The following is a 72,089-nucleotide window of genomic DNA, read 5'->3' as shown; positions in this document are numbered from 1 at the left end:
TAACGAAATTTTTACAGTGTATGTAACAAGTTAGCAGAGCATTGCACCCACTTGCAAATGGATGATTAACCCCTTAATACAAAAAACGGATTAACAAATTGAAAAAAAAGTTTTTTAAACAGTCACAACAACTGCCACAGCTCCACTGTGGCTTTACCTTCCTCAATATATGACTTTTGAAGCCTTTTGAGCCCTTCAGAGATGTTCTAAAGCATGCAGGGGACTGCTGAGGGAAGCTGAATGTCTCTGTCTGTAATTTTAACTGTGCAAAAAAGCACTCATATTACAACAGTGGAAAGCCTCAGGAAACTGTTTCTAGGCAAAAATCAAGCCAGCCATGTGGAAAAAACTAGGCCCCAATAAGTTTTATCACCAAAGCATATATAAAAACGATTAAACATGCCAGCAAACGTTTTATATTGCACATTAATCAGAGTATATACCTCTGATAGGAAGCCTGATACTATTCGCTATTAAATCACTGTATTTAGGCTTAACTTACATTAATCCGGTATCAGCAGCTTTTTTCTAGCAAATTCCATCCCTAGAAAAACTTAAACTGCACATACCTTATTGCAGGATAACCTGCACGCCATTCTCCCTCTGAAGTTACCTCACCCCTCAGACATATGTGAGAACAGCAGTGGATCTTAGTTACTTCTGCTAAGATCATAGAAAAACGCAGGCAGATTCTTCTTCTAAATGCTGCCTGAGATAAAATAGTACAACTCCGGTACCATTTAAAAACAATAAACTTTTGATTGAAGAAAAAACTAACTATATTACACCACTTTCCTCTTACTACCTCCAGCTATGTTGAGAGTTTGCAAGAGAATGACTGGGTATGGCAGTTAGGGGAGGAGCTATATTGCAGCTCTGCTGTGGGTGATCCTCTTGCAACTTCCTGTTGGGAAGGAGAATATCCCACAAGTAATGGATGATCCGTGGACTGGATACACCTTACAAGAGAAATATAGGTATAGATATATATTTTACATTAACATGATCACATACAGGGAGTGCAGAATTATTAGGCAAGTTGTATAAAGGATTAATTTTATTATTGAACAACAACCATGTTCTCAATGAACCCAAAAAATGAATAGTTTTGGAAGCAGTTTTTAGTTATAGCTATTTTAGGGGGATACCTGTGTGTGTAGGTGACTATTATTGTGCATAATTATTAGGCAACTTAACAAAAAACAAATATATACCCATTTTAATTATTTATTTTTACCAGTGAAACCAATATAACATCTCAACATTCACAAATATACATTTCTGACATTCAAAAACAAAACAAAAACAAATCAGTGACCAATATAGCCACCTTTCTTTGCAAGGACACTCAAAAGCCTGCCATCCATGGATTCTGTCAGTGTTTTGATCTGTTCACCATCAACATTGCGTGCAGCAGCAACCACAGCCTCCCAGACATTGTTCAGAGAGGTGTACTGTTTTCCCTCCTTGTAAATCTCACATTTGATGATGGACCACAGGTTCTCAATGGGGTTCAGATCAGGTGAACAAGGAGGCCATGTCATTAGATTTTCTTCTTTTATACCCTTTCTTGCCAGCCATGCTGTGGAGTACTTGGACGCGTGTGATGGAGCATTGTCCTGCATGAAAATCATGTTTTTCTTGAAGGATGCAGACTTCTTCCTGTACCACTGCTTGAAGAAGGTGTCTTCCAGAAACTGGCAGTAGGACTGGGAGTTGAGCTTGACTCCATCCTCAACCCGAAAAGGCCCCACAAGCTCATCTTTGATGATACCAGCCCAAACCAGTACTCCACCTCCACCTTGCTGGCGTCTGAGTCGGACTGGAGCTCTCTGCCCTTTACCAATCCAGCCACGGGCCCATCCATCTGGCCCATCAAGACTCACTCTCATTTCATCAGTCCATAAAACCTTAGAAAAATCAGTCTTGAGATATTTCTTGGCCCGGTCTTGATGTTTCAGCTTGTGTGTCTTGTTCAGTGGTGGTCGTCTTTCAGCCTTTCTTACATTGGCCATGTCTCTGAGTATTGCACACCTTGTGCTTTTGGGCACTCCAGTGATGTTGCAGCTCTGAAATATGGCCAAACTGGTGGCAAGTGGCATCTTGGCAGCTGCACGCTTGACTTTTCTCAGTTCATGGGCAGTTATTTTGCGCCTTGGTGACCCTGTTGACTATTTTGAATGAAACGCTTGATTGTTCGATGATCACGCTTCAGAAGCTTTGCTGCATCCCTCTGCAAGATATCTCACTATTTTTGACTTTTCTGAGCCTGTCAAGTCCTTCTTTTGACCCATTTTGCCAAAGGAAAGGAAGTTGCCTAATAATTATGCCCACCTGATATAGGGTGTTGATGTCATTAGACCACACCCCTTCTCATTACAGAGATGCACATCACCTAATATGCTTAATTGGTAGTAGGCTTTCGAGCCTATACAGCTTGGAGTAAGACAACATGCATAAAGAGGATGATGTGGTCAAAATACTCATTTGCCTAATAATTCTGCACTTCCTGTATATAGTAATATATATTTAATAATAAAAATTTAAGTCAGTCAAATTGTCGGCCTGTTGAAGGCAAAAATCAAGTTGCAGTACCAAATTGCTAAAATTGTAGGCGTATTACGTAGTTCTGTAAAGAATATAAAGACAAAATGGATTGTGGGGATGATTTGAACCCAAAACAGAAGGGCACTTGCGGTCGACATCCTGTTAATATACCAAGAACTGACAGAAGAATTAGAGATATCTGCACTCAAAATAGGAAACTGCCTTTCAGAGTCTTAACTAAACACATTCAGGATGCAGGTATCCGAGAGAACTGTTTAGCAACGATTTGCTGAAGAGGGCCTGTTAGCCAGAAACATATATTGCCTTGTACAAAAAATCCCTTACATTAATATTTAAGTTACATACAACTTTATGTAATGACCATGAGATGGGTGTAAGCTAGATTACCTCACAGTGTATGTCATCCCTTTAAAGGGACAGTCTACTCCAGATTTTTTATTAATATACTTTTTTCCTCTGTGATTACATTGTATCTAAGCCTTTGCAGACTGCCCTCTTATTTCAGTTCTTTTGAAAGACTTGCATTTTAGCCAATCAGTGCTGATTCCTAGGTAACTTCACGGGAGTGAGAACAATGTTATCTATATGGCACACATAAACTAGTGATGTCTAAATGTGAAAAACTGTCAAAATGCACTTAGATAAGCCCTTCAAGGAAGTTTAATTTTGGCTAGACTGTCCCTTTAAGGATAGAGCATTACACTTAGGAACTCACACCAGAAGCTAAAATATGGTGAATAGAGGGAGTACGGATTGGGGTACCGAAATGATCGGATGTTGGGCATAGAATAAAATACTAATACAGTTGGCCCTCAGTTTACAACAGTTCAATTTACACCGTTTCAGAATAACAACTTTTTTTTCCAGTCATGTGACTGCTATTGAAAAGCATTGAGAAGCAGTGCATTGATTAAAATAGCCAGTAGGTGGAGCTGTCCGCTTGTGTTGCAGCAAAGCCAAGCAAGCTGAAATTAATCAGTTTAACCAGACCTGAGCTATCTAGCAGATTTCAAAGGAACAAGATCTTCCTGTCTATAAATCAGTCCAGATTGAAATGCATAGAAAGAACTGTTTGCATAAAAATGCAAGTGAAGTCTGTGTTGTGTGATTATTTTATTAGGTTTATAATGTTGTTTAGCAAATGTTTTTGTTCATTTAACTTAGTTTAATTATATATTCTGTGTTGTGTGATTATTTTATTAGGTTTATAATGCTGTTTAGCATGTACAATCTTCATTTCAAAGCTTTAAAAATAATGTATTAGGTGTTACTTATGACAATTTTGAGAGGGGCCTGGAACCTAACTCCCTCACTTCCCATTGACTTACATTATAAACTGGGTTTCAATTTACAACCCCGACATAAACTGAGGGCTACCTGTACATATCTGAGCAATACCTGTACTTACAGACCTGGACAAGACAGTGATGTATTGCTGATCTCTGTCTCTGCAAGCCGTAATCTTGTTTCATCACTCAAATAGAAATATAAAGATCCTCTGTGCTACTCTACTTAAGCATAACAGTGCAGAGGACACATGAGGATATCTTGTGTACAGCCAAATTCTGTTATTAACAAAGAAGACTCTCGCAAGAAATTAGCAAGTACCAGATGTCAGCCTACAAAAAAAAACAGTTTGTAACTTGTTCTTAGACTGTTAAGAACGTTTAGTCGAAATTAAGCAACTCCAATGATCTCTGACTCACAAGGAATGTGCTTTAGACAAATTCCGTATGTGATGAAGCTGATTTTAATCTTTCTGTAAGTAAAATCAATTATTTTTGCTTGTTTCTCAAGTGCAATATGACAAGGTGAAATATGTTTGATGAATAGAGTTTAATAGCAGATAAAAATAGCTGGACACGTCTGGTCTGATCATTTTTCAACACAATTTAAGAGCCCTGCTTGTGTTTGCTTTACTTTTAATCCAATTTTTTGCTTAAATTAGTGCAATAGCCCTTCTGACAGAACCCCCAACACACACTTAAAGGGACATGTTACTGAAAAAGAGATCTATTTAGAAGACTTTTTAATGGAAGTAGTAGCTGCTCATTGCACATTGTCTCTGTTCATAGGTCTCCCTCACCTCCCAGTCCTGGAAAACCTCTAGCAAATGTAGAGAGAAATGTAAACTTGGGGTGTATGTTTTTAGAACAAAAAGTCTAAAACAGGTGCACTGAAAGTCTATGTAAACAGGTTCTATAAAAAATCCCAACCTCTCAAAAAAGGGACAACAAATTCAAAATATCTTACCAAATCAGTATATAAAACCTGCGCCAAAAAGTAAATACTCTTTGTCAATCATAGAAAGACTGAATAACTGGTAAACTCTATCTGTTGCACTAAATAATGTTTACTGAATAAAAAGTTTCTGCAAATCCCACAAATTAATATACATAAACACATACAATTATATCAATAAAACACTGTAGGATCTTACACAAAGTTAAAATGAATTATGAGCACTATTTATATAAACAATATAATCAATTGGCTGTTGAGGTAGCTCAGTTGGTAAATGCTGATTACAAAAAAGAGATATATTTGAGTGCAAGATTCAGCACTATCAACTCACATGAACTTTATGGTTTGTTTTTAGACCAATACCACGTATTAACTTTTTTCAGCGCACCCCGCACACGGTTCCCCTTGGGGTTCCCTTCTCATGACTGTTTAGTTTTTCTTTTGGTACTTTTTCGGGGTTTAGCAGCTGTTCACTACTATAACAATTGAACTATAGATTATATGAGTTGTAGTAAGTTTATCCTTTAGACCACAGATTGTCAATTTTTACAAAATTTTTTTACAAATATTTTATAAATTGTTCGCACGTACGTTTGTTTATAAGTTCACATTAATAATTGTTTTATTCAACTGTCACAGGACACCTTTTCCACTTTGTGACACACCAGTTTAGTTTAGTTCTCTTCTCACATAAAAAATAGGGCTACACACCAATCAGAGAACAAACAGGTTGGCACATTTTTTGCTCAATAATATTACGTCGTGCTCATGTTTATATGTTAGTACGAATTTTGCACTACAGTTTTTTGCTAGACAAATTTTGTTTTTGAGTCACATATAATTCAGTTTATCATTTGTTCAATTAGAGATTATTAACATAATTAACACACTATATTTCTTATATGGCACCAATACACTGGGAGCTAGCAGCACAAGAGTAATAGGGTTACACACCAATCAGAGGTCAAATAGGTTTGCACATTTCTTGTTCAATAATATTACATTCTGCTCTTTTTCATATGTTAGTACAAATTTTGCATCACAGTATTTTGCTAGACAAATTTTGGTTTTAAGTCACATATTTTTTCAGTAGATTATTTGTTCAATCAGAGATTATTAACAATATTAACACACAACACTTCTTTTATTGCACCAATACACTGGGAGCTAGCAGCACAATATCACACATTTATCATATACAGACTTATATCTACCATTCACACATTCCTAATTTTATATTAACAAGACCCCCACATTTAGAACGTCAACTATAATACTGGCAAATTCATATCAAGCCCTCCAATATCTTCACAATTATTTTAAAATACATTTCATATTTACTCAACACTTAAATCTCTTATCACACTCACAAATCATATATCTGAGTTCTATATTCACTATTGCACATACTCATCAAACATTCGGTTTTCACATTGCACATTCACGCATTACCCATTAGGTCACATTCAAAACTTTCACATACACTTATTTGTATTATAACACTTTCACCTTAATAATCTTAGGATACCATTTCATCAATCCTACATAGTTCCACTATATATATATATATTATGCAATCCAAGGAGGAACGTAGTTCTAAAAGACTTAGTTTTAATCTTTCAAAAGAAAATAACATCTCAGACATCATATTGGAAAGCAATGAAATCAAACCCATGAGAGACCTCTTCTATTTATTAGAGGAAGAAATAAACAAAGAACACCGACATTGGTGGGACCTCACAGCTTTGGAGAAATACACAGAGGTTAAATACATCCCTAGAGGTCTTAGGATTTTAAAACATTGTTCATTCAAAGATGATCCGTTACTTTTAAAAAAATGGTATGAAGCACTCAATGAGTGCTCCTTTAGTCTAATAAAAATCCTAATAGAGCACAGACGCCAACTCTATAGCCAGAGCAGTACCAATATAGAAAAAATACAAACAGACCTTAGAGTCTACCAGCAGAATCCAGATTACAATAAGATCTTGAAAGAAATTAATGAACGTACAGACAGGTTTCAGGAAAACATTGTTCTAACTAAAAATAAAAAATTACAAAGGGACCATGAAGACTACATTAATGATAGTGTATACACTTTTAACCGCAAAGAGAAATTTTCTTCAACATATGACCATCAGGAACCCAGATCAATACAACACAATAGGAGTAATAACAATCATTATAGACCTTCTCATTCCTTCCAAAACCGATCAAATTCACATCATCACACACATTACATTCGACCACACCACAAAACAACTCAATCTGACATGGAGCAAACAACACATAATGAAGACCAACACAGATCCAACTGGGTTCCATTCAACAACAGAACACAACACAACCAATATCCTACCCCCAAGGGCCCATACCAATCACACTCATACAATTCACAACATTATCACCAATCTTTGAATAGAGAGCATGTGCCTCATAATAACAGAGAGTTCAAATTTAGGCACAACTCTAACAAGGATTCATACAACATGTCCTACCAGACAGCTCAAACATATCATCACAAAGGTTCTTATCAAGGAAATAATAGAAATCAAAATGGTAATTATAGATTCCAATCTGAAAATTCCAGTAGACATGACTACAATAGTCAGAATGACACAACACATCAGTCTAGACGACCACCAATTAACCCATCATCTAACCAGTTTTGGGTCAACAATGAGAACCCACATACCCCAACCACACCATATGAACAATACGAACAACATAATAGATTTAGTCCGCTCTTAACTATAAGAGATGACGAAAGTCCTAGTACCAGCAGCAATCCACCACCACCTTTTTTAGGAATAGGTCACAACAGAAAAATGGAAAATTTTCCAACCAGACCAACAAAAAGACCCCACATAACAGAAAACGAGGCAGGAGGGGCAGAGGCCTTACCGCCAAGAAAGCGGAATTATCCAGATTAGACCAGGGCCTCTTTAACTTATCATCACATACATTAACTGTAGAGGAAAAAAGAGTACTCAAGAAAGGCCTTTCCTTTTGTCCACCCAATACTCCAAATATTTTCAACTTATTTGTCGATATTAACAATTTCACACGAAAGTTATCCTTACAGAAGTATTTCGCAAATAAAAAATTAGTTAAAGACCAACTTCATAACCACAATTCACAAATAATATTAACTGACAACATGCCGTCTGATAAATCAACACCATGTGTTATAACAAATATTGAAGACATAACTGATCACCTATTTGAAGGATATATACATACCAATGTGAAAAACAAATCAAATTTCAATCCCAATATTAGCAATAACAAATACATAGAATTATATCAAAATATGGTTCTAGAAGATTGTGAAAAATTACTAAAAACAACAGCTAAAAAAACCAATTACTCCTTTCACAGACACAAAAAAGCTTTACATAGTTTACAAAACAATCCTAACATCATTATTCGTGATGCGGACAAGGGGGGGGGCATTATCATTCAAGACTACAAGGATTACATCAAAGAAGCAGAAAGAATCCTGGGTGATTCCAATTATTATAGAATTCTACCTAGAGATCCGACCCCTATTTTTAAACTAACGTATCAGAAACTAATAGACAAAGGCGCACTACAGGGTATTTTAAATAAAGAAGAAAGAGAATTTTTGAAAACAGAGTACCCCAGCATAGCACATTACTATCATCTTCCAAAAATCCATAAGGACAAAAATAACCCCCCCGGACGTCCTATCATAGCAGGGATTGGCAATTTGACTTATAATTTATCCTTTTATATTGACAAATTTTTACAAAAATTTGTTACCACACTTCCCTCGTACATCAGAGATAGCACTCATCTTTTACAATTATTACATAATCTCACTCTCACTAATGATAAAAAATTTTGGATTACATGTGATGTCAGTTCACTTTATTCAAATATCACTCACGATTTAGGAATACTGGCAGTATCTCATTTTTTAGAACAGGATCCCTTTTTACCTGAGGACCAAAGAACATTCATTTTGGAATGTATCAAATACATTTTACAACATAATTATTTTTTATATCTGGATCGATATTATTTACAGATAAAGGGAACGGCCATGGGTACCAGGTTCGCCCCAAGTTTCGCGAATCTCTTCATGGGTTTTTTTGAGGAGATCCATATACATCAAGCGAACCTTGGGGAGAGCCTGGTATTCTATGGCCGGTACATAGACGATCTCATTCTAATTTGGAGTGGCAGTTTAGAAGCAGCAGAAACTTTTATAACACAACTTAACGATAATAACATGGGGATCACGTTCACAGCTAACATCCAACCAGATTCAATAGAATATTTAGATTTGATACTCAGTTGGGGTCCTAATTGGTCTATCACATCAAAAACATTTTTTAAAGATGTTGATAGTAACAGCTATTTAGAATACCACAGCAACCATCACAGAAGTTGGATTAACAACGTACCGTATAGTCAGTTCAGACGCATTAGGAGAAATTGTTCGGATTATAACATCTTCCTTGAGCAAAGTCAGATTATTTATAATAGATTTATAGAAAGGAATTACCCAGTCCATATTTTAGATAACGCACTAACAAGAACGAAAAGATTAAACAGAAATGAGATATTATCCGATAACAACAAAAACAAAAGAACAATCAAGAGTTCAACTAATCAAGATGAGACTATGTTCATTACACAATACAACAACAGTTTTCAAAAAATTAATCAGATAATACTCAAACATTGGCACGTTATTCAAAGGGATCCGGTATTAAAAAACATTGTACAAGACAGACCCAAGATAGTTTACAGGAGGGCACCCACCTTGAGAAGTAAACTAGCACCAAGCAAAATAGTCAAACATGTACAACACAGATTCAATAACAACACACAAACCAAAAATGGCATATTTGGTCTACAAGGAACATACAAATGTGGAAAAACCAGTTGTAACTCTTGTCAATACATCAAACATGGCAGTAAATCTTTCAGGTCCCACACCACTGGTGACACATATCCGATTCAGGGCTTTTACAACTGTAATTCTTCCTTTGTAGTTTACCTATTGGAGTGTATATGCGGCCTACAATATGTAGGCCGCACCTGTAGAAAAGTCAAAACAAGGTGGGGAGAACACCTACGTAATTGTAAAAACTGTAAGAAAACGAAAGTAAAACACAGTGTGCCAAATCATTGCCTAAACAAACATCAAGGCAATCCATATACTTTCAAATACACACCTATAGATTTTATCCCCAGGTCTGTAGATTACAATAGAACAAACAAACTCAGACAACGAGAAACCTTTTGGATTTTTAAGTTAAAAACACTTTTTCCTGATGGCTTAAATGCAAACTTAGATTTAGCAGCATTCAACTAATAACTGAACTTAAGAATTTGTTTGCTTGAACACTCACACAGTACACTGAACCAGTCTTAATAACGTTTATATACGGGTCTTCTTAAATACATCAATACGATTTCAACATCTGCAATCAGTCCATATACCCAGTATCTATAATATAAAATTGATTTCATAGATGCATAAACTAATTCTTATTTTTTTCACAAATATCAATAATACATTTCAAAAAAACAACATAAGTAAAACATTAATAATATTATCATTTCACTAATAACAATCCTATTGGGCATTATCACCGTATGATTAATTACGGCTTACTAGCCATATCAGACACACTACAATTTTATAAACTTGTAAATACCAATTAAAATTAATTCCCCTAATAAAAGAATGAAACACAAGAGTTTTTCATCCGCTGACTTTGATCACAAAAATTTAGACATCATAGGATTAAATTCAACCAAATAATAAAATAAGTAAAAGAATGAATGGTCTACGATATAACCATTCACTAAAGATGTGTTTGATTATATACATACATAAAAATAAAAATACTAGTTTTTTTATGAAACACTAGTTGTTTTATGAACATGGTTGTTCATTTTATAGCAGTTGCATCCAAAAAACCTCTGTGTATTACCATCCACAGTTGGGGGTCGCACTACATTCTAGTTATTAATTTCATTACACTATAAGATTGAGTGTATCATACAAAATCGAATGTTGAATTAATAGAACACGATCTATATATTACAATATTGGTAATCACCTTTTTTTCTATATACCATTCATAAAACCAATTTTAGTTGGGTATACACTTCACTTACACATACACACACACACATCACTGCATTTGTTTGTTTAAAATAACATTTCTAATTTAGATATAACACACATCACACTTTTTACATACGCTCACACATACATCAGTTCTTTTTATGTTATGTTATTATTATTACTGTTTCAGAATAAGACTAAAGCAAAACACTCCTGAAGTGATTAAACATGAGTCATTCAGTCAGTGGTGGTTTGACAATTTTAAATTTTAATTTAACTCATGTTTGATACGAAGATAAACCCGGTCAAAACAAAACCATATAATATCTATCTTTCATTTAGATATGCGAATCACACATTTTATTACAAATGTTTATGGATGCTTACTCCAACACTTCAGTGTTAATTGCAGCAAATTGTGATGAGACTCTTTAAATTGTCCTAACCTGTTAGAAATTGTTTTACCTTTTATTTATTTTTTATTTAGATATGCGAATCACACATTATATTGCAAAATGTTCATGTAGGTTTACTCCAACACATCAGCGATAATTGTAGCAGATTGTGATGAGACGCTTTAAACTGATGTAGAAATTGTTTTATTTTCATTCATTTATACTTATGGGTTTTTTAGGATTTATAATGCAAAGGTTAATGATATTTACAGGTGACCAAGCCTAATTAGCACAAATGGGATACAGAGTATCCATTTTCAGCCCATTGGTTGTTGCTGAAAACTATGACAACTTCCGTTTTTAATTGTATATAAGATTGTTATTTTAAGAAATTTGTATCCATTGTTTGTATGCCTGATGAAAAGACCGGTGTAGGTCTAGAAACGCGTAGCAGTTTGTATGGAATAAAATTCATTTATTTTATATACGGAAGTTGTCCTCTGTTCTCTTTCGAGCCTTCCTGGTTAAGGTGTCAAAGTGTTCGATCCACTGCAGTGCTTCCTCCCTGACAAAGGTTTGAAATTGTCTGATCCACCACAGTGTCTGACTCGCTAGCTGCAGCTGCATAGACGCACACCAATCAAGTGAACGCTGAGTACCAGCTGTGTACAACCTGCCGGAGGCCACCCAGTGTGCTAACCACTGAAAGTGTTAGCCTGCCTGTCAGCACCGGTTACAATACGGTGCATCGTTCTCCGGTAAGCGACGATAATAATTACCCATTTGAACTTTGATCCAACAATATCACGCTATGTGGCGCCCTCTTTTTTTATCTCTAATTACAGATATCTCCTTTCCGAAGACCAGAGGAGCGTTTGCCGCCAGTATATTTGAGTGCAAGATTCAGCATTATCAACTCACATGAACTTTATGGTTTGTTTTTAGACCAATACCACGTATTAACTTTTTTCAGCGCACCCCGCACACGGTTCCCCTTGGGGTTCCCTTCTCATGACTGATTACAAAAAAAGCCTGCTTAAATGATCCAAGGTCACAGGTTCAAATCCCAGCAGGGACAACTCAAACCTTCATCCTTCCGAGATCGATAAAATGGGTAACAATAACTATTACTATTGCCGATTTGGTTAATTACAAGAATGAGTGCTGAAAAAGTGCTTTGAGTACCACTGGGAGAAAGGTGTTATATAGGCAATGATATCAATCAATCCAATATCTCTAACATCAGTATGTTTGTGAATTCATAGCATACTAACTCTAGAAACAAATGTAAGTCTCTGTACAAGAATCCGTTACGTAATCAATCAAAATTTAAATGACAAAATGTTTGCTGAATCGTAGAAATCATTTGATGCTTATTAGTCTATTCAAACAAACCCTTTTTGTTGTTGTTGTTGCCGGATCCAATTTCCAGGCCTCTTGCACTCTCCTTGCAATGCAGCTTTCTGGAGTCCACCCCAGCCATTTAAACCAGACTGGAAACCTCAGCAGTTTTCTGGTTGGAGACGCTACTGAAGTCTCTTCCGATTTCCCCTCTGGGGTATGGTAGCCTTCCTAGGACAAACAAACACATTCTGCAATGCGTTTCAATGACCCTTGTTGTCTTTTTCAAGCAGTTATGGTTAGTGGCTGTTCGCAGTCCTCCTTTTGAACACCTGATTCCGGATTTTCTCCTTCTTGATTGGCTCTTGTAACGGCCATCTTTTCTGTGAAGTTTATGATGCTGTATCCCTTAAAGAGATATTCCTTGCATAGTTGTTCAGAACTTTTTACATTCTCAATTTTGAAATACGGATTAAAGTAAATAGATAGGATTTTTAGGATTTTTTAAAACCCACAATGGTTTATACTCTCTAATATAAATTTCAAATATAGTTTCCTATAAACTAGTTATGCAGAGACAAAATTGGAAGATAATTGTTTTAGCATAATTGTATAGGTTAAACACATACATAAAATATTGTTCAATTAGTTTTTCTTTTACAAAAATAGTTTTTTTTTTTAAATTTTCATTAAAACATCATATTGCAGCATGTATATAAAATAGTTTTCATACTACAAGGCTATATACTAAGTTTCGAAAAATTCTGAAAAATTTAAAAAAAACGTAAAAAATTAAAAAAAAAAGTTTTTTTTATTTATAATAAAAAAATTTATTTATTTTTTAATAAATTTTTTTCCGGGAAAAAATTGCAGATAGCTCTAATTCTAGATTCAAACCATTTGGGGTTAGGGTATCTAATTTAAAGATCCATTTAGCCTCTAGCGTTAGTAGATTCTTATGTGAATTTCCTCCAGTTTGGCTATTCCAGTATAAGTAAAATGTTTTATATTGCATTTATTATTATTATATTATTAGTTTTTGAAGTATATGGGGATGGGGAGATCTTTATTTCTGTCCTCATCTGCATTTTCTATTGACAGAATATGCTCCCTTATTCTTTCCCTTACTGGTCTTTCTGACTCACCTATATACTGTTTGTCACATTTGCATTCAATCAGATACACTACATTTTGATCAGTACATCTGATCACATTACTGATTTTATATTATTTACTTGTAATTGCTGATTTAAAATTTGTACTTTTTTTTAATGTCTGCACGCTTTGCATGCTAGGCATGGGAAGAAACCCTGTAATTTGTTAACTCTTAGATATTTTTAATTAAGCTATTATTTTTCCTTTTCAATTCCGTGGGTGCTAATTTTTTCTTAAAATTATCAGCCTTTCTATATACAATTCTTGGTTTTTCTGGTAACATCTGGCCAAACCTATCATCCTGTAGTAGGACCCCCCAATGTTTCCTAATATTTTTTTCTACTACTTTATGATTCCTACTGTATTGTGTAATAAAGGGGATATTCACTTGTTGCTCATCTTTTGTATTTTTCCTTTGCGTATTCAAAATTATATCTCTATCTTTCTCCCCAACCTCTCTTCTTGTTGTTTCTATATCCTCTTTTTTATACCCTCTTTAGACAAATTTGTCTTCCTGCCTGTTACAATTTCTTTTAAGTCTTAGGAACTGGCTCTTAGAGATATTCCGCTTCCATCTTTCCAGATGACAGCTAGATGCTTCTATAAAATTATTTTCATCAACAGGTTTGAAGTGGTTCCTCGTATTTAAAGTATATTACAAACTAACGGCTAGATTATGAGTTTTGCGGTAAGCTGAAAAAGCAGCATTAACAGGTCCTAACGCTGCTTTTTCACTACCGCTGCTATTACAAGTCTTGCAGTTTTAGGGGCACCGCACACTTCTTTGGCCTTACCGCAAAATGATAACGGTGAATACATACATATATAATATACATACATACATACATATATAATACATATATAATTCAAAATTCTCACCCTTACATATAAACCAACGCCGCTCCCCTCTACCTATCCTCTCTAATACACAAGTATACTCCATCCCGTCCACTAAGATCCAACAATGACCTGCTCCTTGCGTCCGCTACTATCACCTCCTCTCATGCTAGACTGCAGGACTTCTGTCATGCAACACCTACCCTCTGGAACACTCTCCCTCGTGCTGTCAGGCTTTGCCCTAATCTGTCTTCCTTTAAATGCTCCCTGAAGACTTTTCTGTTCAGAGAAGCCTACCACCCAACTCAATAATAAATTAACTTCACTTACCTAACATTTCCCTCCTCTAACTCTGTATCAACATCTTTCTCAATCTTGCAGTCCTCACCTCCTGTTTCTCAACCTCCTACCCTTCTAGATTGTAAGTTCCCATGGGAATAGGGCACTCAATTCCTCCTGTATGTGTTTGTAAATTTGGTCCTGTCTCTTACAAGTCTTGTATTGTTTTATTTAAATGAATTGTATTCATGGACAGCGCTGCAGAATATGTTGGTGCTTTATAAATAAAGTATAATAATAATAATGTATAAATATATTTTTACATGTTTTCATATACTTAACTGCAAAGGGTTCCAATACACTTATACACACACACACACACACACACACACACATATATATATGTCTATATATGTGTACATATGTATTTATGTGTTTATATGTGTATATATGTCTGTTAAAACATATATACACATATAAATGCATAAATACATAGGTACACACATATAAATATATACAAAAGACTATGTAAAACCGCGCTATCCTATATAATATAAAATATGTATATATAATTGCATACAAAATAATAATATTGCTAAAATGTCCACAAGTCCACAAGATATGATATATCCGAAAGAAGGCTGCAACACCAAAAGGGTTAATGAAGACTCCCTGATAATCACCAAAAACAAATATATACAAAAGACTAGGTGGCAGCGCCTTCCTTCTTGTGCAAACTCAGGATAAAACCAGTGTATAAACTGTTGTGGGGTAACGAGTCCCCTATCCCCATCCACTTACTTCTATAAACCTCAATCCATATGAGGTAAGTAGCCACCGTATATCGACAACGCCCATTTAGCTGATGATTCCAGGTCCGTGGTAAAAGGAATAAGAAGAACCGGAAAGATAACTCAGCTATGCAGCAACTGAAATGCTTGATCCAGACCTCCACGATATGCCTTCAAGTCAGACCTCAATCGATATGCCTTCAAGTCAGACCTCAATCGATATGCCTTCAAGTCAGACCTCAATCGATATGCCTTCAAGTCAGACCTCAATCGATATGAGGTAAGAATAAGGCAAATGTCATAAAATTGTTAGATGGAGATCGATATAACAAACACCTCAGAGTTTCAGATAACTCTATAAAAACAGTACAACGTCCCTGACGCATTTCAAAGTTTCCTTCTTCTTCAGAGGGATAAATGTACTACTTACTTACATGAGTTTAAAAAGCAGTATATATATATATATTTATATATATATATATACACAAACATATATAATACATGTATATATATATATATATATATATATATATATGTATCTCAGTTTTAAAGCCCTTTGTAGACTTTTTTTTCTAACACCTGAGACCTCGGCCTCTAGTTATCAAGCCATCAACCGCAAATATGCTGGAATTCCACAGCGTATTTGTGGCGAGGCTGATTCTCCTTAGTTATCAAGCCCTACAGCCCGGCAAAAGTAGAATCTAGTGACGTAAGCTTTGATCCGCCAGACTCAGTCCGACACTGATCGATGCTTACGTCACTACAGATGTTCCGAACTCAAGTTCGGCACAATCTGACTACTTTTGGTAGTTATTAAACTACTACCAGGTACGCTCGCCACTATTCCGGGCCAGCGTACCTGGATTTCAATCCTCCACCCTGGAGGCGGCGGATCCCATATGAATCAATGGGAGTCTGACCATAGCAAAAGCTCATGTTCGCTGCTGCCCGATATCCATTGATTCCTATGGGAAGTGTCTACACCTAACACCCTAACATGTACCCCGAGTCTAAACACCCCTAATCTGCCCCCCCTACCCTGCCGCAACTAAATAAAGTTATTACCCCCTAAACCACCACTCCCGGACCCCGCCGCAACCTACATTATACATATTAACCCTAATCTGCTGTCCCCTATACCGCCGCCACCTACATAAACTAATTAACCCCTATCCTGCGGATCCCAGAGTACACCGCAACGAGATAAATTGTTTAACCCCTAAACCGCTGCTCCAGGACCCTGCCGCAACTATAATAAATATGTTAACCCCTAAACCACAGCTCCCGGATCCCGCTTCCACCTACATAATACCTATTAACCCTTATCCTGCCCCCCTATACCGCCGCCACGCATAATAAATTTATTAACCCCTATCCTGCCCCCCCGACACCGCCGCCACTATAATAAAATGAACCCCTAAACCTAAGTCTAACACTAACCCTAACACCCCCCTAACTTAAATATTAATGAAATAAATCTAAATAATATTACTCTTATTAACTAAATTAATCCTATTTAAAACTAAATACTTACCTATAAAATAAACCCTAAGATAGCTACAATATAACTAATAGTTACATTGTAGCTATTTTAGGATTTTTTTTTATTTTAAAGGCAACTTTGTATTTATTTTAACTAGGTATAATAGTTATTAAATAGTTATTAACTATTTAATAGCTACCTAGTTAAAAAAAGAAAAATTTACCTGTAAAATAAAAACTAACCTAAGTTACAAATACATCTAACACTACACTATAATTAAATAAATTATTCCTATTTAAAACTAATTACTTACCTGTAAAATAAACCCTAAGGCCTAGATTTGGAGTTTGGCGTTAGCCGTGAAAACCAGCGTTAGAGGCTCCTAACGCTGGTTTTAGGCTAACTCCGGTATTTGGAGTCACTCAAAAAAGGGTCTAACGCTCACTAACGCTCACTTTTCAGCCGCGACTTTTCCATACCGCAGATCCCCTTACGTCAATTGCGTATCCTATCTTTTCAATGGGATCTTTCTAACTCCAGCCGCAGAAAAAAGTCAGTAGTTAAGAGCTTTCTGGGCTAACGCCGGTTCATAAAGCTCTTAACTACTGTACTCTAAAGTACACTAACACCCATAAACTACCTATGTACCCCTAAACCGAGGCCCCCCCACATCGCCGCCACTCGATTAATTTTTTTTAACCCCTAATCTGCCGACCGCTACCTACATTATACTTATGTACCCCTAATCTGCTGCCCCTAACACCGCCGACCCCTGTATTATATTTATTAACCCCTAATCTGCCCCCCACAACGTCGCCGCCAGCTACCTACAATAATTAACCCCTAATCTGCCGACCGCAAAGCGCTGCCACCTACATTATAGCTATGTACCCCTAATCTGCTGCCCCTAACACCGCCGACCCCTATATTATATTTATTAACCCCTAATCTGCCCCCCTCAACGTCGCCTCCACCTGCCTACACTTATTAACCCCTAATCTGCCGAGCGGACCGCACAGCTACTATAATAAAGTTATTAACCCCTAATCCGCCTCACTAACCCTATAATAAATAGTATTAACCCCTAATCTGCCCTCCCTAACATCGCCGACACCTAACTTCAATTATTAACCCCTAATCTGCCGACCGGAGCTCACCGCTATTCTAATAAATGTATTAATCACTAAAGCTAAGTCTAACCCTAACACTAACACCCCCCTAAGTTAAATATAATTTTAATCTAACGAAATAAATGAACTCTTATTAAATAAATTATTCCTATTTAAAGCTAAATACTTACCTGTAAAATAAATCCTAATATAGCTACAATATAAATTATAATTACATTGTAGCTATTTTAGGATTAATATTTATTTTACAGGCAACTTTGTAATTATTTTAACCTGGTACAATAGCTATTAAATAGTTAAGAACTATTTAATAGCTACCTAGTTAAAATAATAACAAAATTACCTGTAAAATAAATCCTAACCTAAGTTACAATTAAACCTAACACTACACTATCAATAAATTAATTAAATAAAATACCTATAATTACCTACAATTAAACCAGATCGGAACAGCCAATAGAATGCGAGCTCAATCTGATTGGCTGATTGGATCAGCCAATCGGATTGAACTTGATTCTGATTGGCTGATTCCATCAGCCAATCAGAATATTCCTACCTTAATTCCGATTGGCTGATAGAATCCTATCAGCCAATCGGAATTCGAGGGACGCCATCTTGGATGACGTCTCTTAAAGGAACCGTCATTCATTCAGTTGGACGTCGCCGGAAGAAGATGGGTCCGCGGTGGAGGTCTTCAGGATGGAGCCGGTCGTCATCGGATGAAGATAGAAGATGCCGCTTGGATCAAGATGGTTGCCGGTCCGGATCGCCTCTTCTTCCCGGATAGGATGAAGACTTTGGAGCCTCTTCTGGACCTCTTCAGCCACCGGATGATGGATCGTCAGCCCCCGCTTGGGTTGGATGAAGATTTTGGAGCCAGGACGGATCGGTGATACCTGGTGAGGTGAAGACAAGGTAGGATGATCTTCAGGGGCTTTGTGTTAGGTTTATTTAAGGGGGGTTTGGGTTAGATTAGGGGTATGTGGGTGGTGGGTTTTAATGTTGGGGGGGGGGTATTGTATGTTTTTTTTACAGGCAAAAGAGCTGAACTTCTTGGGGCATGCCCTGCAAAGGGCCCTGTTCAGGGCTGGTAAGGTAAAAGAGCTTTGAACTTTAGTAATTTAGAATAGGGTAGGGCATTTTTTATTTTGGGGGTCTTTGTTATTTTATTAGGGGGCTTAGAGTAGGTGTAATTAGTTTAAAATTGTTGTAATATTTTTCTTATGTTTGTAAATATTTTTTTATTTTTTGTAACTTAGTTCTTTTTTATTTTTTGTACTTTAGTCAGTTTATTTCATTGTAGTTATTTGTAGATATTGTATTTAATTAATGTATTGATAGTGTAGTGTTAGGTTTAATTGTAGGTAATTATAGGTATTTTATTTAATTAATTTAATGATAGTATAGTGTTAGGTTTAATTGTAACTTAGGTTAGGATTTATTTTACAGGTAATTTTGTAATTATTTAACTAGGTAGCTATTAAATAGTTCTTAACTATTTAATAGCTATTGTACCTGGTTAAAATAATTACAAAGTTGCCTGTAAAATAAATATTAATCCTAAAATAGCTACAATGTAATTATAATTTATATTGTAGCTATATTAGGATTTATTTTACAGGTAAGTATTTAGCTTTAAATAGGAATAATTTATTTAATAAGAGATAATTAATTTCGTTAGATTAAAATTATATTTAATTTCGGGGGGTGTTAGTGTTAGACTTAGCTTTAGGGGTTAATACATGTATTAGAATAGCGGTGAGCTCCAGTCGGCAGATTAGGGGTTAATAATTGAAGTTAGGTGTCGGCGATGTTAGGGAGGGCAGATTAGGGGTTAATACTATTTATTATAGGGTTAGTGAGGCGGATTAGGGGTTAATAACTTTATTATAGTAGCGCTCAGGTCCGCTCGGCAGATTAGGGGTTAATAAGTGTAGGCAGGTGGAGGCGACGTTGTGGGGGGCAGAATAGGGGTTAATAAATATAATATAGGGGTCAGCGATGTTAGGGCAGCAGATTAGGGGTACATAGGGATAATGTAAGTAGCGGCGGTTTACGGAGCGGCAGATTAGGGGTTAATAATAATATGCAGGGGTCAGCGATAGCGGGGGCAGCAGATTAGGGGTTAATAAGTGTAAGGTTAGGGGTGTTTAGACTCGGGGTACATGTTAGAGTGTTAGGTGCAGAAGTAGGAAGTGTTTCCGCCTAGCAAACAATGGGGCTGCGTTAGGAGCTGAACGCGGCTTTTTTGCAGGTGTTAGGTTTTTTTTCAGCTCAAACAGCCCCATTGTTTCCTATGGGGGAATCGTGCACAAGCACGTTTTTGAGGCTGGCCGCTTGCGTAAGCAACTCTGGTATCGAGAGTTGAAGCTGCGTTAAATATGCTCTACGCTCCTTTTTTGGAGCCTAACGCAGCCTTTATGTGGACTCTCAATACCAGAGTTATTTTTATGGTGCGGCCAGAAAAAAGACGGCGTTAGCTTTTCGGGTCGTTACCGACAAAACTCCAAATCTAGCCGTAAGATAGCTACAATGTAATTAATAATTACATTGTAGCTATTTTAGGATTTATTTTTATTTTACAGGTAACTTTGTATTTATTTTAACTAGGTACAATAGTTATTAAATAGTTATTAACTATTTAATAACTACCTAGCTAAAAGAAATACAAATTTACCTGTAAAATAAATCCTAACCTAAGTTACAATTAAACCTAACACTACACTATCATTAAATTAATTAAATAAATGAGCTACAAATACCTACAATTAAATACAATTAAATAAACTAAACTAAATTACAAAAACAAACAAACATTAAATTACAGAAAATAAAAAAAAATATTACAAGAATTTTAAACTAATTACACCTAATCTAAGCCCCTAATAAAATAATAATAAAACAAAATAATAAAAGTTCCTACCCTATTCTACATTACAAAGTAACCAGCTCTTTTACCAGCCCTTAAAAGGGCTTTTTGCGGGGCATTGCCCCAAAGTAATCAGCTCTTTTACCTGTAAAAAAAAAATACAACCCCCCCCAACATTAAAACCCACCACCCACATACCTACTCTAACCCACCCAAACCCCCCATAAATAAACCTAACACTAACCCCCTGAAGATCTCCCTACCTTGAGTCGTCTTCTCCCAGCCGGGCCAAAGTCTTCATCCGATGGGGCAGAAGAGGACATCCGGACCGGCAGACATCTTTATCCAAACGGCATCTTCTATCTTCATCCATCCGACGAGGAGCGGCTCCATCTTCAAGACCTCTGGCGCGGAGCATCCTTCCTAGCCGACGGACTAACGACAAATGACGGTTCCTTTAAATGACGTCATCCAAGATGGCGTCCCTCGAATTCCGATTGGCTGATAGGATTCTATCAGCCAATCGGAATTAAGGTAGGAAAAATCTGATTGGCTGATTGAATCAGCCAATCAGATTGAACTTCAATCCGATTGGCTGATCTTGGATTGAACTTCAATCTGATTGGCTGATTCAATCAGCCAATCAGATTTTTCCTACCTTAATTCCGATTGGCTGATAGAATCCTATTAGCTTATCGGAATTCGAGGGACGCCATCTTGGATGACGTCATTTAAAGGAACCTTCATTCGTCATTAGTCCGTCAGTGAAGAAGGATGGCTCCGCGTCGGCTGCTTCAAGATGGTCCCGCTCCGCGCCGGATGGAAGAAGATAGAAGATGCCGCATGGATGAAGATGTCTGCCAGTCCGGATGTCCTCTTCTGCCCGGATAGGATGAAGACTTCGGACCCTCTTCTGAACGGATCGGTGATACCCGGCTGGTTGAAGATAAGGTAGGAAGATCATCAGGGGCTTAGTGTTAGATTTTTTAAGGGGGGTTTGGGTGGGTTAGATTAGGGGTATGTGGGTGGTGAGTAGTGATGTCGCAAACAGTTTGCCGGAGAACAGTTCCCGGCGAAGATAGCTTGTTCGCGTTCGCAACGGAGGGCAAACATATGCAATTTTCGATCTACCCCCTATTCGTCATCATTGAGTAAACTTTGACCCTATATCTCACAGTCTGCAGACACATTACAGGCAATCAGCAGCAGACACTCCCTCCCAGACCCTCCCAGCTCCTGGGCAGCAGCCATTTTAGATTCATTCTGATCCTGCATTGTTAGTGAGAGGAGGGAGAGTGTAGCTGCTGCTAATTTAATAGGTAAATCGATAGCTAGGCTAGTGTATTCAGTGTCCACTACAGTCCTGAAGGACTCATCTGATCTCTGCTGTAAGGACAGCACCCCAAAAAGCCCTTTTTAGTGCTACATCAGTTGTTTTTTTGTTTTTTTTTCTTTGCAATCTAATAGCAGTTGCCTGCCTACTATTGCCAGCCTGTGTGTCAGACTCACAGCATATATTGTGCCTACTTGCTCAGTGCCACAAGCCATATCTGGTGTAACATTAGTGTAAATTTTTAAAAAAAACTTTTACATCAGTCTACTAGAGAAATCTAATTTCTGTTGCCAGGCCAGCCTGCCACTGCCAGCCTGTATGTCAGGCTCACAGCATATACTGTGCCTACTTGCTCAGTGCCACCTCTCATATCTGGCTGGTGTAACAGTAGTGTAATTTAAAAAAAAAACCTTTTACATCAGTCTGCTAGTGTAATCTAATAGCAGTTGCCTGCCTGCCACTGCCAGCCTGTGTGTCAGGCTCACAGCATATACTGTGCCTACTTGCTTAGTGCCACCACTCATATCTGGTGTAACATTAGTGTAAATAAAAAAAAAAACCTTTTACATCAGTCTGCTAGTGTAATCTAATTTCAGTTGCCAGGCCAGCCTGCCACTGCCAGCCTGTGTGTCAGGCTCACAGCATATACTGTGCCTACTTGCTCAGTGCCACCACTCATATCTGGTGTAACAGTAGTGTAAATTTAAAAAAAAAAACTTTTACGTCAGTTTGCTAGTGTAATCTAATAGCAGTTGCCCGCCTGCCACTGCCAGCCTGTGTGTCAGGCTCACAGCATATACTGTGCCTACTTGCTCAGTGCCATCACTCATATCTGGTGTAACATTAGTGTACATTTTTAAAAAAAACTTTTACATCAGTCTGCTAGTGTAATCTAATTTCAGTTGCCAGGCCAGCCTGCCACTGCCAGCCTGTGTGTCAGGCTCACAGCATATACTGTGCCTACTTGCTCAGTGCCACCACTCATATCTGGTGTAACAGTAGTGTAAATTTAAAAAAAAAAACCTTTTACATCAGTCTGCTAGTGTAATCTAATTTCAGTTGCCAGGCCAGCCTGCCACTGCCAGCCTGTGTGTCAGGCTCACAGCATATACTGTGCCTACTTGCTCAGTGCCACTACTCATATCTGGTGTAACAGTAATGTAAATTTTTAAAAAATGTTTTACATCAGTTTGCTAGTGTAATCTAATAGCAGTTGCCCGTCTGCCACTGCCAGCCTGTGTGTCAGGGTCATAGCATATACTGTGCCTACTTGCTCAGTGCGACCACTCATATCTGGTGTAACATTAGTGTAAATTTAAAAAAAAAAACTTTTACATCAGTCTGCTAGTGTAATCTAATTTCAGTTGCCAGGCCAGCCTGCCACTGCCAGCCTGTGTGTCAGGCTCACAGCATATACTGTGCCTACTTGCCCAGTGCCACCACCACTCATATTATAGTTTCATAATAAGGTTGTAGCCTGATGAAACAGCATTGTTAGCCGAGAAACGCGTTGCAAAGCAACTTTTAAGTGTTTTTAAATAAACAGAACTTTTTACTACTCTTCCTTGCTCTGGTGAATTTGTGATTATCCATAGCAGCCTGTGGATTCCCATCTTAGCTGATCACTTCAGCTTATCACTGAGGTTTCACGGTGAATCAGATCCCTGCTGTCACTATCTGGCGTGTCAGCACCGCTTGGCAGAGTCGCCATTGAGGAGTCAGCCGAACGGCTCTGAAGTTTCGGTCCGCCCACTATTGCACTGCATGTGCATATTTGTTTGTGAGTATATTATCTAGTTCACAAACTTTTGGTTGTCATACGAATTGGAACTTGCTGCACCAAGAGCGCCTCTTTTTTCCTTTTGTCTTCCAGGACATTTTCTATCTTTGCATACAACTTGGAGAGAGCTGCTCATCATCGGATTGATGAACTTTGTATCTACATTGCCTATATTGGTTTGAATATCTACTAGAGGGACTTTTTCTATTTTCTTCTATCTCCTCTTATCTTGTTGGAAAATATTATGATTATATGATAAATATATATTTTCTCTATGGTATAATATAGAGTATAATAAGATTGATATTGGCATCTCAAAATTTATATTATCATATGTGATTGGTTATTTTGGTGCACCTCTGTTATTCTATTGGTTAACACAGCAGTTGTACTGTGATCAAACCACATTTGTTTCACCACTCATATTATCTTGTTTAATAGTAGTGTAAGTGTACATTTAAAAATAAAAAAACTATTTTGACTGTGAAACATCAATCTGCTTTTTTGTGTCAGGCTCACAGCATATACTGTGCCCACTGGTCCAGTGCCACCACTCATATTATCTTGTTTAATAGTAGTGTAAGTGTACATTTTAAAAATAAAAAAAACTATTTTGACTCTGAAACATAAGTCTGCTTTTTTGTGTCAGGCTCACAGCGTATAGTGTGCCCACTTGCCCAATGCCACCACTCATATTATCTTGTTTAATAGTAGTATAAGTGTACATTTTAAAAATAAAAAAAACTATTTTGACTGTGAAACATCAGTCTGCTTTTTTGTGTCAGGCTCACAGCGTATAGTGTGCCCACTTGCCCAGTGCCACCACTCATATTATCTTGTTTAATAGTAGTGTCAGTGTACATTTTAAAAATAAAAAAAACTATTTTGACTGTGAAACATCAGTCTGCTTTTTTGTGTCAGGCTCACAGCGTATACTGTGCCCACTTGCCCAGTGCCACCACTCATATTATCTTGTTTAATAGTAGTGTCAATGTACATTTAAAAAAAATAAAAAAAATTTGACTGTGAAACATCAGTCTGGTTTTTTTTGTCAGGCTCACAGCGTATACTGTGCCCACTCACAGTAGCTTGCACGCATAGTAGCACTAAATTGAAAAAAAATGATAGGCAGAGGCAGGCCAACCCGCAGGGGCCATCGTGGTCATGGTGCTGTGATTCCCTTTGGCCATAGAATAATGCCCAGTGTTAGGCCACGTACCATGAACACGAAAAGTTCTGATGAAATAGTTAACTTTATAACACAGGACACCCAATCTGCTACAGCTTCCGCTCGTAACCTTGACGAACCATCCTCCTCCTCTAGCTTAGCTTCGGGCACCTCTCAACTTACCACTCGCCCGCCTGCCGCCACCACCGACACTAGCACCACAGCCGCCTCACTTGATCTGTGAGAGGAGTTATGTACACCTCAGTGTAAAGAAATGAGTGATGCGCAACCATCATTGACAGAGGATGTAGATAACAGCGATATGTCTCAGTCAGGCAGCATTACAGACATGGACGACGCACGGTGTGATGATGATGATGATGTTGTACCCGCCGTTGCTTCCGTTGTTGAGTTGTCAAATACAAGTGAAGGGGTTGATGATGACGATGCGTCCGTGGATAACAGAAGAGAAGAAGAACAGGTGGAAAGTTCAAATGGGGAGACAGAGAGGAGCAGGAGGAGGAGACGATTTGGAAGCAGGGGGAGGTCATCGCAAGGAGCTAGTGGCACAGTCAGACAGCATGCATCGGCACCCGGGGTCAGCCAGACAGCACGCCAATCAACGCATGCTGTTGCCACCACCAGAATGCCGTCATAGCAGAGCTCAGCAGTGTGGCATTTTTTTATGTGTCTGCCTCTGACAACAGCAATGCCATTTGCAACCTGTGCCAAAAGAAACTGAGTCGTGGGAAGTCCAACACCCACCTAGGTACAACTGCTTTGTGAAGGCACATGATCTCACATCACAAACGCCTATGGGATGAACACATGAGGACAAGCAGCACACAAACTCAAAGCCGCAATCCTCCTCCTGGTCCAGCATCTTCAGCCACGTCAACCACTGCTGTGCTCCTTGCCCCCTCTCAACCATCCGCCAATCCGTCTCTCTTCAGGAGCAGTTCCTGCTCATCTGCCCACAGTCAGGTGTCTGTCAAGGACATGTTTGAGCGTAAGAAGCCAATGTCACCAAGTCACCCCCTTGCCCGGCGTCTGACTGCTGGCTTGTCTGAACTGTTAGCCCGCCAGCTTTTACCATACAAGCTGGTGGAGTCTGAGGCGTTCAAAAAATTTGTAGCTATTGGGACACCACAATGGAAGGTACCTGGGCGAAATTTCTTTGCACAAAAGGCAATCCCCAACCTGTACTCGATTGTGCAAAAGGAAGTAATGGCATGTCTGGCACACAGTGTTGGGGCAAGGGTCCATCTGACCACTGATAGCTGGTCTGCAAAGCATGGTCAGGGCAGGTATATCACCTACACTGCGCATTGGGTAAACCTGCTGACGGCTGCCAAGCATGGAATGCCTGGCTCTGCAGAGGCGTTGGTGACACCGCCACGACTTGCAGGCAGGCCTGCTGCCACCTCCTCTACTCCTCCTACTCCATCCTCTTCCATAACCTCCTCGGCTGAGTCCTCTTCTGCTGCTGCGTCTTGCTCCACATCAACGGCAGTGATGTCTCGAATTGTTCGCCGGCGAATAGTTCTCTGCAAACTTAGGCCTAGATTTAGAGTTCGGTGTTAGCCGTGAAAACCAGCGTTAGAGGCTCCTAACGCTGGTTTTAGGCTACCGCCGGTATTTGGAGTCACTCAAAATAGGGTCTAACGCTCACTTTTCAGCCGCGACTTTTCCATACCGCAGATCCCCTTACGTCAATTGCGTATCCTATCTTTTCAATGGGATCTTCCTAACTCCGGTATTTAGAGTCGTTTCTGAAGTGAGCGTTAGACATCTAACGACAAAACTCCAGCCGCAGGAAAAAAGCAGGAGTTAAGAGCTTTCTGGGCTAACGCCGGTTCATAAAGCTCTTAACTACTGTACCCTAAAGTACACTAACACCCATAAACTACCTATGTACCCCTAAACTGAGGTCCCCCCACATCGCCGCAACTCGATTAAATTTTTTTAACCCCTAATCTGCCGACCGCCACCTACGTTATACTTATGTACCCCTAATCTGCTGCCCCTAACCCCGCCGACCCCTGTATTATATGTATTAACCCCTAACCTGCCCCCCACAACGTCGCCGCCAGCTACTTACAATAATTAACCCCTAATCTGCCGACCGCAAAGCGCCGCCACCTACGTTATCCTTATGTACCCCTAATCTGCTGCCCCTAACACCGCCGACCCCTATATTATATTTATTAACCCCTAATCTGCCCCCCTCAACGTCGCCGACACCTGCCTACACTTATTAACCCCTAATCTGCCGAGCGGACCTGAGCGCTACTATAATAAAGTTATTAACCCCTAATCCGCCTCACTAACCCTATCATAAATAGTATTAACCCCTAATCTGCCCTCCCTAACATTGCCGACACCTAACTTCAATTATTAACCCCTAATCTGACGACCGAATCTCACCGCTATTCTAATAAATGTATTAACCCCTAAAGCTAAGTCTAACCCTAATACTAACACCCCCCTAAGTTAAATATAATTTAAATCTAACGAAATAAATTAACTCTTATTAAATAAATTATTCCTATTTAAAGCTAAATACTTACCTGTAAAATAAATCCTAATATAGCTACAATATAAATTATAATTACATTGTAGCTATTTTAGGATTAATATTTATTTTACAGGCAACTTTGTAATTATTTTAACCAGGTACAATAGCTATTAAATAGTTAAGAACTATTTAATAGTTACCTAGTTAAAATAATAACAAAATTACCTGTAAAATAAGTCCTAACCTAAGTTATAATTAAACCTAACACTACCCTATCAATAAATTAATTAAATAAAATACCTACAATTACCTACAATAAAACCTAACACTACACTATCAATAAATAAATTAAATACAATTTCTACAAATAACTACAATTACATAAACTAACTAAAGTACAAAAAATAAAAAAGAACTAAGTTACAAAAAATAAAAAAATATTTACAAACATAAGAAAAATATTACAACAATTTTAAACTAATTACACCTACTCTAAGCCCCCTAATAAAATAACAAAGACCCCCAAAATAAAAAAATTCCCTACCCTATTTTAAATTAATAAATTTAAAAGCTCTTTTACCTTACCAGCCCTGAACAGGGCCCTTTGCGGGGCATGCCCCAAGAAAATCAGCTCTTTTGCCTGTAAAAAAAAACATACAATACCCAAGCCCCCCAACATTACAACCCACCACCCACATACCCCTAATCTAACCCAAACCCCCCTTAAATAAACCTAACACTAAGCCCCTGAAGATCTTCCTACCTTGTCTTCACCCCAACAGGTATCACCGATCTGTCCTGGCATCCGGTGCTGAAGAGGTCCAGAAGAGGCTCCAAAGTCTTCCTCCTATCCGGCAAGAAGAGGACATCCGGACCGGCAAACATCTTCATCCAAGCGGCATCTTCGATCTTCTTCCATCCGGTGCGGAGCGGGTCCATGTTGAAGCATCCGACGCGGATCCATCCTCTTCTTCCGGCGTCTCCCGACGAATGACGGTTCCTTTAAGGGACGTCATCCAAGATGGCATCCCTCGAATTCCGATTGGCTGATAGGATTCTATCAGCCAATCGGAATTAAGGTAGGAATATTCTGATTGGCTGATGGAATCAGCCAATCAGAATCAAGTTCAATCCGATTGGCTGATCCAATCAGCCAATCAGATTGAGCTCGCATTCTATTGGCTGATCGGAACAAGATCGAAGATGCCGCTTGGATGAAGATGTTTGCCGGTCCGGATGTCCTCTTCTTGCCGGATAGGAGGAAGACTTTGGAGCCTCTTCTGGACCTCTTCAGCACCGGATGCCAGGACAGATCGGTGATACCTGTTGAGGTGAAGACAAGGTAGGAAGATATTCAGGGGCTTAGTGTTAGGTTTATTTAAGGGGGGTTTGGGTTAGATTAGGGGTATGTGGGTGGTGGGTTGTAATGTTGGGGGGCTTGGGTATTGTATGTTTTTTTTTACAGGCAAAAGAGCTGATTTTCTTGGGGCATGCCCCGCAAAGGGCCCTGTTCAGGGCTGGTAAGGTAAAAGAGCTTTTAAATTTATTAATTTAGAATAGGGTAGGGAATTTTTTTATTTTGGGGGTCTTTGTTATTTTATTAGGGGGCTTAGAGTAGGTGTAATTAGTTTAAAATTGTTGTAATATTTTTCTTATGTTTGTAAATATTTTTTTATTTTTTGTAACTTAGTTCTTTTTTATTTTTTGTACTTTAGTTAGTTTATGTAATTGTAGTTATTTGTAGAAATTTTATTTAATTTATTTATTGATAGTGTAGTGTTAGGTTTTATTGTAGGTAATTGTAGGTATTTTATTTAATTAATTTATTGATAGGGTAGTGTTAGGTTTAATTATAACTTAGGTTAGGACTTATTTTACAGGTAATTTTGTTATTATTTTAACTAGGTAACTATTAAATAGTTCTTAACTATTTAATAGCTATTGTACCTGGTTAAAATAATTACAAAGTTGCCTGTAAAATAAATATTAATCCTAAAATAGCTACAATGTAATTATAATTTATATTGTAGCTATATTAGGATTTATTTTACAGGTAAGTATTTAGCTTTAAATAGGAATAATTTATTTAATAAGAGTTAATTAATTTCGTTAGATGTAAATTATATTTAAGTTAGGGGGGTGTTAGTGTTAGGGTTAGACTTAGCTTTAGGGGTTAATCCATTTATTATAGTAGCGATGAGCTCCGGTCGTCAGATTAGGGGTTAATAATTGAAGTTAGGTGTCGGCGATGTTAGGGAGGGCAGATTAGGGGTTAATACTATTTATGATAGGGTTAGTGAGGCGGATTAGGGGTTAATAACTTTATTATAGTAGCGCTCAGGTCCGCTCGGCAGATTAGGGGTTAATAAGTGTAGGCAGGTGTCGGCGACGTTGAGGGGGGCAGATTAGGGGTTAATAAATATAATATAGGGGTCGGCGGTGTTAGGGGCAGCAGATTAGGGGTACATAAGGATAACGTAGGTGGTGGCGCTTTGCGGTCGGCAGATTAGGGGTTAATTATTGTAAGTAGCTGGCGGCGACGTTGTGGGGGGCAGGTTAGGGGTTAATAAATATAATATAGGGGTCGGCGGTGTTAGGGGCAGCAGATTAGGGGTACATAGGGATAATGTAAGTTGCGGCGGTTTACGGAGCGGAAGATTAGGGGTTAATAATATAATGCAGGGGTCAGCGATAGCGGGGGCGGCAGATTAGGGGTTAATAAGTGTAAGGTTAGGGGTGTTTAGACTCGGGGTTCATGTTAGAGTGTTAGGTGCAGACGTAGGAAGTGTTTCCCCATAGGAAACAATGGGGCTGCGTTAGGAGCTGAACGCTGCTTTTTTGCAGGTGTTAGGTTTTTTTTCAGCTCAAACAGCCCCATTGTTTCCTATGGGAGAATCGTGCACGAGCACGTTTTTGAGGCTGGCCGCGTCCGTAAGCAACTCTGGTATCGAGAGTTGCATTTGCGGTAGAAATGCTCTACGCTCCTTTTTTGGAGCCTAACGCAGCATTTTTTTTGACTCTCGATACCAGAGTTAATTTTATGGTGCGGCCAGAAAAAAGCCCGCGTAGCGTTAACAGCCCATCTACTGCCAAACTCCAAATCTAGGCCATAGCTTGTTCGCGTTCGCAACGGCGGTCGAACATATGCAATGTTCGATCCGCCCCCTATTCGTCATCATTGAGTAAACTTTGACCCTGTATCTCACAGTCTGCAGACACATTCCAGCCAATCAGCAGCAGATCCTCCCTCCCAGACCCTCCCAGCTCCTGGACAGCAGCCATTTTAGATTCATTCGGAAGCTGCTTTCTTAGTGAGAAGAGGGACAGTGTAGCTGCTGCTGATTTAATAGGGAAATTGATAGCTAGACTAGTGTATTCAGTGTCCACTACAGTCCTGAAGGACTCATCTGATCTCTGCTGTAAGGACAGCACCTCAAAAAGCCCTTTTTAGGGCTAGAACATCAGTCTGTTTTTTTTTTTCCTGTGTAATCTAATTGCAGTTGCCTGCCTGCCAGGCCCACTTGCCCAGTGCCACCACTCATATCTGTTGTAACAGTAGTGTAAATTAAAAAAAAAAAACTTTTTTGACTGTGAAACATCAGTCTGCTAGTGTAATCTAATTGCAGTTGCCTGCCTGCCAGCATGTGAGCCAGGCCCACTTGCCCAGTGCCACCACTCATATCTGGTGTAACAGTAGTGTAAATTAAAAAAAAAAAAACTTTTTTGACTGTGAAACATCAGTCTGCTTGTGTAATCTAATTGCAGTTGCCTGCCTGCCAGCGTGTGTGCCAGACCCACTTGCCCAGTGCCACCACTCATATCTGTTGTAACAGTAGTGTAAATTTTTAAAAAAATCTTTTTTGACTGTGAAACATCAGTCTGCTAGTGCAATCTAATTGCAGTTGCCTGCCTACCAGCGTGTGTGCCAGGCTCACAGCGTATACTGTGCCCACTTGCCGTGTGCCAGGCCCACTTGCCCAGTGCCACCACTCATATCTGGTGTAACAGTAATGTAAATTTTTTTAAAAAAAACTTTTTTGACTGTGAAACATCAGTCTGCTAGTGTAATCTAATTGCAGTTGCCTGACTGCCAGCGTGTGTGCCAGGCTCACAGTGTATACTGTGCCCACTTGCCCAGTGCCACCACTCATATCTGGTGTAACAGTAGTGTAAGTGTACATTTAAAAAAACTACTTTTTGGACTGTGAAACATCAGTCTGCTTTTTTTTGTCAGGCTCACAGCGTATACTGTGCCTACTTGCCCAGTGTCACCACTCATATCTTGTTTAATAGTAGTGTAAGTGTACATCTTAAACAAAATAAACTTTTTTGACTGTGAAACATCAGTCTGCTTTTTTGTGTCAGGCTCACAGCGTATACTGTGCCCACTTACCCAGTGCCACCACTCATATCTTGTTTAATAGTAGTGTAAGTATAAACTTTTTTGACTGTGAAACATCAGTCTGCTTTTTTGTGTCAGGCTCACAGCGTATACTGTGCCCACTTACCCAGTGCCACCACTCATATCTTGTTTAATAGTAGTGTAAGTGTACATTTAAAACAAAAAAAACTTTTTGGACTGTGAAACATCAGTCTGCTTTTTTGTGTCCGGCTCACAGCGTATACTGTGCCCACTTGCCCAGTGCTACCACTCATATCTTGTTTAATAGTAGTGTAAGTGTACATTTAAAAAAAAAAACTTTTTGGACTGTGAAACATCAGTCTGCTAGTGTAATCTAATTGCAATTGCCTGCCTGCCAGCGTGTGTGCCAGGCTCAAAGCCTATACTGTGCTCACTTGCCCTGTGCCACCACTCATATCTGGTGTAACAGTAGTGTAAATTTAAAAAAAAACTTTTTTGACTGTGAAACATAAGTCTGCTTGTGTAATCTAATTGCAGTTGCCTGCCTGCCAGCATGTGTGCCAGGCTCACATTGTATACTGTGCCCACTTGCCCAGTGCCACCACTCATATCTGGTGTAACAGTAGTGTAAATTTAAAAAAAAAAAACTTTTTTGAGTATGAAACATCAGTCTGCTAGTGTAATCTAATTGCAGTTGCCTGCCTGCCAGTGTGTGTGCCAGGCTCACAGTGTATACTGTGCCCAATTGTCCAGTGCCACCAATCATATCTGGTGTAACAGTAGTTTAAATTTAAAAAAAAAAACTTTTTTGACTGCGAAACATCAGTCTGCTAGTGTAATCTAATTGCAGTTGCCTGCCTGCCAGCGTGTGTGCCAGGCCCACTTGCCCAGTGCCACCACTCATATCTGTTGTAACAGTAGTGTAAATTTAAAAAAAACAACTTTTTTGAGTATGAAACATCAGTCTGCTAGTGTAATCTAATTGCAGTTGCCTGCCTGCCTGCCAGTGTGTGTGCCAGGCTCACAGTGTATACTGTGCCCAATTGTCCAGTGCCACCAATCATATCTGGTGTAACAGTAGTTTAAATTTAAAAAAAAAAACTTTTTTGACTGCGAAACATCAGTCTGCTAGTGTAATCTAATAGCAGTTGCCTGCCAGCGTGTGTGCCAGGCTCACAGCGTATACTGTGCCCACTTGCCCAGTGCCACCACTCATATCTGGTGTAACAGTAGTGTAAATTTAAAAAAGAAAAACTTTTTTGACTTTGAAACATCAGTCTGCTAGTGTAATCTAATTGCAGTTGCCTGCCTGCCAGCGTGTGTGCCAGGCTCACAGTGTATACTGTGCCCACTTGCCCAGTGCCACCACTCATATCTGGTGTAACAGTAGTGTAAATTTAAAAAAAAAAAAACATTTTTGACTGTGAAACATGAGTCTGCTTGTGTAATCTAATTGCAGTTGTCTGCCTGGCAGCGTGTGTGCCAGGCTCACAGCGTATACTGTGCCCACTTGCCCGGTGCCACCACTCATATCTTGTTTAATAGTAGTGTAAGTGTACATTTAAAAAAAAAACTTTTTGGACTGTGAAACATCAGTCTGCTTTTTTGTGTCAGGCTCACAGCGTATACTGTGCCCACTTGCCCAGTGCCACCACTCATATCTTGTTTAATAGTAGTGTAAGTGTAGATTTTAAACAAAATAAAATTTTTGGACTGTGAAACATCAGTCTGCTTTTTTGTGTTCGGCTCACAGCGTATACTGTGCCCACTTGCCCAGTGCCACCACTCATATCTTGTTTAATAGTAGTGTAAGTGTACATTTAAAAAAACAAAACTTTTTTGACTGTGAAACATCAGTCTGCTTTTTTGTGTCAGGCTCACAGCGTATACTGTGCCCACTTACCCAGTGCCACCACTCATATCTTGTTTAATAGTAGTGTAAGTGTACATTTAAAAAAAAATGACAGGCAGAGGCAGGCCAACCCGCAGGTGCCGTCGTGGTCATGTTGCTGTGATTCCCTTTGGCCCTAGAATAATGCCCAGTGTTCAGAGGCCACATACCATGAACTCGAAAAGTTCTGAGGACATAGTTGACTTTTTAACACAGGACACCCAATCTTCTATAGATTCCCCTCCGAACCTTGACGCACCATCCTCCTCCAGCTTAGCTTTGGGCACCTCTCAAGTTACCACTCGCCCGCCTGCCGCCACCACCAACACTAGCACCACAGCCGCTTCACTTGATCTGTCAGAGGAGTTATTTACACATCAGTTGGAAGAAATGAGTGATGCGCAAGCATCATTGACAGAGGATGTAGATAACAGCGATATGTCTCAGTCAGGCAGCATTACAGACATGGACGTAAGGAGTGATGATGATGATGTTGTACCCGCTTCTGCCTCCTTTGTTGATTTGTCAGATACAAGTGAAGCGGTTGATGATGACGATGCATCCGTGGATGTCACGTGGGTGCCCGCTAGAAGAGAAGAAGAACAGGGGGAAAGATCAGATGGGGAGACAGAGAGGAGGAGGAGACGAGTTGGAAGCAGGGGGAGGTGGTCGCAAGGAGCTAGTGGCACAGTCAGACAACATGCATTGGCACCCGGGTCAGCCAGACAGCACACCAATCAACGCATGCTGTTGCCACCACCAGAATGCCATCATCGCAGAGCTCAGCAGTGTGGCATTTTTTTTTGTGTGTCTGCCTCTGACAACAGCGATGCCATTTGCAACCTGTGCCAAAAGAAACCGAGTCGTGGGAAGTCCAACACCCACCTAGGTACAACTGCTTTGCGAAGGCACATGATCGCACATCACAAATGCCTATGGGATCAACACATGAGTAGAAGCAGCACACAAACTCAAAGCCGCCATCCTCCTCCTGGTCCAGCATCTTCAGCCACGTCAACCACTGCTGTCCTCCTTGCCCCCTCTCAACCATCCGCCACTCCGTCTCTCTTCCGGAGCATTTCCTGCTCATCTGCCGACAGTCAGGTGTCTGTCAAGGACATGTTTGAGCGTAAGAAGCCAATGTCACAAAGTCACCCCCTTGCCCGGCGTCTGACAGCTGGCTTGTCTGAACTCTTAGCCCGCCAGCTTTTACCATACAAGCTGGTGGAGTCTGAGGCATTCCAAGAATTTGTAACTATTGGGACACCGCAGTGGAAGGTACCCGGCAGAAATTTCTTTTCACAAAAGACAATCCCCAACCTGTACTCAATTGTGCGAAAGGAAGTAATGGCATGTCTGGCACACAGTGTTGGGGCAAGGGTCCATATGACCACTGATAGCTGGTCTTCAAAGCATGGCCAGGGCAGGTATATCACCTATACTGCGCATTGGGTAAACCTGCTGACGGCTGACAAGCATGGAATGTGTGGCTCTGCAGAGGAGTTGGTGACACCGCCACGACTTGCAGGCAGGCCTGCTGCCACCTCCTCTACTCCATCCTCTTCCATAACCTCCTCTTCTGCTGCTGCGTTTTGCTCCACATCAACGGCACCCCCAGCTCCCCAGGTACTATTCCACATCCCGGATACGGCAGTGTCACGCTATCTTGGGGTTGACTTGCCTGAAAGCAGAGTCACACCGGACCAGCACTCCTGTCCGCCCTGAACGCACAGGTGGATCAGTGGCTGACTCCGCACCAACTGGAGATCGGCAAAGTGGTTTCTGACAACGGAAGTAATTTGGTGGCGGCATTGAAATTGGGCAAGTTGACACATGTGCCGTGCATGGCACATGTGTGTAATCTGATCGTACAATGCTTTGTGCATAAGTACCCAGGCTTACAGGATGTCCTGAAGCAGGCCAGGAAGGTGTGTGGCCATTTCAGGAGTTCCTACACGGCCATGAAGCACTTTTCAGATATCCAGCGGTGAAACAACATGCCAGTGAGGCGCTTGATTTGCGACAGCCCGACACGTTGGAATTCAACACTCCTAATGTTCGACCGCCTGCTCCAGCAAGAAAAAGCCGTTAACGAGTATTTATATGACCGGGGTGCTAGGACAGCCTCTGCGGAGCTGGGATTTTTTTTGCCATGTTACTGGACGCTCATGCGCAATGCCTGTAGGCTCATGCGTCCTTTTTAGGAGGTGACAAACCTAGTCAGTCGCACCGAAGACACCATCAGCGACATCATACCATTTGTTTTCTTCCTGGAGCGTGCCCTGCGACGAGTGCTGGATCAAGCCATAGATGAGCATGAAGAGGAAGAGTTGTGGTCACCATCACCACCAGAAACAGCCTTATCAGCATCGCTTGCTGGACCAGCGGCAACGCTGGAAAAGGATTGTGAGGAAGAGGAGTCAGAGGAGGAATGTGGCTTTGAGGAGGAAGACCAACCACAACAGGCATCCCAGGGTGCTCGTTGTCACCTACCTGGTACCCGTGGTGATGTACGTCGCTGGGGGGAAGAAGATACCTTCAGTGAGATCACTGAGGACAAGGAACGGGACATGAGTAGCTCGGCATCCAACCTTGTGCAAATGGGGTCTTTCATGCTGTCGTGCCTGTGGAGGGACCCTCGTATAAAAAAGCTGAAGGAGAACGACCTGTACTGGGTGTCCACGCTACTAGACCCACGGTATAAGCATAAAGTGCCTGAAATGTTACCGAATTACCGCAAGTCGGAAAGGATGCAGCAGTTGCAAAATAAATTAAAAAGTATGCTTTACACAGCGTATAAGGGTGATGTCACAGCACAACGGGAATCTAACAGGGGAAGAGGTGAAAGTAATCCTCCGACTCCCACGACCACGCCGGCAAGGACAGGACGCTTTCCAGACGTGTTGTTGATGGAGGACATGCAGAGCTTTTTAAGTCCAATGCATCGCCACAGCCCTTCGGGGTCCACCCTCAGAGAATGACTCGACCGACAGGTAGCAGACTACCTCGCCTTAACTGCAGATCTCGACACTCTGAGGAGCGATGAACCCCTTGACTACTGGGTGTGCAGGCTTGACCTGTGGCCTGAGCTATCCCAATTTGCGATAGAACTTCTGGCCTGCCCCGCTTCAAGTGTCCTGTCAGAAAGGACCTTCAGTGCAGCAGGAGTTATTGTCACTGAGAAGAGAAGTCGCCTAGGTCAAAAAAGTCTAGATTACCTCACCTTTATTAAGATGAATGAGGGATGGATCCCGAAGGGACTGACATTGGGCGATACATTCAAGTAAAAAAGGCCTGATGACATGAGCTGCCTTGGGCTAAAAATGGTCCACACGCTGCTGTATTTTATCTTTAAATGCCGGATGACTTGCGTGAACTAGGGTTCAAGCCGCAATGTTTTAGGGCACTTTCTGCCTGGGAAACAAACATCAATTTTTCTGGCCGCTGCTACAGCAGCGGCTGCTACAGTTCCTAATTTTTCAGGCATGTGTACATGCCAAATTTTTCTGGCCTCTGGTGATGCACTGTGGCTTCAAAAACCACACCACTCATATATGGTGGAACAGTAGATTGCATGCGCAGTGCCCAAAATTTGAAGTAGGAGGACCGACCAAGCATCTTTTTCTATCTCCCGGTTCCTAAAATCCATGCCATATACACGTCCCCTGATAGGGGACGTAACAGGGATTAAACTGATCAGAATAGTACTACTTAACACACCACTCATATCTAGTGGCACAGTAGATTGCATGCGCAGTGCCCCAAATTTGAAGCAGGAGGACCGACCAAGCATCTTTTTCCATCTTAAAAATAGGAGTGAACCAGGCGCCAACTAACGGAGGCTAGGTGAGATAGTTAGAAATACAACAATTTATTACATTCAATGTATAACAACAATATGCAAACAATCCTAAATTAATAAATTATATAATAAAAATCATGGATCCATGAAGTTAAAACAATGTACTTGTATAACTGATAAAACAAATGACAGTGTATTTGCAGAGATTTACACTTTAGACAGTATAATTGCAAATAATAAAAAACATTAAAAATAAGAATGTCTGAGGATAAAAAACTCTGTTGGAGTCCAGTACTGAGAATATGATCTTAAAAATACATCCAATCAATTCCTAAAGTTGAGTGTAGTATCCAAATTAAAAAGTGTGGTATCCAAATAAAAAGTGTGGTATCCAAATGAAAAGTGTGATTTATATGACCCAAAAAACAATGGCTTCAAAAGACTTGTCCAGAAAGTCAATGTGAGTTACACAAATCAGGTTGATCCAACTTTTAATCAAAAAGTAGTGGAAAAATGTGGTGGAAGGTTGTGAAACACAGTGAGCAGATCCAAAAGTATGTCAGGTATTCCAAAAACCAAAAAATATATACAAAAAAATGAAAAATTGGTCAATAGTTATCTTTCAACAAATGTGTATTAAGAACAATAAATTCCAAAAAATCAAAAAATATCAAAAAAATGTAGTGGGAGATCGTGAAACACAGTTAACAAATCCAAAAGTATGTCAGTGAATCCAAAAACCAAACATTATGTGAAAAAAATAATAATAAGCAATAGTGATCTTTCAACAAAGGTTTTTGTAAAAAACAATAAAATCAAAAAATCAGAAAATCAAAAAATGAGTCAGTGGTGTTCCCTTTGTGCCAACAACTCTATATCCGGTAAAGGAAGTGTTGACACTAGTAGTCTCCTAGGATTTAGAGGGTTTGTTCACCAACGAATTGCATAAAAAGTATCCTGTGGAAAGAAAAATAGATCCAATGTGTAATACATAAACAAAAATGGACTTCAATGAAATCAGGCTTACCAATGCTGGTCTACGCGTTTCGGCCCTGCCAGGCCTTTATCAAGACTTCTATCACAATCATCTTTTTCCATCTACCGGTTCCTAAAATCCATGCCATATACACTTCCCCTGGCACCGCAACTGCCTCTGGGAACCTTAACAAGGGTCCCAGACCGCACGTCTTCTAATTCTCTGTCTGGGAAATTATCTATCTATCAAATCTATCTATTTATCTATCAAATCTATCTATCGTATCTATCAAATGTATCTATCAAATCTATTGATGTATCTATCTAATCTATGTATCTATCTATCTATCTATCTATCAAATCTATCTATCTCGTGGCCTGACTGTTATCTGACAGCCACTTGTGTTTCGGCCATGCCATATACATATCCATGCCATATACACGTCCCCTGATAGGGGACGTAACAGGGATTAAACTGATCAGAATAGTACTACTTAACACACCACTCATATCTGGTGGCACTATAGATTGCACGCACAGTGCCCCAAATTTGAAGCAGGAGGACCGACCAAGCATCTTTTTCCATCTCCCAGTTCCTAAAATCCATGCCATATACACGTCCCCTGGCGCCGCAACTGCCTCTGGGAACCTTACCATGGGTCGCAGACCGCACGTCTTCTAATTCACTGTCTGGGAAATTATCTATCTATCAAATCTATCTATTTATCTATCAAATCTATCTATCGTATCTATCAAATGTATCTATTGCATCTATTGATCTATCTATCTAATCTATGTATCTATCTATCAAATCTATCTATCTCGTGGCCTGACTGTTATCTGACATCCACTTGTGTTTCGGCCATGCCATATACATATCCATGCCATATACATGTCCCCTGATAGGGGACGTAACAGGGATTAAACTGATCAGAATAGTACTACTTAACACACCACTCATATCTGGTGGCACAATAGATTGCACGCGCAGTGCCCCAAATTTGAAGCAGGAGGACCGACCAAGCATCTTTTTCCATCTCCCGGTTCCTAAAATCCATGCCATATACACGTCCCCTGGCGCCGCAACTGCCTCTGGGGACCTTACCATGGGTGACAGACCGCACGTCTTTTAATTCTCTGTCTGGGAAATTATCTATCAAATCTATCTATTTATCTATCAAATCTATCTATCGTATCGATCAAATGTATCTATTGCATCTATTGATCTATCTAATCTATGTATCTATCTATCAAATCTATCTATCTCGTGGCCTGACTGTTATCTAACATCCACTTGTGTTTCGGCCATGCCATATACATATCCATGCCATATACACGTCCCCTGACAGGGGACGTAACAGGGATTAAACTGATCAGAATAGTACTACTTAACACACCACTCATATCTGGTGGCACAATAGATTGCACGCGCAGTGCCCCAAATTTGAAGCAGGAGGACCGACCAAGCATCTTTTCCCATCTTCCGGTTCCTAAAATCCATGCCATATACACGTCCCCTGGCGCCGCAACTGCCTCTGGAAACCTTACCATGGGTCCCAGACCGCACGTCTTGTAATTCTCTGTCTGGGAAATTATCTATCTATCTATTTATCTATCAAATCTATCTATCGTATCTATCAAATCTATCTATTGCATCTATTGATCTATATATCTAATCTATGTATCTATCTATCAAATCTATCTATCTCGTGGCCGGACTGTTATCTGACAGCCACTTGTGTTTCGACCATGCCATATACATATCCATGCCATATACACGTCCCCTGATAGGGGACGTAACAGGGATTAAACTGATCAGAATAGTACTACTTAACACACCACTCATATCTGGTGGCACAGTAGATTGCACGCAGTGCTCTGACAAAATGCAGAAGGACATTTGGCAGACGGACATTTGGCAGAGGGACATTTGGCCGACAGACAGAAAGCTAAAGAATGTTCCGATTTCGGCCGAGGGCAGATACGTTTCAGAGTGCTCTGTTCTAATCAGAGCCTCGGGTGCCGCAACTTCCTCTGGGAACCTTACCATGGGTCCCAGACCGCACGTCTTGTAATTATCTGTCTTGGAAATAATCTATCTAGAAAATCTATCTATTTATCTATCAAATCTATCTATCGTATCTATCAAATGTATCTATTGCATCTATTGATCTATCTATCTAATCTATGTATCTATCTATCTATCTATCTATCTATCTATCAAATCTATCTATCTCGTGGCCTGACTGTTATCTGACATCCACTTGTGTTTCGGTCCCAGCCCGCACGTCTTGTAATTCTCTGTCTGGGAAATTATCTATCTATCAAATCTATCTATTTATCTATCAAATCTATCTATCTATCTATCGTATCTATCAAATGTATCTATTGCATCTATTGATCTATCTATCTAATGTATGTATCTATCATGGGTCCCAGACCGCACGTCTTGTAATTCTCTGTCTGGGAAATTATCTATCTATCAAATCTATCTATTTATCTATCAAATCTATCTATCTATCTATCTATCTATCGTATCTATCAAATGTATCTATTGCATCTATTGATCTATCTATCTATCTCGTGGCCTGACTGTTATCTGACATCCACTTGTGTTTCGGCCATGCCGTATACATATCCATGCCATATACACGTCCCCTGATAGGGGACGTAACAGGGATTAAACTGATCAGAATAGTACTACTTAACACACCACTCATATCTGGTGGCACAGTAGATTGCACGAGCAGTGCCCCAAATTTGAAGCAGGAAGACTGACCAAGCATCTTTTTCCATCTCCCGGTTCCTAAAATCCATGCCATATACACGTCCCCTGGCACCGCAACTGCCTCTGGGGACCTTACCATGGGTCCCAGACCGCACGTCTTGTAATTCTCTGTCTGGGAAATTATGTATCTATCAAATCTATCTATTTATCTATCAAATCTATCTATCTATCTATCTATCTATCGTATCTATCAAATGTATCTATTGCATCTATTGATCTATCTATCTAATCTATGTATCTATCTATCAAATCTATCTATCTCGTGGCCTGACTGTTATCTGACAGCCACTTGTGTTTCGGCCATGCCATATACATATCCATGCCATATACACGTCCCCTGATAGGGGACGTAACAGAGATTAAACTGATCAGAATAGTACTACTTAACACACCACTCATATCTGGTGGCACAGTAGATTGCACGCGCAGTGCCACAAATTTGAAGCAGGAGGACCGACCAAGCATCTTTTTCCATCTCCCGGTTCCTAAAATCCATGCCATATACACGTCCCCTGGTGCCGCAACTGCCTCTGGGAACCTTACCATGGGTCCCAGCCCGCACGTCTTGTAATTCTCTGTCTGGGAAATTATCTATCTATCAAATCTATCTATTTATCTATCAAATCTATCTATCTATCGTATCTATCAAATGTATCTATTGCATCTATTGATCTATCTATCTAATCTATGTATCTATCTATCTAAGCTAAAGAATGTTCCGATTTCGGCCGAGGGCAGATACGTTTCAGAGTGCTCTGTTCTAATCAGAGCCTCGGGTGCCGCAACTTCCTCTGGGAACCTTACCATGGGTCCCAGACCGCACGTCTTGTAATTATCTGTCTTGGAAATAATCTATCTAGCAAATCTATCTATTTATCTATCAAATCTATCTATCGTATCTATCAAATGTATCTATTGCATCTATTGATCTATCTATCTAATCTATGTATCTATCTATCTATCTATCTATCTATCTATCTATCTATCTATCTATCTATCTATCTATCTATCTATCTATCTATCAAATCTATCTATCTCGTGGCCTGACTGTTATCTGACATCCACTTGTGTTTCGGTCCCAGCCCGCACGTCTTGTAATTCTCTGTCTGGGAAATTATCTATCTATCAAATCTATCTATTTATCTATCAAATCTATCTATCTATCTATCGTATCTATCAAATGTATCTATTGCATCTATTGATCTATCTATCTAATGTATGTATCTATCATGGGTCCCAGACCGCACGTCTTGTTATTCTCTGTCTGGGAAATTATCTATCTATCAAATCTATCTATTTATCTATCAAATCTATCTATCTATCTATCTATCTATCTATCTATCAAATCTATCAAATGTATCTATTGCATATATTGATCTATCTATCTCGTGGCCTGACTGTTATCTGACATCCACTTGTGTTTCGGCCATGCCGTATACATATCCATGCCATATACACGTCCCCTGATAGGGGACGTAACAGGGATTAAACTGATCAGAATAGTACTACTTAACACACCACTCATATCTGGTGGCACAATAGATTGCACGCGCAGTGCCCCAAATTTGAAGCAGGAAGACTGACCAAGCATCTTTTTCCATCTCCCGGATCCTAAAATCCATGCCATATACACGTCCCCTGGCACCGCAACTGCCTCTGGGGACCTTACCATGGGTCCCAGACCGCACGTCTTGTAATTCTCTGTCTGGGAAATTATGTATCTATCAAATCTATCTATTTATCTATCAAATCTATCTATCTATCGTATCTATCAAATGTATCTATTGCATCTATTGATCTATCTATCTAATCTATGTATCTATCTATCAAATCTATCTATCTCGTGGCCTGACTGTTATCTGACAGCCACTTGTGTTTCGGCCATGCCATATACATATCCATGCCATATACACGTCCCCTGATAGGGGACGTAACAGAGATTAAACTGATCAGAATAGTACTACTTAACACACCACTCATATCTGGTGGCACAGTAGATTGCACGCGCAGTGCCCCAAATTTGAAGCAGGAGGACCGACCAAGCATCTTTTTCCATCTCCCGGTTCCTAAAATCCATGCCATATACACGTCCCCTGGTGCCGCAACTGCCTCTGGGAACCTTACCATGGGTCCCAGCCCGCACGTCTTGTAATTCTCTGTCTGGGAAATTATCTATCTATCAAATCTATCTATTTATCTATCAAATCTATCTATCTATCGTATCTATCAAATGTATCTATTGCATCTATTGATCTATCTATCTAATCTATGTATCTATCTATCAAATTTATCTATCTCGTGGCCGGACTGTTATCTGACAGCCACTTGTGTTTCGGCCATACCATATACATATCCATGCCATATACACGTCCCTGAAAGGGGACGTAACAGGGATTAAACTGATCAGAATAGTACTACTTAACACACCACTCATATCTGGTGGCACAATAGATTGCACGCGCAGTGCCCCAAATTTGAAGCAGGAGGACCGACCAAGCATCTTTTTCCATCTCCCGGTTCCTAAAATCCATGCCATATACATGTCCCCTGGAGCCGCAACTGCCTCTGGGAACCTTACCATGGGTCACAGATCGCACGTCATGTAATACTCTGTCTGGGAAATTATCTATCTATCAAATCTATCTATTTATCTATCAAATCTATCTATCGTATCTATCAAATGTATCTATTGCATCTATTGATCTATCTAATCTATGTATCTATCTATCTATCTATCAAATCTATCTATCTCGTGGCCTGACTGTTATCTGACATCCACTTGTGTTTCGGTCCCAGCCCGCACGTCTTTTAATTCTCTGTCTGGGAAATTATCTATCTATCAAATCTATCTATTTATCTATCAAATCTATCTATCTATTGTATCTATCAAATGTATCTATTGCATCTATTGATCTATCTATCTAATCTATGTATCTATCATGGGTCCCAGACCGCACGTCTTGTAATTCTCTGTCTGGGAAATTATCTATCTATCTATCAAATCTATCTATTTATCTATCAAATCTATCTATCTATCATATCTATCAAATGTAACTATTGCCTCTATTGATCTATCTATCTATTCTATGTATCTATCTATCAAATCTATCTATCTCGTGGCCTGACTGTTATCTGACATCCACTTGTGTTTCGGCCATGCCATATACATATCCATGCCATATAAACATCCCCTGATAGGGGACGTTACAGGGATTAAACTGATCAGAATAGTACTACTTAACACACCACTCATATCTGGTGGCACAATAGATTGCACGTGCAGTGCCCCAAATATGAAGCAGGAGGACCGACCAAGCATCTTTTTCCATCTCCCGGTTCCTAAAATCCATGCCATATACACGTCCCCTGGCACCGCAACTGCCTCTGGGAACCTTACCATGGGTCCCAGCCGCACGTCTTGTAATTCTCTGTCTCGGAAATTATCTATCTATCAAATCTATCTATTTATCTATCAAATCTATCTATCGTATCTATCAAATCTATCTATTGCATCTATTGATCTATATATCTAATCTATGTATCTATCTATCTATCAAATCTATCTATCTCGTTTCCGGACTGTTATCTGACAGCCACTTGTGTTTCGACCATGCCATATACATATCCATGCCATATACACGTCCCCTGATAGGGGACGTAACAGGGATTAAACTGATCAGAATAGTACTACTTAACACACCACTCATATCTGGTGGCACAGTAGATTGCATGCGCAGTGCCCCAAATTTGAAGTAGGAGGACCGACCAAGCATCTTTTTCCATCTCCCGGTTCCTAAAATCCATGCCATATACACGTTCCCTGATAGGGGACGTAACAGGGATTAAACTGATCAGAATAGTACTACTTAACACACCACTCATATCTGGTGGCACAGTAGATTGCACGCAGTGCTCTGACAAAATGCAGAAGGACATTTGGCAGACGGACATTTGGCAGAGGGACATTTGGCCGACAGACAGAAAGCTAAAGAATGTTCCGATTTCGGCCGAGGGCAGATACGTTTCAGAGTGCTCTGTTCTAATCAGAGCCTCGGGTGCCGCAACTTCCTCTGGGAACCTTACCATGGGTCCCAGACCGCACGTCTTGTAATTCTCTGTCTTGGAAATAATCTATCTAGCAAATCTATCTATTTATCTATCAAATCTATCTATCTATCTATCTATCGTATCTATCAAATGTATCTATTGCATCTATTGATCTATCTATCTAATCTATGTATCTATCTATCAAATCTATCTATCTCGTGGCTGGACTGTTATCTGACAGCCACTTGTGTTTCAGCCATGCCATATACATATCCATGCCATATACACGTCCCCTGATAGGGGACGTAACAGGGATTAAACTGATCAGAATAGTACTACTTAATACACCACTCATATCTGGTGGCACAGTAGATTGCACGCGCAGTGCCCTAAATTTGAAGTAGGAGGACCGACCAAGCACCTTTTTCCATCTCCTGGTTCCTAAAATCCATGCCATATACACGTCCCCTGGCGCCGCAACTGCCTCTGGGAACCTTACCATGGGTCCCAGACCGCACGTCTTGTAATTCTCTGTCTGGGAAATTATCTATCTATCAAATCTATCTATTTATCTATCAAATCTATCTATCATATCTATCAAATGTATCTATTGCATCTATTGATCTATCTATCTAATCTATGTATCTATCTATCAAATCTATTTATCTTGTGGCTGGACTGTTATCTGACAGCCACTTGTGTTTCGGCCATGCCATATACATATCCATGCCATATACACGTCCCCTGATAGGGGACGTAACAGGGATTAAACTGATTAGAATAGTACTACTTAACACACCACTCATATCTGGTGGCACTATAGATTGCACGCGCAGTGCCCCAAATTTGAAGCAGGAGGAACGACCAAGCATCTTTTTCCATCTCCCGGTTCCTAAAATCCATGCCATATACACGTCCCCTGGCGCCGCAACTGCCTCTGGGAACCTTACCATCGGTCCCAGACCACACGTCTTGTAATTCTCTGTCTGGGAAATTATCTATCTATCAAATCTATCTATTTATCTATCAAATCTATCTATCGTATCTATCAAATGTATCTATTGCATCTATTGATCTATCTATCTAATCTATGTATCTATCTATCTATCAAATCTATCTATCTCGTGGCCGGACTGTTATCTGACAGCCACTTGTGTTTCGGCCATGCCATATACATATCCATGCCATATACACGTCCCCTGATAGGGGACGTAACAGGGATTAAACTGATCAGAATAGTACTACTTAACACACCACTCATATCTGGTGGCACAGTAGATTGCACGCGCAGTGCCCCAAATTTGAAGTAGGAGGACCGACCAAGCATCTTTTTCTATCTCCCGGTTCCTAAAATCCATGCCATATACACGTCCCCTGATAGGGGATGTAACAGGGATTACACTGATAGGAATAGTACTACTTAACACACCTTATAATAATGCAGAGAGAGGCAATGCAGAGAGAGGAGTCTGAAGAAGAGGAGTCAGAGGAGGAAGGTGGCTTTGAGGAGGTGGAAGACCAAACACAGCAGGCGTTCCAGGGGGCTTGTTGTCACCTTTCAGGGACCCTTGGTGTTGTACGTGGCTGGGTGGAGGAAGAGACCTTCAATGACATCAGTGAGGACAAGGAACGGGACATGGCTAGCTTGGTATCCAACCTTGTGCAAATGGGGAGTTTGCGGTTGTGCAAATGGACTGTTTGCGGTTGTTTGCGGTGCATTAAAGGGACAGTCTAGGCCAAAATAAACTTTCAGGATTCAGATAGAGCATGTAATTTTAAACAATTTTCCAATTTACTTTTATCACCAATTTTGCTTTGTTCTCTTGGTATTCTTAGTTGAAAGCTTAACGTAGGAGGTTCATATGCTAATTTCCTAGACCTTGAAGCCCACCTCTTTCAGATTGCATTTTAACAGTTTTTCACCACTAGAGGGTGTTAGTTCACGTATTTCATATAGATAACACTGTGCTCGTGAACGAGAAGTTATTTGGGAGCAGGCACTGATTGGCTAGACTGCAAGTCTGTCAAAAGAACTGAAAAAAGGGGCAGTTTGCAGAGGCCTAGATACAAGATAATCACAGAGGTTAAAAGTATATTATTATAAATGTGTTAGTTATGCAAAACTGGGAAATGGGTAATAAAGGGATTATCTATCTTTTAAAACAATAAAAATTCTGGTGTAGACTGTCCCTTTAAACGGGGAGTTTGGTCTGTCACTGTGAAGCGGGCGTAACCCTTACACTACCTGATCGATACAACATCATACCTGATGTTTTAAAGCACGTTATTCCAAACAATTTAGCAATGTTAGGTGATTTATACCCTTTATGGCTTAAAACCAGACTCTGCATCAACTATGTAATTTTCCATGGGAGTTTTGCCATGGATCCCCCTCTGGCATGCCACAGTCCAGGTGTTAGTCCCCTTGAAACAACTTTTCCATCACTATTGTGGCCAGAAAGAGTCCCTGTGGGTTTTAAAATTTGCCTGCCTATTGAAGTCAATGGCGATTTGCCCGGTTCGCCCGTTCGCAAACAGTTGCGGAGGTTCGGGTCCGCCGTTCGCGAACGCAAATTTTTAGGCTCACAACATCACTAGTGCTCATACATACATAGTAAAGCGTTTCAAAAAGAAAATCATACAGTTAACACAAGTAAAATCGGAGCCTCGGATTTTATATAAATGCTAACTGCTCCATAAGATAAGTTTTGTGCATTCAACGTTTTGAGAAGGTAATAAACCTTCAGAGCATAACAGATTGCTATCAAACTCTAGCATTAAGTGTCTTGGTGAGTCAACTGCATCCGCAATTATTGATATTCACAATGGCATACGCCTGTTCCTTAACTCATAAAACAGGAGTAAGTGAATGACACAATCAACTCGCCCAACAATAAATTGTGTGGATGAATTATAAAGATGATAAGTATATGAAAGAAGAAAAGAAAGATGTGAGGGGAGGGCTATGGGGGGGTGGGGAGAGAAAAAAAAAAGGGAGGGGAGGGAGGAGGGCATATAGTACTGGTTGAGTACTCGTAAATGAGGGGCGGGGTTCTGAGAGACTCTATTTTCTATATTGCAAGTTTTCTCTGTGAAAAAAATCACAAAAAGACAAAGGCGCCTCCTAGTGTAATACAGTTGGTGAAAGAGATTTGATAGGTAATCAAAAAGGTACTCACAAGTGGAGCAGCACCCAATTGTGCTAAATCAAACAGACTGGGATCTCACAGTGTCCCAGCTCACTGACACTGCAAGGAAACTGGTTTCTCCAATGTCTTGCCGGACTGACAGAGCTCAGACTCTCACAAAGACTCATTCTCATGATTAATTTTTTAAAATGTTTTTAGATATTTAGAGATTGTTATTCTATTTTGTTTATTATGTCAGTGGTTATATTGAGACCAATTAGGTCTTAGTACACCTGGTTGGGTGTGTCAGGTGTTAATGAACTGGGATTGGTCATATGTTTTTATTTAAGCCAGTACTCTCATTGTATCAATAGAAGCCTGATGAAACAGACAGCAGTCTGAGAAACGCGTTGCTTGTTCTTTTAATATCTAGTGTCATGAGACACTGAGATTTTTATTTTATTAATAAAATTTGGTTTTATGTAAACCTCTTTGTGAGAGTCTGAGCTCTGTCAGTCCGGCAAGACATTGGAGAAACCAGTTTCCTTGCAGTGTCAGTGAGCTGGGACACTGTGAGATCCCAGTCTGTTTGATTTAGCACAATTGGGTGCTGCTCCACTTGTGAGTACCTTTTTGATTACCTAACAAATCTCTTTCACCAACTGTATTACACTAGGAGGCGCCTTTGTCTTTTTGTGATTTTTTTCACAGAGAAAACTTGCTCTTAGATCCTGATTTCCCTGACAAAGCAGCTGACTCCAGTCATCATCTGTGTTCCTGATCATTGATCATCCTGGTATTTGATCACATTCATCATTTGGGACTATACCCACCCCAATTGGGACATTTACCATCTATATAACATTGCAGAAGAAGACAGCATTTCCAGATAAGAACCTTTCAGGAATTTCTTATTACTGTATTTGTTATTATTTGTGTTGTATCCTATGTTTCTCATAGTCCCATATTTATAAGAATTGTTTCATTTTTGTTTACATTATTCCGTATAGTATATTTTATTATAGTTATTATATGTAATTTCTTGTTCTCTTCTCTCTTAGCCCATTTACATAATAATCATATAAGGTCCTGTGCGCCCCCTAGTAGTAACACACCCTTAGTGTTACTGATTGTTTATTTTCTATATTGGTTTACCCTCCCAAATTAGTGACATGTATTCATGTGTGGTGAGTTTTCCTATTTTGAGATAATGGTACCTCTCAAGATTGAGTAGATCGCCGACTCCCGCTCTCCACTCCTCTATGTTTGGTACCTGTGGTGATTTCCAGTGTCTCGGGATCAAGCCCTTGGCACAGTTCAGCATCAATATAAATAGTATCATTTTAGCTTCTTCCTTTATTTTGGGTAGATCATGGAGCAACAAGTAATATGGCTCCTGGGGTATGATAACTGATAGGATTCTACTGCTTTCAAGAAACATGCTCTCCCAGTAAGGGCGTATGAGTGGACATGTCCACCATATGTGCATAAGCATGCCTTCTTCTCCGCAGCCCCTCCAGCATTCTCCCCCCACATGAGGCTATATCTTTTGAAGTCTCTGGGGGGTAAGATACCACCTGCTCAAAAACTTGTAGTGCATTTCTTGTAGGCGGGCCGAGACTGATGTCTTTCTTGCTTTGTCAAATATCTTGAGCCAAGTTTTAGACTCAAATCTGGTGTCTAGGTCTTTCTGCCAAGCATCCACATAGGAGGGTAGGGTGTTTTCGTCTCTCACCAGCAGCAGTTTATATAAGTGTGAGATCAAGTGGTCGGATATATGAGAGGTAGTACAGAGCGTTTCGAAAGGTGTTTTGTGTCTGGACAGCAGAGCCCTGTCCTGTAATCTGCTGAAATAGTGGTGGAATTGGGCAACCCGGAACCAGGACGAAAACGTCCAACTGTCCCATTCAACTAGCTCCTGTTGAGTTTTGAGCTTTCCTTCATGAATGATGTTTGAGACGGCTGTCTCGGCCAGGGTATAGGTTAGGCCCCGAGTATAAGGTTTATGAGTAAGGCCGTTTTCTGGGTTCTCCCAGACCGGTGTCACCGGGGCATTTATTGTAGATAGATTCTTGTCTATTTTTATTAGCTCGTCCCATAGCCGGAAGACATCTTCCAGAAGTGGGTACTGCTGTATCTGTCTAGGGCGCTGTGATGCTGAGACCCAGGCAAGAGAGCCAACATTGCCTCTCCTCAGGATGTCCCCATCCAGCCCTACCCAAGCTTTATTGGGAGAGTTGTGACACCATTCCACCAAGTGCTGGAGGCCTATTGCTTTGCGATAGACCATGAGCTGAGGGACTCCCAGGCCCCCTCTATCTCTGGGGAGGTACATTGTTTTCCTGTTCACTCTTGGTTTGATACCATTCCAAATGTAAGCCTCAATTTCTGACTGAATTTGGTGGATCAGATGCGATGCGGCGGAAAGAGGTATAGTCTGCATAATGTACAAAGCTCTAGGCAGGACGTTCATCTTAACGACGTGTATACATCCCACCCAGGAGATATTTTTATTTTTCCATGTGGCAAAGTCTCGTGCAACGTCATCTCTAATCTGTCTATAGTTGATTTCGACAATCTCCTTTACAGACGGAGCCAGAACAATCCCTAAATACTTAAGCCTACCTGGTGAAATTTGAAGCGTGCATTAAGTATGTAATGCCTCTATTGCCTCCCTGGGCTCAGTAATATTAAGGATCTCTGATTTGGTTGGGTTGAGTAGGAAGTCTGAAACCCTCCCATAATTCTCGAACTCGACAAGTGATGCTTGCAGTGATGATTTGATATGTTAGTGTTAGCAGAACATCGTCTGCATATAATTCCTATCCAGGCCGGGGCTTTTGCCAGTAGGGAGATCCTTAATCGCTAGCACAATCTCTTCCCTCCTGAGAGGTGCGTCTAGCAACTCCTTTTCTTCTTGAGTTAGGCTCGGCATATCAACCTCTGAGAGGTAGTCTAATATGGCCCGTTCCGATTCATGATTGTCTGTGTGAATGTCTTGATCTTGATTTATAGGGCGAATGTTATATAGAGTTTCGTAAAACTCCTTAAATACATTTGCAATTGACTGCCCGTCCCTACACCTGTCCCCCCCCCTCCCCGATCCGTCAGTTCGTACACATAAGACTTTAGCTGCTGCCGTGCAAGGGCTCGCGCAAGGAGCCTCCCCGCCTTGTTGCTTTGTTCAAAGAAGCGTTGTCTAAGCTTTAATGCTTTTGCCTGTTGCTCACCCTGTAAATATTGAAGTAGTGCCGCTCTGGCAGTAGCTGCGTCTTTTTTAAGCTTATCATTCATAGGTGAGTCTTTGTGTGCCTGTTCGGCTTGTGAAACTCCGGACAAGAGCCTCCCATATTGTTCTTTTTTCCCCCCTATTTAAAGCGGCTTTACATTTGATCAAAATACCCTTGACCACACACTTGCAAGCCTCCCACACAGTAGTGGGACACAAGTGATCTTCTGATTTCAGACGAAAATATTCGTCTATGTTGTTCTGCAATTCTTGTCTGAATATGGGGTCATCGAGGAGGGATTCTTCCAGCCTCCAAACAAAGGGAGTCAGTGGGGTGTTTGGCCAATCTATTGAGCATCTAACTGGGGCATAGTCCGACCAAGTGATCAAAAAAAAATAAAAATCCAATGCTGCTGCTGGTTGTCAACGAGAGCCCTGTTCAATCTGTAAAAAGGTAGTCGATTCTAGTGTATTTCCTATGTGAATGGGAGTAAAATGTGTAGTTTCTTGTTACAGGATGTAATGTACGCCAAATATCGTGAATGACCATGTATCTCAGTGTTCTAGTGAGGTGCTTAAGCGTTTTAAGTGAGATGCTGGAGAGGCCATCAGAGGTATCTAGGTCCGGACAGAGGGATGCGTTGAAGTCACCCCCTAAGAAGAGAATTCCTGTTTGCATTTCCATGATCTTATTTGCTGCTTTTCTGAGGAATGAATCCGGCGCTGAGCTTGGGAAGTATAAATTAGCTAGGGTGATGGGTCTATTGTAGAGTGTCCCTGTCAGAATTAGGTATCTACCCTCAGGGTCTCTATATATTTGAGCAACCTGGAAGGGGATCTTGGAATGAAATAAAATGCCCACGCCATTCTTATTCCGAGGGCCTGATGCAAAGTATGCCTCTGGGAACTGGTGACTGTGCCATCTAGGTTCATTAAGTTTAGAGAAATGTGTCTCATGTAGAAAAATTACGTCCCCACCCATCCTATGAAGGTCCCTGGTGACAATTGATCTTTTCCCTGGGTTATTTAGGCCCTTTACATTTATTGTTATTAGGTCAATCAAGTGACTATCCCTACTTCCATGTGTTTGTGCCATCCTGAGTGTGCTAGTATTGTAGTGCAAGGGAAAAAAAAAAATTAAAAGGGGAGGGGGGTGAGGGAGAAAGTATAGGGAGAGTGAAGGGGGGAGGGTAAAAAGAAGAGTAGAGGTTAGAGTATGAAAGAAGAGTTAGAGTTAGAAGATAAGGTATGGATGAGATTAGTCAGGTGGTAGTTGAGTATTGATAGAATTTGGTAGAGATCCCCAAACTTTGGGGTAATGACAAAATGTTAACAACAATCAAAATTCAACGTATATGCGTATAAGTATAACAGGGGGTAGTAACCCCATAACTCTCATTTATAAACATATATTTTTATATAAAAGATTTGTAGGAAAAAAGGCAGCTAATGTGCCTATTATAGCCATCAACAACATTAACATTTTTAATTATTCAAACTTGGTATATTTCACTACACTCGCATCTCAGATCTGAGCAGCATCCTCCCCCGGTGCCAATTCCATGCTTTTAGATAGGCCCCATGTATGTCTTGATCGCCTATCTTTTCTCAATGTAGTTTTCAGTCTGGAATATGGACCAAGGGCCGAATGCTGCGATCTTTGGGATAAAGATGGTTAGTTATGGCAATGCCTTTCACAAGTAACTTTGCAATCAAGTGAACACCAGAACATAAATTGCAACATATACATGCAGCTGATAAAAGTCAGACATCAGTTCTTTAGAAATAGTCAGGCTGCTGCTAGTGCTCAACGGCGGCACAAGGCCGGTCCTCCTGGACGCAGGCTTACTAGCATAAACCAGATACTATAAGTTTATATAGGCAAGCAGTGCCTGGGGTCTTAACTTTATTCTAGCAAGGTAACATTGTCAACATAGTAATAATCACTTATCTGTCCAGCTCATATTGTGTGCGAGTCTCAGAGCTTCTCTCACGTGCATGGGATGATGTCAAGAGATCCAAAGGCCGGGCTCAAGGCTTGTTCAGCTAGGCTTCGTCCACGTCTGCTCCTGGCTCCTGCGGATGTGGACCCAAGTTTTGGGCTTGAGGTTTAATTTGTAGGCCCAAAGTCTGATTAAAGTTGTGTAGATCCGCCTGTGTTTTAAAGGTGGCTGTCGCTTCATTTTTAGAGGCAATGATGCAGGTAGGGAACCCCCATCTGTACTGTATTTTTTGAGCTTGGAGTGTTGAGGTGATGTAGCGCAGGTCCTCCGCTTCTGGAGAGTGGTCGGGCATAAGTCTGTATATACCTGGATCTCAGATCCCTCATAGATGACATGATGCTTGTTTCTGGTGTGCCCAAGAACCTCCTCCTTATCCCGGTAGAATAGTAATTTAACAATAATGTCTCTCGGTGGGGCTCTAGAAGGCGGCTTAGGCCTTAGGGCTCTATGTGCCCGCTCTATTTGAACTTCCTCTGCAGTTGGAGAGTTCTTTATAAACCTAAACAGATCTTGGATATAATTTAGAATGTCAGGGGGGCTAACTGCTTCAGGGATCCCCCTAAGCCTCAGGTTATTGCGCCTACTCCTGTTTTTGAGATCTTCAATGCGTTCAGTTAGGCTATGCACAATTGTTTCTTGGGACTGTAGGCAGCTAGATTGGTGTTGCAGGTCAGAACGCAGTGTTTCCTGTGTTTCTTCCACCTCCGCCACCCTATGGTCTATATTGGTGATGTCTTGTTTGATTTCGCTAAACATGCGCTTGACGTCTAACATTGCCTCTTTGATATCATGTTTGGAGGACAAATGTCTTATATCTTCTTTTGTGAGGTAGGCAGGTTGTGTCATGTCTGCTCCATTTATTTGGGTTGTGTTATTGAGCCCGGCTGTACCAGGGTGTTCCTTAGGCACACCAGGGGTTATTTCAGGTGTAATGAGGTAATTGTCCATGTTAGAGGACTGTGAGCCCTTATGAGGTTTAGTGACTCTCCTATTGGACATTTCTTCCCCTTAGTATGTATCAGTAAGTTATATTCTGTACCCAATTCTCACAATTTTCAGGCTGAATTTTAATTACCACAAAGTGGGTTTACGGTTGGAGCCACTGCAGTCTGAAACACTCCCTGTTAATTCTGCTGAGTTGGAGGTATAGGTAGCAGTTGACTAAAGGCTGTATTACTGCCTAATCTGTGCTATCAGCGGAGCTCTATGTATTTCCCCTCTGCTAGTTGTTAGTTATGTGCCCCTGTTTAAGTTTTGAGGTCGTTCACTTCCACCCCAGAGATTAAAAAAGTTTATAGTACTGCTCGCTTTTGTGTATGTCTTGGACCTACCCGCTCTGCGGCATACACCTTCTGTGGGTCCGTGACCAGATCAGGGGACAGCCGTGTTGCAGTCGAGCATTGCGGGTAACGAACGCAGTCTCTGTTTGGTCCCTAGTGCTCTTTTTCTAGCTGGGACAGGATCCGGTGCCCGCCCGCGGAGTGTGGCGTATGTTAGGTGCAGCTATGGCTGTGTAGGCCCAAGTTGCTTAGCGGGAGTGTGCAGTCCTGCAAAGTGTTTGAATATCTGTGCAAGCGAGATTCTGAGAGTACCAAGCAGCTCTATTCAGTACCGGAGCATGGGGATACCTGTGAGATCTATTTTGCAAGCTTTGGTTGCCTTTTCCTTAGTAATGAGAGGTCTGGGGCTTCAGAGCTCGCCCAATGTGCGGCCATTAGGTTTCCTAGCCAGGCTCCGCCCCCCCTAACATGTTTTTTTATAAGCTTTCACAACAGGAGACTGCTAGTTCATGTGGGTCATATAGATAACATTGTGCTCTCTCCCGTGGAGTTGTGGCTGATTGCACTAATTGGCTAAAATACAATTCAATAGATAATGAATAAATAGCCATGTGATTAGGGGTCAGACTGCAGAGACTTAGATACAAGGTAATCACAGAGGTTAAAATATATTAATATAACTATGTTGGCTGTGCTAAATTAGGGAATGGCTAATAAAAGGATTATCTATCGTTTTAAACTATACAAATGTTGGAGTTGGCTGTCACTTTAAGGTAATCACTGTGTGTGCCAGTTCCTATATGTCTTCTCAGTTCCAGTTTACAGCAATGGCTAAATGGGCCAGGTACAATGTGCCTTTTCAATAGCATTTAACAGTAACTGCTGTGTGTGCCCACTGACCACCTACCTTGAATGTTTCCATGTCAGCATTTGTTTAGAGATCTTTGTATCATTGGGCATATTTTAGTGTTTATATCTATATATCTGTACTGTATTTCTGTTTATGTAATTTAATGCAAAGGTTGAATTTACTTTGTGCTATTACCATTTAGCTTTAGTAGGGAATGCCGATTTGCTAATGAGCATTAGAAAGATGAATATATCAGCCAATCAGCATTGGTAGAAAGTGCATAGCTCATACTGCTATATCAGTAAATTTAAACAGCATTACCTTACATGTTTTACTTCCATCATTATGGATAGGTGTTTGGGAAATACATCTGCAATCTGGCTAATTTCTAGATACATTTAACCTCAGCGCATATTATTTGTATTGATTCCTACACTTTAAACCTTGTGATATCCATTTCACTCATTGGGGTTTAATATTTTTACTGGGATATTATGTTCAGCAGCACTACACAGGCAAAGCGCACATGCTTCTTAAAAACTGACCAAAGACGTTTGGAAGGGTGCCTAATGTAGCTGTCAAGAAGAGACAGGCAGATTAGACTTTTACATAAAACAAATCAATGTCAAAATGGGATGGATTTCTCAGAAGAAATGCTAGATGCCCACAACAGCTCATCAAGTGATACTCAGAGTCTTTGCAAGGTAAATGTTTACAGTGCAAGAAATATTTCTAATTGCTTAAAGGACCAGTAAATACAGTAGATTTGCATAATTAACAAATGAATAATAAAAAGACAATGCAATAGCACCAGTGGCGTCACTAGGGTTGGTGTCACCCGGTGCGGTAAGTCATGGTGTCACCCCCCCCCCCCAGAAAGCAGACACACACAAAAACACAGGCAAACACGCATACAAACACTCAGACACACTTAAAAACATACTCAGATGCACACACAAACACTCGGAAACACACTCAGACACACACACAAAAACACACACACAAAAACACTGAGACACACAAAAACTCAGACACACACATACAAAATATGTAAACTGCACTGCATTAATTATAAAGCTCATGCCTAGAGCTGCTCCCTGGCTCAGCAGAGCATCAAATGAAAGATAAACAGAGCACTCTAAAAATAAATCACTGAAGAAAAGGTTTAGGCGCGCAAACTATGAAAATTCTGCTCTCTGACTCTGTTCCAAGTCTGTCAGTGCACAGCCCTGGGCCGCATGTCACTGAGCAGTGAGCACAGATAGGCAGGCTTAGGCTAGCAGCGCAACTTTGCAAGCCCCACGGCACACCCACAACATTCATAGTGAAATTGGGCAGGGGAGGAGCAAAGTACAAACAAGCAAAAGCAGTCAGGAAAACTATTTGTTGAAATTGCAGCACTGGTTCAAGGGGCAAAAAAATTGTGTGTCTACAACTTCCCCAGTCCCACTAATGTTCACAAATGCCAGCCTCTAATAAAATAATCTATGCATCTCAACCACCCCCCCCCCCTATTGACGCCACTGAATAGCACTTAGGGGTAGATTTATCGAGCAGATATGATTCACTATAGCGAATCATGTCCGCCCAAAATCGATAAATGCCAACAGCATACACTGTCAGCATTTATCATTGCACAATCATTTCTGGTAAAATGCTTGTGCAATGCAGCCCCCTGCACACTCGTGGCCAATCGGCCACTAGCAGGGGGTGTCAATCACCCCGATCATATACGATCAGGATGATTGCTGTCCGCTACCTCAGAGGTGGCAGATGAGTTAAAGAGCAGCGGTCTTATGACCGCTTCTTCTTAACTTAAGTTTCTGGATGACCTGAAACTTCATAGGTAGATTGCAGCATCTGCTGCTTAAAAAAACTGCCCCTTAGGGCTAGATTTATCAACGCTGAGGCATACAGGGGGGCGTATACGCACCCCTGTATGCCTCAGCTCGCCTGTGGTGGGGCGAAATTAGCCGCAGGTAATTAACATTGCACACAAGCGCAATTTTGCACTTGCGTGCAATCCCGCCCCCTGCCCGCGCAAAGCCAATCACGCGCAGGCAGGAGCTGTCAATCTCCTCGGTCAAATTCAACCGAGGAGATTTAATTTCGCCACAATAGAGGTGGCGAAGATGTTAGGGAAGCAGCGGTCTGGTGACCGCTGCTTGATAACTCGTGGCAAGCAAGTTCTTGTGAGAACTTGCTGCCGCAGGGGCTTGATAAATCTAGCCCTTAGTCTGAACTTTAAATGAGTAGTAGATTTTTTTCTGACAAATTTCAGTTAGGTCTATTTCTACTCCCCCTGTATCATGTGACAGCCATCAGCCAATCACAAAAGCATATACGTATATACTGTGAATTCTTGCACATGCTCAGTAGGAGCTGGTGACCCAAAAGTGTAAATATAAAAGACTGTGCACATTATGTTAATAGGAGTAAATTGGAAAGTTGTTTAAAATTGCTGCTCTATCTGAATCATGAAGGTTTAATTTTGACTTAAGTGTCCATTTAAAAGGACAAAATTAAAGATTATAATTAAACTTTATTTATAAAGTGCCAACATTTTCCACAGCCCTGTCCATGGGTACAAATGATATAAGTAAAACAACTATACAATATGTTTTGTTATATTTGCTGTTCTTGGGAATTGATAACCTCGCCAACACTTTCGGGGGCTGTTCTCAGGAAATCCCCCCCCCCCCCCCCCCGAAAAAAAAAATAACAAAATGATGAAGATGGAAAGGGAAACTTTGCTGGGAAGAGTGAAGTTAGCAGGCAGCAGGTGGTGCACTTTAAAAATTAAATGGACATAAAACCCCCAATAAAGTATTTTAATGCAACCTTTTAGCCCTTAATCATGAATGTATTTTATCTTGTCCTAATAAAGGAATTGTTTTTAGAAGTAAATTGCAAAGTTGTATAAAATTGTATGCTCTATCTGATTCATGAAACACAATTTTTTGAGTTTATGTCCCTATCACAAATCAGATTACTCTGTTTTCATCTCATGTTTTCTCCCAATCACTTCTCTTTTCATATGGATGTGTTTTTCTATTTGCGTCAAAAAAAATACGCAAAACACTTCTTACCAGGGAGACCTGCAGGGGGAATATTTAGACAATATGCTAATACCAGGATTACAACTTTTGGCTATTCCCATGGAATGTCCCTTTTCGGTCCACAAGCAGAAGCAGAGAAACTAATTTTACAAAAGGGACAATAATAAGCTTTGAATTTCATACTTAAAGGTAAAGGAATGTCAAAATTAAACTTGCATGATTCAGATAGAGTATGTAATTTTAAGGCATGTTTAAATTCACTTATATTTTCAAATTGGCTTTGTTCTCTTGGTATCCCTTGTTAAAAAATAATACGCACATACCCTACATTAGTTGGCACTAGATGCTGATTGGAGCTTGCACACATGTGTCTCTTTTGATTGGCTAACTAGATGTGTTCATCTAGTTGCCAGTAGTGCAATGCTGTTTCTTCAGAAAAAGATAACAAGAGAATGAAGCAAATTAGATAGTAGAAGTAAATTGGAAAGTTGTTTAAAATTGTATGTTCTATCCAAATCATGAAAGAACATTTTGGGGTGTCCTGTCCCTTTAATAGCACGAAATTCACAGCAATTTTTTCACCTGCTGTGTAGTTGTATTATGATTTATTTTGTGTGCATTAAATAGGTTTTTTTTGCTGTGTAATTTCAATACAATTACTAATTGCAGAACAATCTAGTTACACTTTTTATCACAATTTAATAAAAAAAAATTACTGCAATTTTTACTTCATAATTGAATTTATTAATTTCATAACACCTAGATTACAAGTTTTGCACTAACACGCTGTGTTAATCTCCATACCGCACAAAATACAAGCGCTGCTTTGATGTGCTCGTGCACGCTTTCCTCATAGACATCAATGGGGAGAGAGTGTTAGAAAAAAACCTAACACCTGCGATTGCAGAATGAAAAGCTCTGTAACGCAGTCCCATTGATGACTATAGGGAAAAAAAGTTACGTTTAAACCTAACATAAACCCCACGTCTAAACACGCATAATCTGCTGCCCCCGACATCGCCGACACCTACATAATGTTATTAACCCCTAATCTGCCGCTCCTGATATCGCCGCCACAGAAATAAATTTATTAACCCCTATTCCGCCGCTCTCCAACATCGCCGCCACTAAATAAGTTAACCCCTAAACCTCTGGGCCTCCCACATCACTGCCACTAACTAAACCTATTAACCCCTAAACCACCGGCCCCCACATCGCAACAATCGAAATTGAACTATATTAACCCCTAAACCTAACCCTTAACCTAACCGTAACCCTAACCCTAAACCCAACACCCCCTAACTTTAACATAATTAAAATAGACCTAAATTAAAGTTACAATTATTAGCTAACTACCTATTTAAAAATAAATACAAACTTACCTGTGAAATAAAAGTAAAACCTAAGCTGCCTTACACTAAAACCTAACATTACAAAAAATAAAAAAAAACTACCAGTACAAAAAATAACAAACAAAATTATCCAAAACAATAAAAAATATTCCTATTCTAGTACCCTGTTAGAAAAAAAAAAAACACCCCAAAATAAAAAACCCTAATCTATAATAAACTACCAAGGGCCCTTAAAGGGGCCTATTGTAGGGCATTGCCCTAAAGAAATAAGATTTTTTTCTAAAAAAAAGAAAAACAAACACCCCCTAACAGTATACAAACCCCCACCCCCCAAACCCACAAAATAAAAATAATGTTAAGCCTAATCTACCCATTGCCCTGAAAAGGGCATTTGTATGGGCATTGTCCTTATAAGGGCATTAAGCTCTTTTGCTGCCCATTAAAAATAAAATAGCTATTCTAAAAAAGAAAAAACACAAAAAGAAAAAAAACAGTACACAAAATAACAAACGAATTATACAAAATTATACAAAATAATAAAAATTTATTCTATTTTAATTCCCCCGTTTAAAAAAAAAAAAAAAAACACAACAAAATAAAAGAACCCTAATCTATAATAAACTACCAATAGCCCTTAAAAGGGCCTTTTGTAGGGCATTGCCCTTAATAAATCAGCTATTTGGCTACAAAATAAAAACAAACACCCCCTAACATTACAAACCCCCCCCCCCAAAAATAAAAAAAATCTAACTAAAAAAACCTAATCTACCTATTGCCCTGAAAAGGGCATTTATATGGGCAATAGGATTGAGAGCTTCTTAAATCCTATTTGCTGATTAGAACAGCCAATATGATTTTAGCAGCTCTAATTCCTATTGGCTGATTTAATTTTTTCAGCCAATAGGAATGCAATGGTACCCTCAGTATAAAAGGGATAAAAGGGGTACCTTGCATTTGAATCCTCAGTGTGCGGCGGACGATCGCATGAAGAGGATCTCCACGTCGGATCGATGGACCTCCGCCTGGACCTCCGCCTTGGACCTCCGCAGGGATGAAGAAGATGCTGGTCCCTCGATGGAAGAAGATTAAGAGCTAAGAGCAGATGGATATTTCTATTAAAAACAATCCAACCATTTGGACTGAATGAAATTAACAACTTCACACCATTTATATAAACACAACCTATACCATGCTAGTGTTTATTACTGCCCAGGGAATAAGTAACAGGCAATAATACTATAAGTGCTCACATGAGATGCTATTTGATGTCATGATGGTGACAATTTTATTTTTATACACAATACTAAGTTAGACAAAAAACATAGTTAAGATTTATGTAAAACTCAATACTACATACATTTTTCTGGCACAATGTTTTATACTCAACCGATATATTACACTTTAAAGTGCATATTTGATTATGTGTATAAACAAGATCATATATATATGAAAACACTCACATACACATCTAACCCAATTCATCAATCACTGATCCAGCATCATTATAGCACCCCAGAAGAATTTTTTAATGACTTATTTGGTCCTTAGCAACTTGGCACACTCAGTCACGCAATTATAGTACACATATATTTATTCATTCATTTATTTATTTTTTATTTAAATGTACTGTAATTTCCCATTGTCAAGAAACTTAGGTTTCATCACTATTACACTTTTCTTTGGTTCAGCACTCCGCACTTTTGTCATACTGTCTTATTTGTCATCCATTTGACTTAATATTACTTCTATTTTCTAACCGCACTTATAGTAATAGATCACCTACTTAAATCGGTATATTATCTAATTGCAATCCACGTATTCCTTGCCAATGCCTGTGTCAAATGTTGTTTAGTTACATCACTAAACAAACCCCCATGACACTTACATCAGAAGGCGAGGCACACACTAGCAGGCTATTTAAGCTCATCATTACGCGCAGCGCGCACACTCTTTGACAAAGCCGACAAGCTGTGAAACATGTTAGGGTCATGGTGAGGAGTCTAGGGAACTCCTGTGTTTTAGGGCATTCTGGGGTCTTGAGTAGCGTGATCCTTTATTCTGTTTGCTCATTCCTTGTATGCAAGTTGGAATTGAAACCCCACCTAATTGTAGTATGTGTTACACACACAGTACTTATTTCAGCAATTATTTTGAGAGTGAAAAAGTTCACTATACCGCACGCTAACCTCATTGTATCCTGTTTAAAGTTAATAATTACGGAGGTGTTCTTATATCTTGATTCCCTTCAAGATCGCACTTATTAGCAACATTGTTAACTCCTTTGGACACAATATAGCGATTCACCTGCATAGTTACTGTAATGTTGATTACAGAATGTTAGCGTATACCACAGAGGCAATCATATCATCATTCTATTGTTATTCAGCTGTTTAGCCATTTAACAGCTACATGATATCTACAATATCATTAGATACAGCGTATATCCTTTACGGACAACTGATTTTGTGTACCGTGTGCATTATCTTGGGAAATCAACACCCTTGCAGAACTTAGCAGTTAGGATTCACTTACCCATCCATTTTATGGACCAGGTGGCTAATGATTTCAGCGGAGCTTAGAATGCAAACATTGGTTGCTTCATCTCGTATATAACAATAATTACATAACACATATTATACCAATAGTGCTGATATCAGCATATATCACATATGTGCCAAATCGACTCCACAAGCCGATTTTAATTTATGCTATTATTTTGGTATATGCTAATTACGTCCCACTGAAGCACTCACATGCATACTTTCATTATACTGCTAACACAAATTCATTAACATCGAATTAGCAGTCATAAATTCATAATCCAGCCCCTCAAAACATAATAGAGGGAAATTTATTGCCTTGACATACAACCAGCAAACTGCTGAATGAGCAATATCATTGAGACATATATTAATATCACGCTTCTCTACCGCCAGTTGCATCTTTAAGTCATACCCTGTTTTTAATTGATCTTAATAAAGGTTATATTTTATTTATTTTTAGGAGACTGTTTCCCTTTGAGTTAAAATTTAAAATTTATAATTTAAATTATTCTATTGGACTCCGGAGTGCTAACAGTGTATACTGTGGAGGATGTTATTTCTCTGGGTTCTTGTTTGTAACTTTAGTATAGTGGTGATGATGTCGGGAAGCGGCCGAATAGGGGTTAATAAATTGTATTAGTGGCGGCGATGTTGGGAGTGGCAGATTAGGGGTTAATAACTTTAAAATAGTATTTGATGTGGGAGGGCCTCGGTTTAGGGGTTAATAGGTAGTTTATGGGTGTTAGTGTACTTTGTAACAGTTCAGTTATGAGTTTTGTGTAACAGTTTTGTTGCCAATTTGAAACGGATTATGTAGGTATAGGCTGTAACGCAAGCTTTTTAGCCTCACCGCAAAACTTGTAATGGCAGCGCTATGGAAATCACATGCAAAAACTTCATTTTTTTGAGTGCGGGACTGACGTACAGCTATACCGACAAGACTTGTAATGGCGGCGTTGCTGTTTTAACGCTGAAATGGCCATATTTTCAGCATTAAAACACGAACGCAAATCTCATAATCTAGGTGTAAGTTATTTACAACACAGTTTGTTTATAAGCCAAATTATTATAATATATGCCTTCCCTTCACAGACTCAAAGGGATATGAAACCCAGCATTTTTCTTTCATGGTTGAGATGAAGCTTGCAATTTTAAACAACTTTCTAATTTATTTATTTAATTTATTTAAGCTTAAAGGGACATTACGGTCAAAATGTAAATGCACATAGGTGAATTACATCTTTGAATATACAGGGAGTGCAGAATTATTAGGCAAGTTGTATTTTTGAGGATTAATTTTATTATTGAACAACAACCATGTTCTCAATGAACCCAAAAAACTCATTAATATCAAAGCTGAATAGTTTTGGAAGTAGTTTTTAGTTTGTTTTTAGTTATAGCTATTTTAGGGGGATATCTGTGTGTGCAGGTGACTATTACTGTGCATAATTATTAGGCAACTTAACAAAAAACAAATATATACCCATTTCAATTATTTATTTTTACCAGTGAAACCAATATAACATCTCAACATTCACAAATATACATTTCTGACATTCAAAAACAAAACAAAAACAAATCAGTGACCAATATAGCCACCTTTCTTTGCAAGGACACTCAAAAGCCTGCCATTCATGGATTCTGTCAGTGTTTTGATCTGTTCACCATCAACATTGCGTGCAGCAGCAACCACAGCCTCCCAGACACTGTTCAGAGAGGTGTACTGTTTTCGCTCCTTGTAAATCTCACATTTGATGATGGACCACAGGTTCTCAATGGGGTTCAGATCAGGTGAACAAGGAGGCCATGTCATTAGATTTTCTTCTTTTATACCCTTTCTTGACAGCCACGCTGTGGAGTACTTGGACGTGTGTGATGGAGCATTGTCCTGCATGAAAATCATGTTTTTCTTGAAGGATGCAGACTTCTTCCTGTACCACTGCTTGAAGAAGGTGTCTTCCAGAAACTGGTAGTAGGACTGGGAGTTGAGCTTGACTCCATCCTCAACCCGAAAAGGCCCCACAAGCTCATCTTTGATGATACCAGCCCAAACCAGTACTCCACTTCCACCTTGCTGGCGTCTGAGTCGGACTGGAGCTCTCTGCCCTTTACCAATCCAGCCACGGGCCCATCCATCTGGCCCATCAAGACTCACTCTCATTTCATCAGTCCATAAAACCTTAGAAAAATCAGTCTTGAGATATTTCTTGGCCCAGTCTTGACGTTTCAGCTTGTGTGTCTTGTTCAGTGGTGGTCGTCTTTCAGCCTTTCTTACCTTGGCCATGTCTCTGAGTATTGCACACCTTGTGCTTTTGGGCACTCCAGTGATGTTGCAGCTCTGAAATATGGCCAAACTGGTGGCAAGTGGCATCTTGGCAGCTGCACGCTTGACTTTTCTCAATTCATGGGCAGTTATTTTGCGCCTTGGTTTTTCCACGCGCTTCTTGCGACCCTGTTGACTATTTTGAATGAAACGCTTGATTGTTCAATGATCACGCTTCAGAAGCTTTGCAATTTTAAGAGTGCTGCATCCCTCTGCAAGATATCTCACAATTTTTGACTTTTCTGAGCCTGTCAAGTCCTTCTTTTGACCCATTTTGCCAAAGGAAAGGAAGTTGCCTAATAATTATGCACACCTGATATAGGGTGTTGATGTCATTAGACCACACCCCTTCTCATTACAGAGATGCACATCACCTAATATGCTTAATTGGTAGTAGGCTTTCGAGCCTATACAGCTTGGAGTAAGACAACATGCATAAAGAGGATGATGTGGTCAAAATACTCATTTGCCTAATAATTCTGCACTCCCTGTAAACATATTTACAATATAAATATATTGGCAAAAATGCTTCTAGTAAAAGCTATCACTGTTTAAGTGTTTTTCTCTGCACGTGCATGTGAAGCATAGCTAGATATTCTCAGTGCACCAGCATTTTAAATACTACAGCTGATCAGTGTGCCAATGGGGCTTATATCATGTCAGCAATTAACAATTTAAATCATTACCAGATGGTACTAAAGGGCCTATTTATTAATGTGCGAGCGGACATGATCCGATATTGGGGATCACGTCCTCCGCACATCGATAAATGCCGATAGCATATGCTGTCGGCATTTATTATTGCACCAGCAGTTCTTCGGACAGGTTATGTAGCACTGGTCTTTAAACCGCTGCTTCATAACTTGTGTTTCTGGCGAGCCTGAGACTCGCCAGAAACACGGGGCTTTAAGCTCCATACGGAGCTTGCTAATTATGCCCCTATATAGCAGCAGTTTTACAAGAATGTTACCCATTAGCTAGAGCACTAGAGGGCAGCACTATTTCCTGCCATGAAGTGCTCCTGATGCCTACCTAGGTATCTCTACAACACAGAATATCATGGGAACAAAGCACATTTGATATTAGAAGTAAATTGGAAACCTTTATAAAATGATAAACTCTGTATGAATCACAAAAGAACATTTTTGGCTTTTCACACAGGACAATTCTAACTGGTGTGAAAATCTGGTGACCTACAGAAGATAGTATAGATCATATATAAAGAAGACCTTGCTAGTTTTATAGATTATTTAAAAATAATGAATGGGATATTAAATTAAATTGGGAAAGTAGCTAAACATTAGTGATATTTTTAGATTAAAAAATTTACATTGAAAAAGGAGATAAGGGGGCCGATTTATGAACCCCTGTATTGAGGCAAATGTATCTGTTTCCGTGTGAGCCTTCAGGTTAAGAAGCATCGGCCATAAGATCGATGCTCCTTAACTCGTCTGCTACCTCTGAGGTGGCGTACAGCAATCCGCCCAATCACATATGATTGGGTTGATTGACACCCCCTCCTAGCGGCCGCTTGGCCGCAAATGTGCAGGGGGCAGCATTGCACAAGCATTTCTAGTGAAATGCTTGTGCAATGATAAATGCCAACAGCGTATGCTGTTGGCATTTATTGATGTGCAGTAGACATGATACGCTACAGCAGATCATGTCTGCCCGCACGTTGATAATTTGGCCCCAAGGACTAAAAATGACTCAGAGGATTTTGATGAAGTTTTGTCTTTGAGAGCTAAGTTATTTCTAAGTTATGTGGGGACGGTTTTTCACTTTACTGCATTACATTATTAACATTATTTTAAAAAACAAAAACCTTTAGGGCTAGATTACGAGTGGAGTGATAACAGTTACGAGCAAACAAAAATGGGGTTTGCACGCCTTGGGTTTTACGCTCTGTGACTGGGTGAGGGAAGGTGTGTACATTAGCAGGCGCTTAGAGAGAGCAATTTTCCCCTGCAACTAAAGAGTTAAATCTCTTGGGTCAGTTTCACAGCTGCTCCCTATTAAGTTAGCGCAGGTCTTTATAAGCAGCTATCTAGGACTAGGAGTAGTATGTGTCTCAGGGAGCCGGCTGTTTTCCAGTGTGAAAGAGAGGCCGGAGACGAGTTAGCATGGCTGACTGCCTGTAAAGAGACACACCGGTGAGACAAACTTGTTTTGATTTGTTTGTATTTAACTTATGCCATTTCTATGAAGTATTAAACTGGGTTCAGGTTAGCTAACCAGTTTGTCATTAGTAAGGGAAATTATATGTATAGTTAGGCTCCTGACAGGAGTAGGCTTTTTATTTGTGTGCTTTGTTTTGCTGGCTGCTTTGAAGTTGCTGTATTTAAAGAGACAGTGCACCTGTTATGTTAAAAGACTTTTTTTTCTCTGAATAAAACTGTTTGAAAATACAGTTACCAAGCCATTGAGACTGTTCTTCCAGTGACCTTACCACAAGGTGGTGGCAGTGGTGGGATTTGTGAATGGTGCCAAGTTTCGTGTAGTGGAAACCTTAAAGTAACAGTACCTGCCAAACACGGAGGATATTGTAAAAGCTCTGCTACAAGCTTCCACAGTACAGCAAGAAACAAACCGACATGCTGCAGCCTCTCTAGCAGCTCAGCAGGAGAGTAACCGGCTTATGGCTGTGCAAATTGGGGCCTTGAGTGAGGCTCAAAAAAAGGACCATGAAATGCTGAAAGAAATTGCAGACCGCATTGTTACCCAGGGACCGCCGGCACAAACAGGAGCTGTAAGCAGAATACAGGCTAGCAGCTGCCTACAGAAAATGACACCAGAGGACGATGTAGAGGCCTATCTGTTGGCGTTTGACTGCACAGCCACCTGTGAAACCTGGCCACCTGAGCAATGGGCAGGAATATTTTCTTCCTTCCTCCCTGGTGAGGCCCAGAAGGCTTATTATGACCTAGAAGAAGAGGCTGCTGCTGATTACACCAAACTAAAGGCTGAAATCCTAGCCCGAATGGGTGTGATAACTACAGTCCGAGCCCAACGTTTCTATAATTGACGTTTCAATGAGGGAAAGGCTCCACGATCACAGATGTTTGATCTGATTCATCTGGCACGAAAGTGGCTTAGACCAGAGGAGCAAAGTCCTGCACAGATCGTGGAATCCCTAGTAATTGACAGATATCTGCGAGAACTTCCACGTGGCCTCCGTAACTGGGTTGGACAAGGAAACCCAACTACATATGATGCCATGGTGGAGCAAGTGGAAAGATACTTATCTGCCAAGGACCCAGAGAAAGCATCTGTTGTGCCAGCCAAGGCTCGATCAGACACTTTCAAGACTAAGTCACTTAGTAACATTCAGAGGCCTGGTATCAGGAAAGCAGAGTCTGAAATCAGGTCTGGGACAGAAACACATCCCTGGAATGCAGAGAGAAACTATGCATTTGTAAAGGAAGAGCGTTTAGGAAAAAACGCAATTACCTGTTTTGAGTGTGGTTAAATAGGGGCATATCAGAAAAAGATACCCGAATATGTCAGAACCAATGCATTGTGGTATGGGAGAAAACCCCTCAGACTTTTGTGGACTGATATGCCTAGTAGGCATGGTTAAAGGTGAACATACTTTCAAAGTTTCAGTTGGTTTAAATAATAAAGACACTGGTGCATTGGTGGACTCTGGCAGTGCTCTGACTTTGATGTCAGGAGACTTGGTTGAGCGTTCTCAACTGAGAAAACATAATACAATGGGGGTGTTGTGTATCCATGGGTTCACTGTACAATATCCCACTGCTAAAATAGAGGTTTTTGTTATAGGTAGAGAAGTAAAAATCTCAGCAGTGGTTGCACCCAGGTTGCCATATCCATTGGTCATAGGAAGAAATGTTCCTGAGTTCTATTCCCTAATAAATTCTCAATTGTCCTCAAAACAGGAAAAAACAAAAAGTGATTCAGAGGACAAAAGTCCCCATGAAATGTTTCCCTTCACCCATACTGAGTTGTTTGTAACCCATCCAAAAAGAGGTAAAACCAAAAGGGAACGCCGGCATTGCCGGTATAAATTTAATAAAGTTTTATCTGAAGTTTTGTTAAATGAAAGGGGAAAACATTCTAGCAACCCAGTGTACTGAGTCAGAGATTTTAGAAGAATATTAACAACCTGTAACTGATAAATAAAGGGTGACTAATGAGAGTGACCCCTGTATTTTAGATATTTCTAATGTTAGCTTTGGGCGTGACCAGGCAAATGATACATTATTACAAAATGCAAAGAGTAGAGTAATAGAAATAAATGGAGTACTAGTGGAGGGCCAAACAAAGAGTTCATATCCATATTTTATCCTCAAGAATAACCTCAGAAGAAGGTCAGTAGGTTGAGCAGCATGTAGTACTTTCATCTTATACTAGGAAGGTACTATCTTTTGCTCATTTGCATCTTTTGGGGGGACACTTGGGGGTGGAAAAAACACAGGAAAGGGTCCTAAGAAGATTTTTTTTGGCCTGGGGTGTATGAGGAAAACATAATTTATGCTTACCTGATAAATTTATTTCTCTTGTGGTGTATCCAGTCCACGGATCATCCATTACTTGTGGGATATTCTCCTTCCCAACAGCAAGCTGCAAGAGGATCACCCAAAGCAGAGCTGTCTATATAGCTCCTCCCCTAACTGCCACTACCAGTCATTCGACCAAAGACAAGCAAGAGAAAGGAGAAACTATAGGGTGCAGTGGTGACTGTAGTCTAAAAATAAAAAACACCTGCCTTAAAATGACAGGGCGGGCCATGGACTGGATACACCACAAGAGAAATAAATTTATCAGGTAAGCATAAATTTTGTTTTCTCTTGTAAGGTGTATCCAGTCCACGGATCATCCATTACTTGTGGGATACCAATACCAAAGCTATAGGACACGGATGAAGGGAGGGACAAGGCAGGCGCTTAAACGGAAGGCACCACTGCCTGCAAGACCTTTCTCCCAAAAATAGCCTCCGAAGAAGCAAAAGTATCAAATTTATAGAATTTTGAAAAAGTATGAAACGAAGACCAAGTCGCCGCCTTACAAATCTGTTCAACAGAAGCCTCATTTTTAAAAGCCCATGTGGAAGCTACCGCTCTAGTAGAATGAGCTGTAATCCTTTCAGGAGGCTGCTGGCTAGCAGTCTCATAAGCTAAGCGTATTATACTCCTTAGCCAAAAAGAAAGAGAGGTTGCCGAAGCCTTTTGGCCTCTCTTCTGTCCAGAGTAGACAACAAACAATGCAGATGTTTGACGAAAATCTTTAGTAGCTTGTAAATAAAACTTTAAAGCACGAACCACGTCAAGATTGTATAAAAGACGTTCCTTCTTTGAAGAAGGATTAGGACACAGTGACGGTACAACAATCTCCTGATTGATATTTTTATTAGATACCACCTTAGGTAAAAAACCAGGTTTGGTACGTAAAACTACCTTATCTGCATGAAAAATGAGATAAGGGGAATCACATTGTAAAGCAGATAACTCCAAAACTCTTCGAGCCGAGGAGATAGCTACTAAAAACAGAACCTTCCAGGATAAAAGCTTAATATCTATGGAATGCAAAGGTTCAAATGGAACCCCTTGAAGAACCTTAAGAACTAAATTTAAACTCTAAGGCAGAGCAATAGGTTTAAACACAGGCTTGATTCTGACTAAAGCCTGACAAAACGCCTGCACGTCTGGAACCTCAGCCAGACGTTTGTGCAAAAGAATAGACAGAGCAGAAATCTGTCCCTTTAAGGAACTAGCTGACAAACCCTTCTCCAATCCTTCTTGGAGAAAAGATAATATCCTAGGAATCCTGACCTTACTCCATGAGTAACCCTTGGATTCACACCAATGAAGATATTTACACCATATCTTATGATAGATTTTCCTGGTGACAGGCTTTCACGCCTGTATTAAGGTATCAATGACCGACTCGGAGAAACCACGCTTTGATAAAATCAAGCGTTCAATCTCCAAGCAGTCAGCCGCAGAGAAATTAGATTTGGATGGTTGAAAGGATCCTGAAGTAGAAGGTCCTGCCTCAGAGACAGAGTCCATGGTGGAAAGGATGACATGTCCACCAGATCTGCATACCAAGTCCTGCGTGGCCATGCAGGTGCTATCAAAATTACAGATGCTCTCTCCTGTTTGATCTTGGCAATCAGACGAGGGAGCAGGGGAAACGGTGTTTATTGGAAGGAGTGCCTCCTCCTGAGTCCACGACCCCTGAGCCTTCAGAGAGTTCCAGACTGCACCCAAGCCCAGAAGGCTAGCATCTGTTGTTACTATTGTCCAATCTGGCCTGCGGAACGTTATACCTTTGGACAGATGGACCCGAGATAGCCACCAGAGAAGAGAATCCCTGGTCTCTTGATCCAGATTTAGTAGAGGGGACAAATCTGTGTAATCCCCATTCCACTGACTGAGCATGCAGAGTTGCAGCGGTCTGAGATGTAGGCGGGCAAACGGAACTATGTCC

Source organism: Bombina bombina, chromosome 6 (genome assembly GCF_027579735.1).
Source record: "Bombina bombina isolate aBomBom1 chromosome 6, aBomBom1.pri, whole genome shotgun sequence".
Lineage (NCBI taxonomy): Eukaryota > Metazoa > Chordata > Amphibia > Anura > Bombinatoridae > Bombina > Bombina bombina.
The sequence above is the reverse complement of the archived record's forward strand: the minus strand, read 5'-3'. Positions refer to the sequence as shown.